The 60948-nt window shown below is 43.4% G+C and overlaps 1 protein-coding gene and 1 pseudogene across 1 annotated transcript; both read right to left on the bottom strand.

Annotated features, from left to right (window-relative positions):
• Window positions 1-16861: 16861 nt before the first annotated feature.
• On the bottom strand, window positions 16862-17831 carry LOC147976363 (uncharacterized; annotated as a pseudogene).
• A 10198-nt stretch (window positions 17832-28029) lies between these two features.
• LOC125552459 (cytochrome P450 CYP94D108) lies at window positions 28030-29845 on the bottom strand. The gene has a single exon (XM_048716014.2). It carries the CDS (start codon window positions 29702-29704, stop codon window positions 28139-28141), a length of 1566 nt encoding a protein of 521 aa, XP_048571971.1. The 5' UTR covers window positions 29705-29845; the 3' UTR covers window positions 28030-28138.
• Window positions 29846-60948: the final 31103 nt, after the last annotated feature.

The raw sequence follows: 60948 nt of genomic DNA, 5'->3' as shown, positions 1-60948 counted from the left end.
AAGCATAAGATTGGCGAGACGACAACGATGCTACGATGGAGATCAAGGTGTCGCGCCGGTGACGATGGTGATCACGACGGTGCTTCGAAGATGGAGATCACAAGCACAAGATGATGATGGCCATATCATATCACTTATATTGATTGCATGTGATGTTTATCTTTTATGCATCTTATCTTGCTTTGATTGACGGTAGCATTATAAGATGATCTCTCACTAATTATCAAGAAGTGTTCTCCCTGAGTATGCACTGTTGCGAAAGTTCTTCGTGCTGAGACACCACGTGATGATCGGGTGTGATAGGCTCTACGTTCAAATACAACGGGTGCAAAACAGTTGCACACGCGGAATACTCAGGTTATACTTGACGAGCCAAGCATATACAGATATGACCTCGGAACACGAAGACCGAAAGGTCGAGCGTGAATCATATAGTAGATATGATCAACATAGTGATGTTCACCAATGAAACTACTCCATCTCACGTGATGATCGGACATGGTTTAGTTGATTTGGATCACGTAATCACTTAGAGGATTAGAGGGATGTCTATCTAAGTGGGAGTTCTTTAAGTAAATTAATTGAACTTAAAATTATCATGAAACTTAGTATCTGATAGTATCTTGCTTGTTTATGCTTGATTGTAGATAGATGGCCCGTGCTGTTGTTCCGTTGAATTTTAATGCGTTCCTTGAGAAAGCAAAGTTGAAAGATGATGGTAGCAATTACACAGACTGGGTCCGTAACTTGAGGATTATCCTCATTGCTGCACAGAAGAATTACGTCCTGGAAGCACCGCTGGGTGCCAGGCCTGCTGTTGGAGCAACACCAGATGTTATGAACGTCTGGCAGAGCAAAGCTGATGACTACTTGATAGTTCAGTGTGCCATGCTTTACGGCTTAGAATCGGGACTTCAACGACGTTTTGAACGTCATGGAGCATATGAGATGTTCCAGGAGTTAAAGTTAATATTTCAAGCAAATGCCCGGATTGAGAGATATGAAGTCTTCAATAAGTTCTATAGCTGCAAGATGGAGGAGAATAGTTCTGTCAGTGAGCATATACTCAAAATGTCTGGGTATAATAATCACTTGATTCAATTGGGAGTTAATCTTCCAGATGATTGCGTCATTGACAGAATTCTCCAATCACTGCCACCAAGCTACAAGAGCTTCGTGATGAACTATAATATGCAAGGGATGAATAAGACTATTCCCGAGCTCTTCGCAATGCTAAAAGCTGCGGAGGTAGAAATCAAGAAGGAGCATCAAGTGTTGATGGTCAACAAGACCACTAGTTTCAAGAAAAAGGGCAGAGGGAACAAGAAGGGGAACTTCAAAAAGAACAGCAAGCAAGTTGCTACTCAAGAGAAGAAACCCAAACCTGGACCTAAGCCTGAAACTGAGTGCTTCTACTGCAAGCAGACTGGTCACTGGAAGCGGAACTGCCCCAAGTATTTGGCGGATAAGAAGGATGGCAAGGTGAACAAAGGTATATGTGATATACATGTTATTGATGTGTACCTTACTAATGCTCGCAGTAGCACCTGGGTATTTGATACTGGTTCTGTTGCTAATATTTGCAACTCGAAACAGGGACTACGGATTAAGCAAAGATTGGCTAAGGACGAGGTGACGATGCGCGTGGGAAATGGTTCCAAAGTCGATGTGATCGCAGTCGGCACGCTACCTCTACATCTACCTTCGGGATTAATATTAGACCTAAATAATTGTTATTTGGTGCCAGCGTTAAGCATGAACATTATATCTGGATCTTGTTTGATGCGAGATGGTTATTCATTTAAATCAGAGAATAATGGTTGTTCTATTTACATGAGTAATATCTTTTATGGTCATGCACCCTTAAAGAGTGGTCTATTCTTATTAAATCTCGACAGTAGTGACACACATATTCATAGTGTTGAAGCCAAAAGATGCAGAGTTGATAATGATAGTGCAACTTATTTGTGGCACTGCCGTTTAGGTCATATCGGTATAAAGCGCATGAAGAAACTCCATACTGATGGGCTTTTGGAACCACTTGATTATGAATCACTTGGTACTTGCGAACCGTGCCTTATAAGTAAGATGACAAAAACACCATTCTTCGGTACTATGTAGAGAGCAACAGATTTATTGGAAATCATACATACAGATGTATGTGGTCCGATGAATGTTGAGGCTCGTGGCGGATATCGTTATTTTCTCACCTTCACAGATGACTTAAGCAGATATGGGTATATCTACTTAATGAAACATAAGTCTGGAACATTTGAAAAGTTCAAAGAATTTCAGAGTGAAGTTGAAAATCATCGTAACAAGAAAATAAAATTCCTACGATCTGATCGTGGAGGAGAATATTTGAGTTACGAGTTTGGTGTACATTTGAAAAATTGTGGAATAGTTTCGCAACTCACGCCACCCGGAACACCACAGCGTAATGGTGTGTCCGAACGTCATAATCGTACTTTACTAGATATGGTGCGATCTATGATGTCTCTTACTAATTTACCGCTATCGTTTTGGGGATACGCTCTAGAGACGGCCGCATTCACGTTAAATAGGGCACCATCAAAATCGTTGAGACGACGCCTTATGAACTGTGGTTTGGCAAGAAACCAAAGTTGTCATTTCTGAAAGTTTGGGGCTGCGATACTTATGTGAAAAAGATTCAACCTGATAAGCTCGAACCCAAATCGGAGAAATGTGTCTTCATAGGATATCCAAAGGAAACTATTGGATACACCTTCTATCACAGATCCGAAGGCAAGACTTTTGTTGCTAAATTCGGAAACTTTCTAGAGAAGGAGTTTCTCTCGAAAGAAGTGAGTGAGAGGAAAGTAGAACTTGACGAGGTAACTGTACCTACTCCCTTATTGGAAAGTAGTACATCACAGAAACCTGTTTCTGTGACTCCTACACCAGTTAGTGAGGAAGCTAATGACGATGATCATGAAACTTCAAAACAAGACACTGCTGAACCTCGTAGATCAACCAGAGTGAGATCCGCGCCAGAGTGGTACGATAATCCTGTTCTGGAAGTCATGCTACTAGATCATGATGAACCTACGAACTATGAAGAAGCGATGGTGAGCCTAGATTCCACAAAATGGCTTGAAGCCATGAAATCTGAGATGGGATCCATGTATGAGAACAAAGTATGGACTTTGGTTGACTTGCCCAATGATCGGCAAGCAATTGAGAATAAATGGATCTTCAAGAAGAAGACTAACGCTGACGGTAATATTACTGTCTACAAAGCTCGACTTGTCGCAAAAAGTTTTCGGCAAGTTTAAGGGATTGACTACGATGAGACCTTCTCACCCGTAGCGATGCTTAAGTCTATCCGAATCATGTTAGCAATTGCCGCATTTTATGATTATGAAATTTGGCAGATGGATGTCAAAACTGCATTCCTGAATGGATTTTTGGAAAAAAGAGTTGTATATGATGCAACCAGAAGGTTTTGTCGATCCAAAGGGAGCTAACAAAGTGTGCAAGCTCCAGCGATCCATTTATGGACTGGTGCAAGCCTCTCGGAGTTGGAATAAATGCTTTGATAGTGTGATCAAAGCATTTGGTTTTATACAGACTTTTGGAGAAGCCTGTATTTACAAGAAAGTGAGTGGGAGCTCTGTAGCATTTCTGATATTATATGTGGATGACATATTACTAATTGGAAATGATATAGAATTTCTGGATAGCATAAAGGGATACTTGAATAAGAGTTTTTCAATGAAATACCTCGGTGAAGCTGCTTACATATTAGGCATTAAGATCTATAGAGATAGATCAAGACGTTTAATTGGACTTTCACAAAGCACATACCTTGACAAAGTTTTGAAGAAGTTCAAAATGGATCAAGCAAAGAAAGGGTTCTTGCCTGTGTTACAAGGTGTGAAGTTGAGTAAGACTCAATGCCCGACCACTGCAGAAGATAGAGAGAAAATGAAAGATGTTCCCTATGCTTCAGCCATAGGCTCTATCATGTATGCAATGCTGTGTACCAGACCTGATGTGTTCCTTGCTATAAGTCTAGCAGGGAGGTACCAAAGTGATCCAGGAGTGGATCACTGGACAGCGGTCAAGAACATCCTGAAATTCCTGAAAAGGACTAAGGATATGTTTCTCATTTACGGAGGTGACAAAGAGCTCATCATAAATGGTTACGTTGATGCAAGCTTTGACACTGATCCGGACGATTCTAAATCTCAAACCGGATACGTGTTTACATTAAACGGTGGAGCTGTCAGTTGGTGCAGTTCTAAACAAAGCGTCGTGGCGGGATCTACGTGTGAAGCGGAATATATAGCTGCTTCGGAAGTAGCAAATGAAGGAGTCTGGATGAAGGAGTTCATATCCGATCTAGGTGTCATACCTAGTGCATCGGGTCCAATGAAAATCTTTTGTGACAATACTGGTGCAATTGCCTTGGCAAAGGAATCCAGATTTCACAAGAGAACCAAGCACATCAAGAGGCGCTTCAATTCCATCCGGGATCTAGTCCAGGTGGGAGACATAGAGATTTGCAAGATACATATGGATCTGAATGTAGCAGACCCATTGACTAAGCCTCTTCCACGAGCAAAACATGATCAGCACCAAGGCTCCATGGGTGTTAGAATCATTACTGTGTGATCTAGATTATTGACTCTAGTTCAAGTGGGAGACTGAAGGAAATATGCCCTAGAGGCAATAATAAAGTTATTATTTATTTCCTTATATCATGATAAATGTTTATTATTCATGCTAGAATTGTATTAACCGGAAACATAATACATGTGTGAATACATAGACAAATAGAGTGTCACTAGTATGCCTCTACTTGACTAGCTCGTTAATCAAAGATGGTTATGTTTCCTAACCATGGACAAAGAGTTGTTATTTGATTAACGGGATCACATCATTAGGTGACTGATCTGATTGACATGACCCATTCCATTAGCTTAGCACCCGATCGTTTAGTATCTTGCTATTGCTTTCTTCATGACTTATACATGTTCCTATGACTATGAGATTATGCAACTCCCGTTTGCCGGAGGAACACTTTGTGTGCTACCAAACGTCACAACGTAAATGGGTGATTATAAAGGTGCTCTACAGGTGTCTCCAAAGGTACATGTTGGGTTGGCGTATTTCGAGATTAGGATTTGTCACTCCGAATGTAGGAGAGGTATCTCTGGGCCCTCTCGGTAATGCACATCACATAAGCCTTGCAAGCATTACAACTAATGAGTTAGTTGCAAGATGATGTATTACGAAACGAGTAAAGAGACTTGCCGGTAACTAGATTGAACTAGGTATTGAGATACCGACGATCAAATCTCGGGCAAGTAACATACCGATGACAAAGGGAACAACGTATGTTGTTATGCGGTCTGACCGATAAAGATCTTCGTAGAATATGTGGGAGCCAATATGAGCATCCAGGTTCCGCTATTGGTTATTGACCGGAGACGTGTCTCGGTCATGTCTACATTGTTCTCGAACCGTAGGGTTCGCACGCTTAAGGTTTTGATGACAGTTATATTATGAGTTTATGCATTTTGATGTACCGAAGTTTGTTCGGAGTCCCGGATGTGATCACGGACATGACAAGGAGTCTCGAAATGGTCGAGACATAAAGATTGATATATTGGAAGCCTATATTTGGATATCGGAAGTGTTCCGGGTGAAATCGGGATTTTACCGGAGTACCGGGAGGTTACCGGAACCCCCCGGGAGGTATATGGGCCTTAGTGGGCTTTAGTGGAAGAGAGGAGAGGTTGCCAGGGCTGGGCCGCGCCCCCCCCCTAGTCCGAATACGACAAGGAGAGGGGGCCGGCGCCCCCCTTCCTTCTCTCTCTCTCCTTTCCCCCTTCCCGAATCCTATTCCAACTAGGAAAGGGGGGGAATCCTACTCCCGGTGGGAGTAGGACTCCTCCTGGCGCGCCGTCCTCCTGGCCGGCCGCACCCCCCCCCCTTGATCCTTTATATACGGAGGCAGGGGCACCCCATAGACAGAAGTTGATCCACGTGATCATAGCCTTAGCGGTGTGCGGTGCCCCCTTCCACCATAATCCTCGATAATATTGTAGCGGTGCTTAGGCGAAGCCCTGCGACAGTAGAACATCAAGATCGTCACCACGCCGTCGTGCTGACAGAACTCTTCCCCGACACTTTGCTGGATCGGAGTCCGGGGATCATCATCGAGCTGAACCTGTGCTAAAACTCGGAGGTGCCGTAGTTTCGGTGCTTGATCGGTCGGGCCGTGAAGACGTATGACTGCATCAACCGCGTTGTGCTAACGCTTCCGCTGTGGGTCTACGAGGGTACATAGATCACACTCTCCCCTCTTGTTGCTATGCATCACCATGATCTTGCGTGTGCGTAGGAATTTTTTTTTAAATTACTATGTTCCCCAACAGTGGCATTCGAGCCTAGGTTTTATATGTTGATGTTATATGCACGAGTAGAACACAAGTGAGTTGTGGGCGATATAAGTCATACTGCTTACCAGCATGTCATACTTTGGTTCGGCGGTATTGTTGGACGAAGCGGCCCGGACCGACATTACGCGTACGCTTACGCGAGACCGGTTCTCCCGTCGTGCTTTGCACAGAGGTGGCTAGCGGGTGACAGTTTCTCCAACTTTAGTTGAACCGAGTGTGGCTAGGCCCGGTCCTTGCGAAGGTTAAAACAGCACCAACTTGACAAACTATCGTTGTGGTTTTGATGCGTAGGTAAGATTGGTTCTTGCTTAAGCCCGTAGCAGCCACGTAAAACTTGCAACAACAAAGTAGAGGACGTCTAACTTGTTTTTGCAGGGCATGATGTGATGTGATATGGTCAAGACATGATGCTAAATTTTATTGTATGAGATGATCATGTTTTGTAACCGAGTTATCGGCAACTGGCAAGAGCCATATCGTTGTCGCTTTATTGTATGCAATGCAATCGCGCTGTAATGCTTTACTTTATCACTAAGCGGTAGCGATAGTCGTGGAAGCATAAGATTGGCGAGACGACAACGATGCTACGATGGAGATCAAGGTGTCGCGCCGGTGACGATGGTGATCACGACGGTGCTTCGAAGATGGAGATCACAAGCACAAGATGATGATGGCCATATCATATCACTTATATTGATTGCATGTGATGTTTATCTTTTATGCATCTTATCTTGCTTTGATTGACGGTAGCATTATAAGATGATCTCTCACTAATTATCAAGAAGTGTTCTCCCTGAGTATGCACTGTTGCGAAAGTTCTTCGTGCTGAGACACCACGTGATGATCGGGTGTGATAGGCTCTACGTTCAAATACAACGGGTGCAAAACAGTTGCACACGCGGAATACTCAGGTTATACTTGACGAGCCAAGCATATACAGATATGGCCTCGGAACACGAAGACCGAAAGGTCGAGCGTGAATCATATAGTAGATATGATCAACATAGTGATGTTCACCAATGAAACTACTCCATCTCACGTGATGATCGGACATGGTTTAGTTGATTTGGATCACGTAATCACTTAGAGGATTAGAGGGATGTCTATCTAAGTGGGAGTTCTTTAAGTAAATTAATTGAACTTAAAATTATCATGAAACTTAGTACCTGATAGTATCTTGCTTGTTTATGCTTGATTGTAGATAGATGGACCGTGCTGTTGTTCCGTTGAATTTTAATGCGTTCCTTGAGAAAGCAAAGTTGAAAGATGATGGTAGCAATTACATGGACTGGGTCCGTAACTTGAAGATTATCCTCATTGCTGCACAGAAGAATTACGTCCTGGAAGCACCGCTGGGTGCCAGGCCTGCTGCTGGAGCAACACCAGATGTTATGAACGTCTGGCAGAGCAAAGCTGATGACTACTCGATAGTTCAGTGTGCCATGCTTTACGGCTTAGAATCGGGACTTCAACGACGTTTTGAACGTCATGGAGCATATGAGATGTTCCAGGAGTTAAAGTAAATATTTCAAGCAAATGCCCGGATTGAGAGATATGAAGTCTTCAATAAGTTGTATAGCTGCAAGATGGAGGAGAACAGTTCTGTCAGTGAGCATATACTCAAAATGTCTGGGTATAATAATCACTTGATTCAATTGGGAGTTAATCTTCCAGATGATTGCGTCATTGACAGAATTCTCCAATCACTGCCACCAAGCTACAAGAGCTTCGTGATGAACTATAATATGCAAGGGATGAATAAGACTATTCCCGAGCTCTTCGCAATGCTAAAAGCTGCGGAGGTAGAAATCAAGAAGGAGCATCAAGTGTTGATGGTCAACAAGACCACTAGTTTCAAGAAAAAGGGCAAAGGGAAGAAGAAGGGGAACTTCAAAAAGAATAGCAAGCAAGTTGCTACTCAAGAGAAGAAACCCAAACCTGGACCTAAGCCTGAAACTAAGTGCTTCTACTGCAAGCAGACTGGTCACTGGAAGCGGAACTGCCCCAAGTATTTGGCGGATAAGAAGGATGGCAAGGTGAACAAAGGTATATGTGATATACATGTTATTGATGTGTACCTTACTAATGCTCGCAGTAGCACCTGGGTATTTGATACTGGTTCTGTTGCTAATATTTGCAACTCGAAACAGGGACTACGGATTAAGCGAAGATTGGCTAAGGACGAGGTGACGATGCGCGTGGGAAATGGTTCCAAAGTCGATGTGATCGCAGTCGGCACGCTACCTCTACATCTACCTTCAGGATTAATATTAGACCTAAATAATTGTTATTTTGCGCCAGCGTTAAGCATGAACATTATATCTGCATCTTGTTTGATGCGAGACGGTTATTCATTTAAATCAGAGAATAATGGTTGTTTTATTTACATGAGTAATATATTTTATGGTCATGCACCCTTAAAGAGTGGTCTATTCTTATTAAATCTCGACAGTAGTGACACACATATTCATAGTGTTGAAGCCAAAAGATGCAGAGTTGATAATGATAGTGTAACTTATTTGTGGCACTGCCGTTTAGGTCATATCGGTATAAAGCACATGAAAAACTCCATACTGATGGGCTTTTGGAACCACTTGATTATGAATCACTTGGTACTTGCGAACCGTGCCTTATGGGTAAGATGACAAAAACACTGTTCTCCGGTACTATGGAGAGAGCAACATATTTACTGGAAATCATACATACAGATGTATGTGGTCCGATGAATGTTGAGGCTCGTGGCGGATATCGTTATTTTCTCACCTTCACAGATGACTTAAGCAGATATGGGTATATCTACTTAATGAAACATAAGTCTGAAACGTTTGAAAAGTTCAAAGAATTTCAGAGTGAAGTTGAAAATCATTGTAACAAGAAAATAAAATTCCTACGATCTGATCGTGGAGGAGAATATTTGAGTTACGAGTTTGGTGTACATTTGAAAAATTATGGAATAGTTTCGCAACTCACGCCACCCGGAACACCACAGCGTAATGGTGTGTCCGAACATCGTAATCGTGCTTTACTAGATATGGTGCGATCTATGATGTCTCTTACTGATTTACCGCTATCGTTTTGGGGATACGCTCTAGAGACGGCCGCATTCACGTTAAATAGGGCACCATCAAAATCCGTTGAGATGACGCCTTATGAACTGTGGTTTGGCAAGAAACCAAAGTTATCATTTCTGAAAGTTTGGGGCTGCGATGCTTATGTGAAAAAGCTTCAACCTGATAAGCTCGAACCCAAATCGGAGAAATGTGTCTTCATAGGATATCCAAAGGAAACTATTGGATACACCTTCTATCACAGTTCCGAAGGCAAGACTTTTGTTGCTAAATTCAGAAACTTTCTGGAGAAGGAGTTTCTCTCGAAAGAAGTGAGTGGGAGGAAAGTAGAACTTGACGAGGTAACTGTACCTACTCCCTTATTGGAAAGTAGTACATCACAGAAACCTGTTTCTGTGACTCCTACACCAGTTAGTGAGGAAGCTAATGATGATGATCATGAAACTTCAGAACAAGACAGTAATGAACCTCGTAGATCAACCAGAGTGAGATCCACGCCAGAGTGGTATGGTAATCCTGTTCTGGAAGTCATGCTACTAGATCATGATGAACCTACGAACTATGAAGAAGCGATGGTGAGCCCAGATTCCGCAAAATGGCTTGAAGCCATGAAATCTGAGATGGGATCCATGTATGAGAACAAAGTATGGACTTTGGTTGACTTGCCCAATGATCGGCAAGCAATTGAGAATAAATGGATCTTCAAGAAGAAGACTGACGCTGACGGTAATATTACTGTCTACAAAGCTCGACTTGTCGCAAAAGGTTTTCGGCAAGTTCAAGGGATTGACTACGATGAGACCTTCTCACCCGTAGCGATGCTTAAGTCTGTCCGAATCATGTTAGCAATTGCCGCATTTTATGATTATGAAATTTGGCAGATGGATGTCAAAACTGCATTCCTGAATGGATTTCTGGAAGAAGAGTTGTATATGATGCAACCAGAAGGTTTTGTCGATCCAAAGGGAGCTAACAAAGTGTGCAAGCTCCAGCGATCCATTTATGGACTGGTGCAAGCCTCTCGGAGTTGGAATAAATGCTTTGGACTGGTGCAAGCCCGTCGGAGTTGGAATAAACGCTTTGATAGTGTGATCAAAGCATTTGGTTTTATACAGACTTTTGGAGAAGCCTGTATTTACAAGAAAGTGAGTGGGAGCTCTGTAGCATTTCTGATATTATATGTGGATGACATATTACTAATTGGAAATTATATAGAATTTCTGGATAGCATAAAGGGATACTTGAATAAGAGTTTTTCAATGAAAGACCTCGGTGAAGCTGCTTACATATTAGGCATTAAGATCTATAGAGATAGATCAAGACGCTTAATTGGACTTTCACAAAGCACATACCTTGACAAAGTTTTGAAGAAGTTCAAAATGGATCAAGCAAAGAAAGGGTTCTTGCCTGTGTTACAAGGTGTGAAGTTGAGTAAGACTCAATGCCCGACCACTGCAGAAGATAGAGAGAAAATGAAAGATGTTCCCTATGCTTCAGCCATAGGCTCTATCATGTATGCAATGCTGTGTACCAGACCTGATGTGTGCCTTGCTATAAGTCTAGCAGGGAGGTACCAAAGTGATCCAGGAGTGGATCACTGGACAACGGTCAAGAACATCCTGAAATACCTGAAAAGGACTAAGGATATGTTTCTCGTTTATGGAGGTGACAAAGAGCTCATCGTAAATGGTTACGTTGATGCAAGCTTTGACACTGATCCGGACGATTCTAAATCGCAAACCGGATACGTGTTTACATTAAACGGTGGAGCTGTCAGTTGGTGCAGTTCTAAACAAAGCGTCGTGGCGGGATCTACGTGTGAAGCGGAATACATAGCTGCTTCGGAAGCAGCAAATGAAGGAGTCTGGATGAAGGAGTTCATATCCGATCTAGGTGTCATACCTAGTGCATCAGGTCCAATGAAAATCTTTTGTGACAATACAGGTGCAATTGCCTTGGCAAAGGAATCCAGATTTCACAAGAGAACCAAGCACATCAGGAGACGCTTCAATTCCTTCCGGGATCTAGTCCAGGTGGGAGACATAGAGATTTGCAAGATACATACGGATCTGAATGTAGCAGACCTGTTGACTAAGCCTCTTCCACGAGCAAAACATGATCAGAACCAAGGCTCCATGGGTGTTAGAATCATTACTGTGTAATCTAGATTATTGACTCTAGTGCAAATGGGAGACTGAAGGAAATATGCCCTAGAGGCAATAATAAAGTTATTATTTATTTCCTTATATCATGATAAATGTTTATTATTCATGCTAGAATTGTATTAACCGGAAACATAATACATGTGTGAATACATAGACAAACAGAGTGTCACTAGTATGCCTCTACTTGACTAGCTCGTTAATCAAAGATGGTTATGTTTCCTAACCATGGACAAAGAGTTGTTATTTGATTAACGGGATCACATCATTAGGTGAATGATCTGATTGACATGACCCATTCCATTAGCTTAGCACCCGATCGTTTAGTATCTTGCTATTGCTTTCTTCATGACTTATACATGTTCCTATGACTATGAGATTATGCAACTCCCGTTTGCCGGAGGAACACTTTGTGTGCTACCAAACGTCACAACGTAAATGGGTGATTATAAAGGTGCTCTACAGGTGTCTCCAAAGGTACATGTTGGGTTGGCGTATTTCGAGATTAGGATTTGTCATTCCGAATGTAGGAGAGGTATCTCTGGGCCCTCTCGGTAATGCACATCACATAAGCCTTGCAAGCATTCCAACTAATGAGTTAGTTGCAAGATGATGTATTACGAAACGAGTAAAGAGACTTGCCGGTAACGAGATTGAACTAGGTATTGAGATACCGACGATCGAATCTCGAGCAAGTAACATACCGATGACAAAGGGAACAACGTATGTTGTTATGCGGTCTGACCGATAAAGATCTTCGTAGAATATGTGGGAGCCAATATGAGCATCCAGGTTCCACTATTGGTTATTGACCGGAGACGTGTCTCGGTCATGTATACATTGTTCTCGAACCCGTAGGGTCCGCACGCTTAAGGTTTTGGTGACAGTTATATTATGAGTTTATGCATTTTGATGTACCGAAGTTTGTTCGGAGTCCCGGATGTGATCACGGACATGACGAGGAGTCTCGAAATGGTCGAGACATAAAGATTGATATATTGGAAGCCTATATTTGGATATCGGAAGTGTTTCGAGTGAAATCGGGATTTTATCGGAGTACCGGGAGGTTACCGGAACCCCCCGGGAGGTATATGGGCCTTAGTGGGCTTTAGTGGAAGAGAGGAGAGGTTGCCAGGGCTGGGCCACGCGCCCCTCCCCCCTAGTCCGAATAGGACAAGGAGAGGGGGCCGGCGCCCCCCTTCCTTCTCTCTCTCTCCTTTCCCCCTTCCCGAATCCTATTCCAACTAGGAAAGGGGGGAATCCTACTCCCGGTGGGAGTAGGACTCCTCCTGGCGCACCCTCCTCCTGGCCGGCCGCACCCCCCCCCTTGATCCTTTATATACGGAGGCAGGGGCACCCCATAGACAGAAGTTGATCCACGTGATCATAGCCTTAGCGGTGTGCGGTGCCCCCTTCCACCATAATCCTCGATAATATTGTAGCAGTGCTTAGTCGAAGCCCTGCGACAGTAGAACATCAAGATCATCACCACGCCGTCGTGCTGACGGAACTCTTCCCCGACACTTTGCTGGATCGGAGTCCGGGGATCGTCATCGAGCTGAACGTGTGCTAAAACTCGGAGGTGCCGTAGTTTCGGTGCTTGATCGGTCGGGCCGTGAAGACGTACGACTACATCAACCGCGTTGTGCTAACGCTTCCGCTGTCGGTCTACGACGGTACGTAGATCACACTCTCCCCTCTCGTTGCTATGCATCACCATGATCTTGCGTGTGCGTAGGATTTTTTTGAAATTACTACGTTCCCCAACACTATCTACGCCAACTCTTCTTCCGCTGCAACTCGGAGTTGGCAACGGTCAAATCTAAACCGCTAATGCATCTTCATAGTGTTCTTGGTTTGATCGTAGGATGATTTTTTGTTTTCTACTATGTTTCCCAACAACCCCAAGCTTACTCACTCACCTCGCCCCCTTCCTCATACTCCTCCTCTGCATGTCCATCCTCCCAAATTAGCTCTACCCCTTTCACGTCTACCCCATCCTCTTCCACGACCTCCCGGTTCCACCCTCTCCTCTCGACCTTTATTTCCACACCCCGACTGACCCATTAGGCCACAATAATAACAGAAGTCAGGTAGCTTCCATAGTACACGGGGTATTTCTTCCTCTCCTTTACTGTGATCAACACAAATCTCACTAGCGAAACATGACTATTGAGATAAACTCTTGCTCTCAAAAACTTTGAGGGGTTAAGTATACCCTCATCATCATTACCGTTATAGGTGGCCCTCCAACTTACCTAGCAACTTTCTCAGCCAACTCCTTCTTCCTCATTAATCCGCTCAGGGCTCCCTGAATTCTGGCCCAGACTAGGATATTGTCTAGCTTCTAATCATTCACATTACTGAACCCATTGTACTTGTATCACAACGATCGCATCATGAAACAACCAAGGTCCTCCATCCATCATCCTCTTCCAATCGGCAAGGCACTGAAACTGAACAATAAAATAGGTTTGGACCCATTGTCTTGAAGGTAATTTGTTGCGTCGGGGACCACACAATGCGCAATGCGTTGAACAACGCCGGTTGGCTAAACGGTCGAGTAGTGTGGACCTTGAAGATTATCAACCATAACACCTCTTTAATCAGTTGCTCAAGTTCATCAGAGAAGTCGAGATCTACATCATCCTCTCCATAGAGACTAAGCCCCTCAAAATGATTTTCTAGGCCTGGTTCAGCCCCCACTAATACTCATCTTTCTCATCCGCCACACGATCCCCTCTCTGGCTTCCTTCTTCTCCTAAATCGGAACTGATTTTCCTCCGGCATCTACGTTCTTTCCTAGACCTCCATCCACTTTACCTTCTTTTCATCCCCCATTCCTGCCGCCACAAAGTAGCGGTGGTTCTGCCATACAATTCTCGATCTAGATGCCCCCTACATTGCTAGACCCCCGTCCCTCCGGTGGAACCCGAGTGGAACGTGAGGATTTCGTGAACTCAGGCGAGAATCGCCATAGGAAGAGTAAACCGTAGGAAAAAAACCCTATAACCGGGTTGGAATCATGCTTGACATTTTGGGATTAGGCTTCGAACCGGGGCGAATCCTATTCGCCGCATTCTATGACAAATTGTCGATGCTTTGCATAGGGCGAGTGACGTGCTGAACCAAGATGGGTGAGCTCATTTGTAGAAGAAAACATTGTACGCGACCTTGTTTTTGGAAAGGTTCCTACTGTTTTTAGGAACCTTGTAGAAAGGTTCATGCACCGGTTTTTCTGTTGTTTTCTTTTTCAAATTTTCCTTTTATTTTTCTATTTTTTAAAAAAAATACACATTTTTTATGTTCTAGATTCACTAAAAGAAATATTCATGTTTTTCCAAAAAAATATCCGTGTTTCCAAACAAAGTTCAAACTTCAGAAAAATGCCCATGTTTAAAAAAAATGTTCGCATTTTCATAAAACACTCAAATTTTGAAAAAATGTTTGCCAAATATAAAAAATGACCGTGTTATAAAAAATGCCGTGTTACCGAATTTTGAACTTCGACAACTGTTGGGTCAGTTTTTCACCGGCAAATTTAAGCATCTAGTGCCATTTTCCAACAAGCACATTCTTGTAGAAGCTGACCCTCCCATTGTCAATTACTCCTACTACACCCATTCATGATTATTTTGTTGAAACACAGGGACCATCAACTGCTGACCTTCTTCTTAACAGAACTGGTGTTACCACCGACAGACGCGGGCCAGTCCTTCACTCGTGGTACACATAGTATATCTCACACTAGTTGACTATATGCTGATCTGTGCACGTCAGCTGAACCCTGGACATTGTACTGCTAGCTCAATCGTGCTTGTCACACTCAAATGCGCCATTAGACGCAGGCATCTCCCTGCTTTACTTGATCAAACGGTGAAAGAAACGCACTGCCTAATACCGAAAACGAAGCATGTCCAAACCCACGTATGAATATGATCATGCAGTAGTAGTTTGGAATCGAGGTTACTCCCCCCACAAACCGCAACCACCTAGCTAGATCACCATCCGCACTGCCCTCTTCCGGACGGAACGGCCCAAATCGCAGCGTGACTCGCCCCTGACACCCGCCGCATTTGCTCCTCCTGACAGACGGTTTAAATAGTCATCGCTGACAGAATAGACAAATGGCCAAGGCCAATTAGCCCATCAGCAAGAGATTATTGTTATTGTTTAAGTACTGTTATTTCAAGCAGTGGGCAGAGCTAATTAACAACTGAGTAGTACGCACAGGCTAACAATAATCTTTCAGGACAAAAGAAAGAATCGTTCGTTGGGCACAGGGAACGTGCGCCGTGTGATGGAACTCGCAGACGCTTCTGTGTCGGCAATATTTTGGTTGATGATTGATCCTGATTGCTCCCTAATTCCTAGCCCCCTTTTCTTTCTTGCAGTGTCGCTGCAGGTGGCCTAATTAACTGGGTTAGCAGTGTCCTGGTTCTGCTCAGTGGACGCACTTACAGGCCTGCATACTTTGTCTTGTTGTCGAAATGGAATCGAAACAGTGGAAGCCTTGCGGGCAACGCAAAGCCCGTTTCGATGGGGAGCGCGTATGTTCTTTATCGGGAGAAGGGAAAGTTGGAAGCAAAGCATGAGCAAGAAAGAGATGGTTAGCTCAGACTTGCTAATCGTACAACAATAAGAGAGCTTAGTTCAGTCACATGTACACATATGTAGGCATATAGCAGGAGCAGCAGCGAAGTAGGCTGCTTGTGTGTGCGGTGATCCGGTCCCAGAGACACAGAGGCCTCAAGTTCTTTTATTTAGGGTGCGTTTGGTTGCAGTAATGAACAGTAGCTGCATTGCATAGCCTTCTCAACTCAGTCTGACTATGCAAATGCAGCCTCAAATGCATCATCTGCAAGTTGCTTGGTTGACTGCACGCCCTCTTGCCTGCATGAGGTGAACCACAGTGCCTGGTGTTTGTTTGCCTGCATGTTAGTGAACAAACCCAAGGCATGGTGTTTGATTGTATGCAACGTCTGGTGTGTGATAACATCTTTGGCTAGTTGGTGAGCTTACCAGCACACTTCGGCACAACCATGTAGCACACATTATAAGCAAAGCAGAGTATAAACAGCATCAACTACTTAACAACATAATTCAGATAAGCAGTACCACACTTCATAACAGTTCAATGCATAAGTCATAAACAGTTCAAAGCATACTCGATAGTACTTAGGAAGGAGGTGCCCCGGCCCTAGTCCTTGGCGGCAAAGGCTTCGACGTGCTTCCCGCACTTGTTGACGACCTCAATGCCATCGTCGTCGAAGATGATGACCTTGAGGGTGTCGGGAGTAGGAGCTTGAATGTCACCATGTAGTCGATCTTGATCTGATGAACGGCTAAGTAGGTGGCCCAACCCTGATCCAGGGTTACCATGTCGTTCATCAGCTTCACCGTCACCTTCCAGGAGCAGCCGGTGTTGTTCCCGAGCTTGAACTCCGTCGGCACCGCGACGAAGTGCTTGGTGAAGTCCAGGGGCATGGGGATGCACTCAAGCTTCGATGCAAGGATGACCTTGCAGAAGTGAGTTGGGCCATCCTCCTCATGGTAGTGGTCGTAGTTGTGGCGCTTGTTGCTGGGGGGCTCCTCCATGCGCTCGTCGTCGCCAACCTCGGGCGTCTTCGGTTCTTCCTCGGCGGTGGGCAGCAGCACAACCTCGGGCATTGGATGAACGGGCTACTTGCCCTTGTTGTCAATGGCCGGGAGCACCTCCGTGCCCATCTCATTGCCCTCCTCAATCTGCACACAATTCGTGGAGCCAGACACATCACAGAGTTCATGGCTTATTGAAGAACATGTAGCTAAACGGCATGACTGTCACTCTTCCTCCGCTCCATCGTGCCTATATTTACTCACCCTGCCCACCACTACTTACCCACCCCCTCTCTTCTCTCACTATATACCTTCCTCCTCTCCATCGCCATGAGCTCTAGCTCCAGCTCCAACGCCAACCCCTTCCATTGGGGTATTGGCTGGAGGGCCTTCTTCCTCGGGTGGTCGGCTAGTGACCGCACCAAGTTCGAGAACACCATGGAGGTGTGCTCAAACTTTGGCTCCATGCCTAACATGCAGAAGGAATCTGATGCAGTGCTCATGAGGGCCACTGCACAAGAGCTGAAGACGCTGATTCCTGACCTAGCAAAGGGCACGATGGCAGTCGACATCATTCACTAGGCCATGAATCAGGCCGTCTCCGACGATGCTAAACAGAGGAAGAAGTGGTCCAAGTACAAGAACTACTGGACTCCTAATGACCGCCGTGCCGCAGTGTACTGGGAGACGACAATAGTGCCACCGACGGTCATCGGTGGGGAGCCTAAGGAGGAGGAAGAACTGGTGCAGATGCCAGTGAGGGCGCCGGAGCCAGGCCGTCGTACGTGGTAGATCGACCTCGACTCCTCCGACAACGACGACGACCCGCCGCCTCGCACGGCGATGGACAAGAAGATGAAGGCCAGCCACTCGACCGCCGGTGACGGCCGCCGCGGTTAGCTGGTGTCTGTTCTGTACCCCCAATCCCCCTTCTACTCCATCCACATCTACCTCTATTCCGATCTTCCATGAACTAGTATGAAGTAGTATGAACTCGTATGAACTGCCATGCTTATCTACCTCTATTCCCCATTCCCCTCTCCACCGTGGATCGGATCTATCGCCGGATCAAATACGAAAAAGTAGTGCATGACGAACAGAGAAGTGCTTACCGCGATTGCCACGGGCCAGGTGATGATCCGCTCACCGGTGATGGAGTCCGGTGGTCTTCTTACTCTCCTCCGATCCGCCGCCGGTGAGAGTTGGGAGAGTGGGGGAGAGTGGGGAGATGGAGCGGTGAGGGGCGGTGAGGCTAATAACTGCCGGCGCTTCGGGAAGCAATGCGGCTTCTCGAGCGTGGCCGCGCACGTGCAGCCACCGCCGCCCACATGCACCGCTCGGGCCTGGCCCTGGAGAAGCTGCCGATTCGAGCGTTCCCAGGGAGCCAGGCCCAGGAGTGCTTTAAGGTTCGTGCCATGCGGGCCGAACAGTAAAAGCAGGCAACTAATCGGCCCGTTTGCGTCCCACGTGAGCCAGGCCGGGCCTCATGCAGGCAACCAAACACGTCCTTAATCAGTGTCTCACGTTTTTCTCACTTGTATTTCGAGTAATTTTGATAGACTTCAATGCCTTTTTGGAACCGACGGGAGTAAGGAGAGGAAAATATGTGTATGTGAGATCCAGGTGAGAAAGACATTATGAGCTAGGATATGAGTTGCACAACTCTTTTCCCCTTTTGTGAAAAGGCCTAAAGCCATATATTATATATATCACAAGTCATTACAATCGCATCTAAACAAAAATATAAAGTTATAATCAAATACTTGGAAGTGCCGAAGTCTTCTTCCTCCTGCATCCACCGGTGACGTGCCGTGAACATCTTATCAACGTCCATAAATGGAAAATCATAGACCGAACTGCGGAATTGGCAAAATTCAGTGCCATCGCTATCATAGTTTCCGCTAAGTTCACGGCTGGAGATAAACGGACTCGAACCACATTCGCCACGGGTTAAATCGTAGCCTCTCAGACCTCCCCGACGGGAAGCCATATTCGATGGAAGTCATATGTATGGCTTGGTGGGAGATATTTCCTATCTTTCTAGATCCACCCTACAATATGGGGTCAAAATCCAGAAAAAGAAGTGATTTAGCCCTTACTAAAAGGAAAATTGATTCTTGGCGCAATGAGCATAGCTTGATGTCGTCTCTGGACCTCACCTCCACGAAGCAAGCTTTTATAAACCCAAGAGCTTATAGAAGGAGTGATCGGGAAGTCGTCGATCCAGACCAGGAGACGCCGATGGATGCGATATGCGAAGCAAATCGCTGCCCCAGAAAAGAATACGTAGATAAGGGCCGGTGGAAACTCCAAAGACCACGAAAGTCGGATGAATCCAGACAGATCCACCGGAAACCTAAACCAACCGGAAATCGGAGGACCCATTGGAGACACGGCTCTGCACACCCTCCGTCAGCGAAAGAACATCAACTGAATAGGGAAAGGGCGGGGAGAACATTATTCCTACATTGGAACATCGTCACATCTTCGCCACCCCAAACCAAGCACGAAGACTTTCTAAACTAAACCTGAAAAAAAATCACCCATGTTGTTGCATGATAGGTCTGGGTATGATGTCTAGCCTGCCACCGCCCAGAACCGTGCGTCGACGCCCTCTTTCCGGTAACCTAGCCAAGCCAGGTAGCCGTTGAAGATCGCCGCACTGGATCCCGTCGGCTGTCGTCAGCTTCAGCAATACCATCGTTGAGCACCGCCTCATGCAGATCACTCTAACATGCATCTTGTTCACCGCGTCATAACAACCCTCCAATCCTCCACAGTGGGATGTCCATGAACAAGATCTCCTCGCCGGCCCCGTGCGGGATTTGCTTGGCGACGTTCCTATATGGCGGCAAGAGGGAGAAAACATGGGTGGCAGCTAGTGTTTCCTAGTCGCCTATGCAGCCGCCTATCACATGAGCTGCACAATTCACTCTCCAATATAAACTGTAATTTTTATAGCACATACTCCCTTCATTCTAATGAATAAATCATGCATGTATTTCTAAAATTTAAGTTTGATCATCAATTTGACCAACCAATGTGAGTTATGCGTGATAAAAATTATACCATTGAACTTGTATCCAAAAAATGTTTGTAGTGGTATAATTTTTAAGTCACATGACTAATGTTTTAATAGTTAAATTAATGATCAAAGTTCAATTTTAAAATTTATGTTGAAACGGAGAGAGTCCTGATAACTTTTGTCTTTGAGACAATCATTTATAACTTTAAGTTACTTGATGACAACGAAGAAGTTTATTTTTGGATCAGAGAAGGGAGAGGTAGGCCCAAGATGTCTTACCTTTGATCAGGGCCCATACATTTACAATCTGGACATTCTTCTCCTGGCATGGCAACAGAAGTGCCTTGAGCCACGGGAACTATATTTCGCCTCTAGCGACGTGTATGCTACCTTCGCTTGAAGCTTTTCCATTTTTATGTATACATGTTTAACACTTTTAAATACATAATTAACATATTCTAAAACATATTTTTTATTTCTATTTTTTCCATACACATCATACATTTTTATATATACTTGAGCAACATTGTTTATATACATTTTTAAGTGTCTCACCGTTGTGCATCTTCTATAAACATCAGTAACATTTTTTATATAGGTTTAATATTTTTAAATACTTGATTACCACTTTCTTATATAAATGTTTTGATGTCTATTTTACTCATACACATTAGTATATTTTTTGTGTGCATCAGGAACATTTGTTAAGTACATGATTAACAATATTTTCATATACATGTTTGATGTCTACCTTTCTCCATGCACATTGTACATTTTTTTGTATGCACGAGAAACAATGTTCGGTCCGTCACTCTAGCATCCGGTTCACAGCAGCACCCCCTTCACAGTATCACCCTGTTTTTTTGCTCGGTTTTTGTTTCTAACATTTTTCAAAATATGAATATGTATGCCAGATAATTTCTAAATACGCATTGAAATTTTTGCAATATACTTTGAACAATTTCCGAATACACATTGAACATTTGTCTAATATATGTTTAACAAATTTCAAATATATAGTGAACATTTGTGGTATTTGAACAACTTCCTAATACAATGAATATTTTATAGTGCATGGTGAACTCTTAATACACAATGAACTTTTGTATCATACACATGAAAAAGGCAAGAAAAAAATACAAAGTAGAAAAAAGAAAATAAATATATAATAAAATGGAAAAGGAATAGAAACAGCTCCAGCGAAGGTCCCCATGGGCCAGACCGGACCGGAGCACTGGAAGAGACTGAGCCGGCATATCATCTTGAGATTTACGAAGTCACCGTAAGCGCCTCGTTGTCGACGAGAACGTCTTCTCCCATTGACAACGCATCGCAGAAATTCTGAAATAAATCTAATAATAATGCGAGCACCAGGACTTGAATCCTAGTGGGCTGGGGATACCATTGTCCCTCTAGCCATCAAACCACAGATTGATTCACAGTTCATTCATGTGATCATCCCTACTGTCTTCGTTCGGTTTTTCCTTCACTGGTATCTATGGTTTTCCTTTTTTTCCTTCCTTATAATTGAGGTTACTTTGTTTTTTCACAGGTTTTCATCGGCTTTCCTTTTTTCTTTGGTATACTTCAATTGTTTCTCGATCTTTTATTTGGTTTTCTTTGCTTTTTCTCTTTGTCATTTTCTTGGATTTCCAATGGTATTTTCCCTATCCGGTACATGTGTATGTTTTTATTAGACATTGTATATCTTTCGTGTACATTATGAACATTTTTAAATACATTTCTAATTTTTTAATACATCATTAATTATTTTTTCAAATATATCCTTTGATGTCTATTGTTTTCATACACACTGTACAATATTGGTATACATCTGAAACAGTTTTATACATGTTCAGCATCTATTAAATACATTATTCATATTATTTTCTAAGAAAAAAATTGATGTCTATTGTTTTCATGCACACTTATATATTTCTTACATACATATGAAATATATTTTTTATACAGGTTTAACCTTTTTTGTATACATGACTAACATTTTTAAAATAAATATTTTTATGTCCACTTTTTTTGTACGCAACATACAATTTTCTTATACATCGGAATCATTTTTCGTACAAATTTTACATTTTGAATTATATGAACATTGTTTTACATTGCATAAATAGTTTTACATGCGTGAACATTTTTAAAATGTCAGAATTTTCTTTAAAGCTTTCAAATTTTCTTAGTCATTCTAACAAAAAAATTACACTGTATTAACAATTTGGAATTTCTCAACTTTATATTTTTGAAGTAAATGTGATACATTTAATATCAAAATGATAAATGAAGTTATAAAACAAATAAAAAATACAACCAATGAACTAGCGAACTAACGAATGCATCAAATAACTAACTGGGCCGACCTTCTACTAGCTCTCTTCATGCGATTGCGATCCATATAGCGAGCTAAGTAGTGATTCTGTAAGATGAGAGCAACTAACTAGAGATTACCCCTTGCAGGGAACCTCCAGGGATCACCCTTTGTGCCCTTAGAGCATGCCAAGTGGTGCGTGGAGCCGCTACCACATGTCAAGTGTTCGACACTCACTCTGATTTTTTTTTGTATGTGTTTTTGGGGTTTGGGTGGCTTTTTTCTGGGTGTTTTGGCTTTTCGGTTTTCATCCGATTTTCCTTAGGTTTTGTAGAGAAGGAAATCCTGATTTTTCTTGTGCGAAAAAAGTTGTGCTTCCCCAAGAAGCACATATTTAATTATGTGGGAAGCATAGCTCGAAAAGGTAAAAAAAATTGTGCTTCAATGAGAAACACATATTTACGTCTTGTGGAGGCACATATTTACTTCCAGGAGAAGCATAGTGTGCTTTTCTGAAAGGAAAAAAAATGTGCTCCACAAGAAGCACATATTTGTTTCTCGTTGAGACATAGATTTATTTTCGCGAGAAGCACAGTTGTGCTTTCTGGACAGGGAAAAAGATGTGCTTTCACGAGAAATACAGATTTGCTTCGAAAAGAAGCACAATTGTGCTTCTCGAAAAACGGATCAAAATGGGGAAAAATTATGCTTCCATGAAAAATACAACGGTAAAATACAACTTTTCAACATGGGATCTAGTTTCAAACCGTGCTTCGCCGAAACTTATCAACATGGGATCTAGTTTCAAAGATCTTGACACGAGAAATACAACGGTAAAATCGGTTTGGGATTTGGACGCACAGTTCAAGAGATAAAATATTTTGAAAAAACAAATCTATGTGTGCCACTTGTCGTACCTGAGAAGATGGAAATGATCTTTGCAAAGTGTAACCCTTAACTAATGATTTCATATGATCTGCCCTCATCGACGCCTAAGTGTCGGTTGGCACAGCAACACATAGGGGTGTCCACGTGGGACTCGGCCTTGTTTTTTCGCTTGCTCGTTCAGTAGAGGACTCGCTCAGCCTTGCTGGTTTTTTTATTACTCGCTCTGACTCGCTTGTTTTTTAACTATTGTTTTTTTGTGCTTGTCTTTTTCTCGCCGGTTTGTTCTTTTAGGGAAAATCAACCAATTTTCTTGGTTAAAATTTTTAAATGGTAAAAATGAAAAGATCGTGATTTTTGAAAAAAGTTAGCACATTTGGAAATAGTTCAGGAATTTGAGAAAAAACATGCATATGAAAAAATGTTCATGAATCTGATAAGGTTCATGAATTTATCAAAAGTTCTAGAAAACTGATAAAAGCAATCAACAAATTAAAAACCATTGATTTTGAAAGAGTTAACGATCTTGAAAAAAGATTGCACGCTTGAAAAAGTTCACAAAGTTTAAAAAGTTCATGAAGTAGAGAAAGTTCAGGCATTTGAATTTTTTTCTAGAAGTTAAAAAGAAGATTACAAATTTGAAAAAACTGCAAAAAATTAAAAATATTTGCAAATTTGGTAAAAAGATCATTATTTTTTTAAGATAAAAAATAAAAACCAAACGCATAGAGAAAACCAGTTGAAAAAACAGTCCGGAAGCTTCCAAAACCTGGACTGGGTAAGAAAAACCAAACACAAGCTTGTCGCAGATTTAGAGAGACTGGGGGCGAAGATATATGGGCCTCCCAGCCCATCCAGAACGTATGTGAGCGTTTCTTAGCCATAGCGCGCCGTAAACGCCAAATAGGAAAATAAATAAAAACCTTATACACAGCGGGCATGTCAACCTGTCAGCTATGAAAACAAATAAAAACCTGTCAACTGAAATAATGTACACTCCTGCATCGACACATTGTTTTAGTTTGAAACCCATCACAACATCCCATTTCTTGACTCCACACAACCTTCAGTTATGCCTCATTAGAGATAGGGCCCGTCCTAGACAAGCAGGAGTGCACAATGTGTCGATGCACTGTCGCTCCCGACGGCTGGAATAGTGCCCCCTCGCGGGCTCATCGTGTAATTCATTGACGAGACTAGCCGGCGGCACGGGGCAACGACGCAGACTGTGCTACAACGGAGCAACCCCGGCTCCAGCAGGCGGTATGGCGTCAATTTTTCCAGCTTCAATCTTCTCTGCTACCGCTTAGACGTAACCGTAAAGTCATCCCACCGCCACCACTCCCGTCGCTTGATTGGCTGATTGAATGTCACCCATTGCTTAATCTTGTCCGATGGTGATTGAAATATTAGTGCTATTCTGCACAGTATATATTGTTGAGATAATGAGAAGACTAGAGATATTTTCTCCTACTTTGGTCATCAAGAAGGCAAGACGGAGAAGATAGGCAGATAGTGTCATCTTCTTCATTGGTAGAAATAACAAGGAGTCACTATTATCATGTGTGTGCCGTCATGGGCTAAACAGCCTTGTAACCGCGTACCTATTAAGCCCACATGTGTGTGTTGTTAGAATTAAGCAGAGACAAGGCATTGATTTTTCCCTTGCTGGGCCGGCCCGTCTAAGGGTTTTTCTCTTCCTGTGTTAAATCCAAAAAATTAACACCACCAACGAATCGAACCGACGACCTCCTTCAGAAGCAAACACGCCACAACCACCAGGCCACTAACCAACTGGTGCAAAGAGTCCTCGTTTTACTCTTTTATTCATTTGTCAGTTTGTTTTGTTCTTTTTCTTTTCTTTTTTTTAGTTCTTTTACCTTTTTCTTTTATTTATTTTCTTAAATGCGCGGTATTTTAGTTCATGAACTTTTTCGAAAATTAGATGAACTCTTTTCTCAAATCAATGAACTATTTCCATTTTTGGATGAACTATTTTTGAAAATTGTTGAACTTTTTTGAAATTTGGTGAACTTTCTTCAAATTCGATGAACTTTTATCAAATTAGGTGAACTTTTTTCAAAAAAATGATGAACTCTTTTCAAATTCTATGAACTTTTTCCATTTTTGGATGAACTATTTTTGAAAATTGATGAACTTTTTTGAAATTTGGCAAACTTTCTTCAAATTTGATGAACTTTTATCAAATTAGGTGAATTTTTTTCAAAAAAATGATGAACTCTTTTCAAATCTGATGGACTTTTTTAAGAATCGATGAACTACTTTCAAATTCGATGAATATTTTTCAACTTCATTTGAAAATTTTGCGAAGTTTTGTTCAAATCCGTGAACATTTTTGTATTCGTACACGTTTTCGTTTTTGGCAAATTATTTGTTTTTCTATATTAATCAACGTGAACAAAGTTGAATGCATGTTAATGTTTGTACTAAAGGAGAACTCAAATAGATTTATTTTCTAATAATAGGCAACAACCCAAGCTTGGTATAGTGGTGAAGGCTCGAAGCTACTAATTTAGCGTTCGGAGATTGATTCCTGTTATGCCTGAATTTGGCCTCAGCTTTTTTCACTTCCCGTTTTGTGTTTTTCCTCTGATTCATTGGGCCGGCCCGCTACGCGCCGCGTGCAGGCGCCAGGAGCGCTGGCCGGCGCTTGCAGCGCCCAATAGGGGCTCCCTCGATTTTTAGATCCCCGAAGCGTCATCTCTCGTTTCCCCTTCTGCTTCCTCCTTAATCTTCTCCTTCGTTCAGCAAAAAAACCAATTCTACCTGTCAAAAAAGACCGATTGATTATAGGATTTACCGTCGTTTCGTGCGTTGTCATTATGCTTACAGCGTGACATTTGAATGTGGATGCTCTTCATTCAACACAACCCTATCTACAACAACAACAACAACAACAACAACAACAACAACAACAACAACAACAACAACAATTACAACAGAGGGGTGACAACTTTGTAAACGGTCGATGGAGAAACTAGGGCAAACCCGATAATCTCGACAAACATGTAGGTGGTAAAAATAGTATCCACAATCACGTTTGAGAGAAATACTTTGTGAAATAAAAAATATCAATTGCCAATGTATTGAACTTGATGATGATGATGAACTCTATTGTTCGGCATGAGTTGATTAGACATACTGTCGGTTGGTCAGGCTGGGACTATGTCATCTTGTTCCATTCTCAATGGATTACAATTCAGTTTCGGGTGCATTGACGACGTAGTTCGGCGTGCACCATGGGTCATGGTCGCGGTGCACTGGGTGCGCTTATAATACTTGGGGAGAGGTCTGATCGTTCTATCTGAAGTCAGGTTAGCGAGCAGACCCATTCGTGGTTCTCCTCGTTCTCCTCCGACATTCCTTTTGTGAGGGGTGTTATCATAGTATCAACGAGACGACCAAGGCTCAAGGCACCTGGCTTTTCTTGGTTAGATGAAGATCAACACCGAAGACGCCTATGCAACTCTTGACTTTAGGGGGCAGGTTGTTGCTCCACAGTTTAGGCTTTTCTTAGTGGTATAAAAAATCTGAAACTTTATGACGTTGATTATCAACAAATATTTTAGGTGCTTGCAAAGTTTGGTGGCCAAATAACATCAAATGATCTTCGTAAATGCAAATTCTGCTTGAAAGTGCATACAAATTTGTTTTTTTTAAAAGAACTCCTCATATGTCATTTGGACTCGAAATTTTACAAGCACCTGAAACATTTGGTCATAATTAAGGATGGCAATTTTACCCATGGACATGGATACCCATGGATATCCGACCCAAATGGATGGGGCTTGGATATGCTTTTGTGCCCATGGGCAGCGCCCAAATCCGACCCGATTGCTCGTGGATAGGGCATGGATCTAATCTTGTGCCCATGGGTATACCCAAACCCGACCCGATAGTATGATTTAATGGGTCAAAATCTGCTATCCCTACCCCACATGTCCCACTGCAATTTTCCACTTTGTTATCTAAAACATGCAAAAGAAATTGCATAATCCCCGCTGTAACTTCTATTAGTTCTCATTCAATCCCCGTCGTAACATAATATAGGGTACCTTCACTTATTTTTATCTCCTCGTTAAATGACTCGTCATTCTCGTCTTTTAGAAAAATACTAAATGATATTAGGTTGTCAGTGGACGTTGATTTGCCACAAGTTGATGTTTACCATAAGTGAAGCCTCCCCTGCCACGAGGTGAAGAATGGAGGACCTCATGTTAACACTGTGTTATTTCTTATTTATATGTCTTGTGAGGACCCAGTGGATATCTAGTGGGTATGAATATCCATCGGGTTTGGACATGGACACAATTTTCCCCCTTGGGTTTTTTCATAGACGGGCAAAGACAATCTTCATGGATATGAATATGAATTTGATATTGTTTAAACCGATCCAAATCCAACCCATTGTCATCCTTAGTCATAATGAAGCCATCAAGTTTCAGATTCTTTTTTTTTCTGTGTTTCCGATCATGGGTGCATAGGTGCCATGTCCGTGGGAGTAGAAAAACCACTCTCCTAAGAAAAAGACAATTGCGTGTATTCTGGAATTCATCTTTCACTCACTGACGTTCTTCTATACGGTTACCTTATTTAAAACAAAATTTCCCTCCATCTTGTCGTACTACTCAATTCACTCTAGCCTTCACCCTCACCGGGAGCCCGTCCGCCATCCGCAACGTCAGCGAGGTCACCTGCCGCGGCCGGTATGCGCCGTCCACGGCGAGCTCGAACTCTTCCAGCACGCATGCCACGATAGACTTCATCTGGATGTAGGCCATCTCCTTCCCGAGGCAGATCCTCGGCCCCGCGTGGAACGCCATGTATCGGAACGGGCTCTCCGGCCGGAACGTCCCCTCCGCCGGGTCCAGCCACCGCTCCGGCCGGTACGCCCGCGCGTCCTCGCCCCACACGGACTCCATCCTCCCCATTGCGTACGAGTTGTACGCCACGAACCAACCTGCCCCCACCGCCGTGCCGTCCGGCAGGACGTCGGCGGCCTCCGCCCGCAGAAAGTTCACCGGCACCGGCGGGTACAGCCGCATCGACTCCGTGATGGCCGCGTGCACGTAGTGCATCTCCCTCAGCTCGTCGAGATCGAACCCGGCTCTGCCGAGGTCACCGATCGCTCGGCGGGCTCGCACGGCGGCGACCTCGTCGCGGATGCGGCGCTCCACGTCCGGGCGCGAGGACAACAGCCAGAAGAACCAGGTGAGCGCCGAGGACGTCGTTTCCCGCCCCGCGAGGAGGAAGCTGATCACTGCATCGCGGAGGGCCGTCTCGGTGTAGCTCTCGCCCTGGCTCACCATGAACCTCGATAGCAAGTCGTGCTTCTCGCAGCCCACGTCCATCTCCTCCCGCCGCGACCGTATGATGCGATCGGCGAAGCCGTGCACCATGGCAATTGACTCGCGCAACCGCCGCTCGGAGCCCAGATTGAGCGCCTTCTTGATCATCCAGAATCCTGGGACGGCGTACTGGAACCTGCCCGCGCTGAGATTGGCCGCGTCCCGGAACGCGTCGGCGAAGCTGCTGCTCGCTGTCGCGGCGCTCTCGACTTCTGGGCGAGCGCCGTCTCCGTCCGGGAGCTGGCTGGGGTCGTGGTCGAAGGCGACGCGGCAGATATTATCGAACGCGTACCGCTCGAGCGTGTCCTGGAGGTCGAGCTGGCGGCCGGAGCCGGCGGCACGGCGCAGGAGCGGGAGGAGCCTGCCGTGGAGCTCGCTGTGCACGCTTCGCGCCACGAAGAGGCGCAGCGAGCGCGTGTTGAACTCGTAGCTGGCGGCCTTCCGCTGCGCGCGCCACGCCTCGCCGTCGGCGTTGAAGATGCCCCGGCCGAGGAAGTCGTGGAGCAGCGCCGCGAAGCGCGGGCCCTTGGGGTAGTTGTCGAAGCTGGCGCGCATGATGTGCTCCAGGTTGGTCGGGTTGGCGGTGATGACGCCTCGGACGCCGCCGGGCCGGCGGAACACGAGCGTGCAGGTTGGCAGGAGCGCGAGCACCTCGGTGAGCCAGTCCAGCACGCGGTGCCGGTTCGCCAGGAACTGCGGCAGGTGTCCGAGCAGCGGGTACGGCCGCGTCCTCGGCGTGCGCTGCGCCGGCGCCTTCTTGTCGAGTCTCCACGCACGGAGGACGAAGACTGCGCCGAGGGAGAAGAGCGGTATCAGGAGGAAGCAGGCTGCCAGTGCGATTGCCATGGCCGCTAGCTGGACTCCACCTACCGTGGGAGGAAATTCGGGGGGTTTATCTCCATGGTTTGGTTTTGTGTAGGTGAAGGGGAAGAAGATAAGGGAGAGGAGGAAAAGATCGTGGCGGTGAGCGAGCCGGTTGGTCTGGAAGCACCTCCGCCACTGGTGAGTTCTTGTGCTGACCGCACACGTGCCGCCGGTCTGCCGTAGCTATACAAAATGGGAACTTCGTACGGAACGAATCTGCCGCCATTTCCACTGAACTGCGTCACATTCGACGGATCGGAGGAGATATTTGTCTCAACTCTCAACACTGGACGTTTAGAGGGCCGACCTAAATGGACGACGTTTTTGTTCGTTTTTTTCTTGTTTGGATTGGTTCGGCAGACACAAATGTCGGACGTTGTGTTTGAATCGGCGCGAGCGCCTAACGCTGGCCCAATTCATTTTGTCGACGCACCAAAAAAAGTCTTGCAAGCATTTAAAAAATAAAAACATACATTTAATTAAACATAAAAGCCGGCCTTCCACATTACATTAATTAACATAAAAAACTAAAAACTAGACGAAGTGTTGCCCTAGGCGTCCTCGTCGTTGGCGGCGTCTGCGTCGGGGCTGGTGAGGTCGATCAGCGCCGGCGCAGGGCAGTCCAGGGGAACGCCGTGTTCCAGAGGGCGGCGATGTCGGGCTGCGCCGCCGCTGCTTGGGCCTGGCACGCCTCCTTTTCGGCATCGCGCTCGAGCATCTGCAGGCGCTCCTCGGCCAGCCGAACGCGGCGCCAGTGGTCGAGGTAGGCCACCTCCTGCTTCTCCGTCGTCCCGAGTCAGATTGGCGGAGCGCCGACCCACTCGTGCACTACTCCGGTCCAGGAGTAGCGCTCGAGGTAGGCCGGCTCCTCCGGCTCGGGCGGCGGCAGGACGCCACGAACGCCGCGTCGCGTCGCCTCCTCGTGCTCGAAGGCGAACCATCGAACCCAGTTGGGCGAGTCGACGGCGTAGTGCGGTTCGGCGAGCTGCTCCGTGATGTCTACTACACAACCTTCTTCTTGTAGACGTTGTTGGGCCTTCAGGTGCAGAGGTTTGTAAGACAGTAGCAAATTTCCCTTAAGTGAATGACCTAAGATTTATCAATCCGTATGAGGCGTAGGATGAAGATGGTCTCTCTCAAACAACCCTGCAACCAAATAACAAAAAGTCTCTTGTGTCCCCAACACACCCAATACAATGGTAAATTGTATAGGTGCACTAGTTCGGCGAAGAGATGGTGATACAAGTGCAATATGGATGGTAGATATAGGTTTTTGTAATCTAAAATTATAAAAACAATAAGGTAACTAATGATAAAAGTGAGCGTAAACAGTATTGCAATGCTTGAAACAAGGCCTAGGGTTCATACTTTCACTAGTGCAAGTTCTCTCAACAATAATAACATAATTGGATCATATAACTATTCCTCAACATGCAACAAAAAGTCACTCCAAAGTCACTAATAGCGGAGAACAAACGAAGAGATTATTGTAGGGTACAAAACCACCTCAAAGTTATTCTTTTTGATCAATCTATTAAAGAGTTCGTACTAGAATAACACCTTAAGACACAAATCAACCAAAACCCTAATGTCACCTAGATACTCCAATGTCAACTCAAGTATCCGTGGGTATGATTATACGATATGCATCACACAATCTTAGATTCATCTATTCAACCAATACAAAGAACTTCAAAGAGTACCCCAAAGATTCTACCGGAGAGTCAAGACGAAAACATGTGCCAACCCCTATGCATAAGTTCACGAGGTCACGGAACTCTCAAGTTGATCACCAAAACATACATCAAGTGGATCACGTGATATCCCATTGTCACCACAGATAAGCACATGCAAGACATACATCAAGTGTTCTCAAATCCTTGAAGACTCAATTCGATAAGATGACTTCAAAGGTAAAACTCAATTCATCACAAGAGAGTAGAGGGGGAGAAACATCATAAGATCTAACTATAATAGCAAAGCTCGCGATACATAAAGATCGTACTACCTCAAGAACACGAGAGAGAGAGAGAGAGAGAGATCAGACACATAGCTACTGGTACATACCCTCAGTCTCGAGGGTAAACTACTCCCTCCTCGTCATAAAGAGCGCCAGGATGATGAAGATGACCGCCGGAGAGGGATTCCCCCCTTCGACAGGGTGCCGGAACGGGTCTAGATTGGTTTTCGGTGGCTACGGAGCCTTCTGGCGGCGGAACTCCCGATCTATTGTGCTCCCTGATGTTTTTAGGGTATATGACATATATAGGAGAAATAAGTCGGTCAGGGGAGCCACGATGGGCCCACGAGGGTGGGGGACGCGCCCAGGGGGACAGGCGCGTCTCCTTGCCTCGTGGCCACCTCGAAGCTTCCCCGACGTCTACTCCAAGTCTCCTGGATTGCTTCCGTTCCAAAAATAACTCTCCCAAAGGTTTCATTCCGTTTGGACTCCGTTTGATATTCCTTTTCTGTAAAACTCAAAAACAAGGAAAAACAGAAACTGACATTGGGCTCTAGGTTGATAGGCTAGTCCCAAAAATTATGTAAAATAGCATATAAATGCATATAAAACATCCTAGATGAATAATATAATAGCATGGAACAATCAAAAATTATAGATACGTTGGAGACGTATCAAGCATCCCCAAGCTTAATTCCTGCTCGTCCTCGAGTAGGTAAATGATAAAAACAGAATTTTTGATGTGAAATGCTACCTAACATATTTATCAATGTAATCTTCTATATTGTGGCATGAATATTCAGATCCATAAAATTCAAGACAAAAGTTTAATATTGACATAAAAATAATAATACTTCAAGGATACTAACTAAGTAATCATGTCTTCTCAAAATAACATGGCCAAACAAAGCTATTCCTACAAAATCATATAGTTTGGCTATGCTCTATCTTCATCACACAAAATATTTAAATCATGCACAACCCCGATAACAAGCCAAGCAATTGTTTCATACTTTTGATGTTCTCAAACTTTTTCAATCTTCACGCAATACATGAGCGTGAGCCATGGACATAGTACTATAGGTGGAATAAAATGATGGTTGTGGAGAAGACAAAAAGGAGAAGATAGTCTCACATTAACTAGGCCTATCAACGGGCTATGGAGATGCCCATCAATGGATATCAATGTGAGTGAGTAGGGATTGCCATGCAATGGATGCACTAGAGCTATAAGTGTATGGAAGCTCAAAAAGAAACTAAGTGGGTGTGCATCCAACTCGTTTGCTCAGGAAGACCTAGGGCATTTTGAGGAAGCCCATCATTGGAATATACAAGCCAAGTTCTATAATGAAAGATTCCCACTAGTATATGAAAGTGACAACATAGGAGACTCTCTATCATAAAGATCATGGTGCTACTTTGAAGCACAAGTGTGGTAAAAGGATAGTAGCATTGCCCCTTCTCTTTTTTTTTCTCTATTTTTTTTGTTTTTTTGGGCCTTCTCTTTTTTTATGGCCTCTTTTTTTTTCTTTTTCGTCCGGAGTCTCATCCCGACTTGTGGAGGAATCATACTCTCCATCATCCTTTCCTCACATGGGACAATGCTCTAATAATGATGATCATCACACTTTTATTTACATACAACTCAAGAATTACAACTCAATACTTAGAACAAATTATGACTCTATATGAATGCCCCCGGCGGTGTACCGGGATGTGCAATGACTCATGAGTGACATGTATGAAAGAATTATGAATAGTGGCTTTGCCACAAATACGATGTCAACTACATGATCATGCAAAGCAATATGACAATGATGTAGCGTGTCATAATAAACGGAACAGTGGAAAGTTGCATGGCAATATATCTTGGAATGGCTATGAAAATGCCATAATAGATAGGTATGGTGGCTGTTTTGAGGAAGGTAAATGATGGGTTTATGGTACCGGCGAATGTTCCGCGGCACAAGAAAGGCTAGCAATAGTGGAAGGGTGAGAGTGCGTATAATCCATGGACTTAACATTAGTCATAAAGAACTCACATACTTATTGCAAAAGTCTATTAGTTATCAAAACAAAGTACTACGCGCATGCTCCTAGGGGGATAGATTGGTAGGAAAAGACCATCGCTCGTCCCCGACCGCCACTCATAAGGAAGACAATCAATAAATAAATCATGCTCCGACTTCATCACATAACGGTTCACCATACGTGCATGCTACGGAAATCACAAACTTTAACATAAGTATCTCTCAAATTCACAACTACTCAACTAGCATGACTCTAATATCACCATCTTCATATCTCAAAACAATCATCAAGTATCAAACTTCTCATAGTATTCATTGTACTTTATATGAAAGGTTTTATTATATCCCTCTTGGATGCCTATCATATTAGGACTAAATTCATAACCAAAGCAAATTACCATGCTTTTCTAAAGACTCTCAAAATAATATAAGTGAAGCATGAGAGTTCATCTATTTCTTCAAAATAAAACCACCGCCGTGCTCTAAAAGGATATAAGTGAAGCACTAGAGCAAATGACAAACTACTCCGAAAGATATAAGTGAAGATCAATAAGTAGTCGAATAATTATGCAACTATGTGAAGACTCTCTAAAATTTAAGAATTTCAGATCTTGGTATTTTATTCAAATGGCAAGCAAATAAAAATAAAATAAAATGACGCTCCAAACAAAACACATATCATGTGGTGAATAAAAATATAGCTCCAAGTAAAGTTATCGATGAACGAAGACGAAAAAGGGGATGCCATCCGGGGCATCCCCAAGCTTAGGCTCTTGGTTGTCCTTGAATATTACCTTGGGGTGCCTTGGTCATCCCCAAGCTTAGGCTCTTGCCACTCCTTATTCCATAGTCCATAGAATCTTTACTCAAAACTTGAAAACTTCACAACACAAAACTTAACAGAAAACTCGTAAGCTCGGTTAGTATAAGAAAATAAATCACCACTTAGGTACTGTTTTGAACTCATTCTAAATTCATATTGGTGTAATATCTACTGTATTCCAACTTCTCTATGGTTCATACCCTCCGATACTACTCATAGATTCATCAAAATAAGCAAACAACACATAGAAAACAGAATCTGTCAAAAACAGAACAGTCTGTAGTAATCTGTATCAAACGTATACTTCTGGAACTCATAAAATTATGAAATAAATTGGTGGACTTGAGGAATTTGTCTATTAATCATTTGCAAAAAGAATCAACTTAATCGCACTCTCCAGTAAAACATGGCAGCTAATGTCGTGAGCGCTACAGTTTCTGTTTTTTACAGCAAGATCACAAAGACTTCACACAGGTCTTCCCAAAGGTTCTACTTGGCACAAACACTAATTAAAAGCATAGAACCACATCTAAACAGAGGCTAGATAAATTATTTAATACTAAACAGAACAAAAAAAAATCAAGGAACAAAAATAAAATTGGGTTGCCTCCCAACAAGCGCTAACGTTTAACGCCCCTAACTAGGCATGATGATTTCAATGATGCTCGCATAAAAGATAAAAATTGAAATATAAAGAGAGCATCATGAAAAATATGACTAGCACATTTAAGTCTAACCCACTTCCTATGCATAGGGATTTTGTGAGCAAACAACTTGTGGGAATAAGAATCAACTTGCATAGAAAGGTAAAACAAGAATAACTTTGAAACTTTAAGCACATAGAGAGGAAACTTCATATTATTGCAATTCCTACAAGCATATGTTCCTCCCTCATAATAATTTTCAGTAGCATCATGAATGAATTCAACAATATAACCATCACATAAAGCATTCTTTTCATGATCTACAGGCATATAAAATTTACTACTCTCCACATAAGTAACATTCTTCTCATTCGGAATAGTGGGAGTATCATAAGAAACTCGAATACTATAAATTGTTTCCATATTAAAAGAGTAATATTCAGAAAAAGGGTAATCATAATCATGAAAAGTTTTATAAATATAATCATCACTACTTTTTATAGCATAAGTGTCATCACAATAATCATCATAAGTAGCAACTTTGTTCTCATCATAATCAATTGATACCTCTTCCAAGATAGTGGAATCATTACTACATAAAGTCATGACCTCTCCAAATCCACTTTTATAATTATCACGATAAGATTCAACATCCTCCAAAATAATGGGATCATTACTTCCTAAAGTTGATACTCTTCCAAACCCACTTTCATCAATATAGTCATCATAAGTAGGAGGCATGCTATCATCATAACAAATTTGCATATCAAAACTTGTGAAGCTAGAAATATCATCTTCATTAAACATAGCCTCCCCAAGCTTGGGACAGACATTAATTGCAGCAAATATATTCTCAAACATGTCATTCTCATCAAACATAGCATCCCCAAGCTTGGGCATTTTCATATCATAAGCATAATCACTCTCATCATTAATAGTATGGATAGCACCAATAGTATAGCAATTATCATCATCACAATGAGTAATAGGAGCAACATCATTTGGGAGGGATACCTTTTCACCTTTGCTTCTCCGTCTTTTCTTTTTCTTCTTCACATTATGTGTGGATTTAATCCTCTTTTTGGAGCTCTTTATTAATGAGATTGGTTGAATAGAAGGCTCCTCCTCGTTACCTGATTCATCATAAGAAATAATAGGAAGATATTGGGAAGTCTCTTCCCTTTCATTAGTATGCTCTTCATCTTCTATTTGTTTTCTTGTCTTTATGTAATTGGAAATATAAGGATTTTCAATGCAATTCACCGCACAATACATATAAATTTCCTCTAGATCGAAATCAAGAAATCTATCAAGATTAAATTTTGGAATACCCTCAGTTATACATTTCATTTCTTCATACCCCAAAAGAAGACTAAGCTCTTTATGATACTCAAGGGTAATCAAGTTATCACAAATTTTGGACATGATTTGATCATGAAACAAATAGCATTGGAGCTTTAAATTACCATGTTCATTGCAAAGTTCACAAGGATGGCGATAAATATTGAATCTTTCAGCACAATCATCTAGCCTTTCTTGCAACCATTTAGTTTCTAAATACTTATGCCTCTTGCAAAATCTATCTTCCCTATTTGGTGTGTACTTGCAAACTCTATGCACTCCACAAAAGTTGACATACTTATAAGAGACATTTTCATCATGAATGGTGCAATCATCATTAGTAATATGGATATTCAAGGAGTTCATACTAACAACATTGCAATCATGCTCATCATTCAAAGATTTAGTGCCAAACATTCTAATGCATTCTTCCTCTAGCAATTGAGCACAATTATCGGAATCCTTATTCTCATGAAAGATATTAAAAAGATGAAGCATATGAGGTACCCTCAATTCCATTTTTTTGTAATTTTCTTTTATAAACTAAACTAGTGATAAAACAAGAAACAAAAAGATTCGATTGCAAGATCCAAAGATATACCTTCAAGCGCTAACCTCCCCGACAACGGTGCCAGAAAAGAGCTTGATGTCTACTACACAACCTTCTTCTTGTAGACGTTGTTGGGCCTCCAAGTGCAGAGGTTTGTAGGATAGTAGCAAATTTCCCTCAAGTGGATGACCGTTTATCAATCTGTGGGAGGCGTAGGATGAAGATGGTCTCTCTCAAGCAACCCTGCAACCAAATAACAAAGAGTCTCTTGTGTCCCCAACACACCCAATACAATGGTAAATTGTATAGGTGCACTAGTTCGGCGAAGAGATGGTGATACAAGTGCAATATGGATGGTAGATATAGGTTTTTGTAATCTAAAATTATAAAAACAATAAGGTAACTAATGATAAAAGTGAGCGTAAACAGTATTGCAATGCGTTGAAACAAGGCCTAGGGTTCATACTTTCACTAGTGCAAGTTCTCTCAACAATAATAACATAATTGGATCATATAACTATCCCTCAACATGCAACAAAGAGTCACTCCAAAGTCACTAATAGCGGAGAACAAACGAAGAGATTATTGTAGGGTATGAAACCACCTCAAAGTTATTCTTTCTGATCAGTCTATTAAAGAGTTCGTACTAGAATAACACCTTAAGACACAAATCAACCAAAACCCTAATGTCACCTAGATACTCCAATGTCACCTCAAGTATCCGTGGGTATGATTATACGATATGCATCACACAATCTCAGATTCATTTATTCAACCAACACAAAGAACTTCAAAGAGTGCCCCAAAGATTCTACCGAAGAGTCAAGATGAAAACGTGTGCCAATCCCTATGCATAAGTGTGATGCCCTCGATTTGATCGTACACTAATCATACACGCAAATGTGTACGATCAAGATCAAGGACTCACGGGAAGATATCACAACACAACTCTAGACATAAATTAAAATAATACAAGCTTTATATTACAAGCCAGGGGCCTCGAGGGCTCGAATACATCAGCTTTAATACAAACGAGTCAGTGAAAGCAACAATATCTGAGTACAGACATAAGATAAACAAGTTTGCCTTAAGAAGGCTAGCACAAACTGGGATACAGATCGAAAGAGGCGCAGGCCTCCTGCCTGGGATCCTCCTAAACTACTCCTGGTCATCGTCAACGGCCTGCACGTAGTAGTAGGCACCTCCAGAGTAGTAGGAGTCGTCGTCAACGGTGGCGTCTTGCTCCTGGACTCCAACGTCTGGTCGCAGCAATCGGGTATAGAAGGGGGGAAAGGGGGAGCAAAGCAACCATGAGTACTCATACAAAGTACTCGTAAGCAAGGAGCTACACTACATATGTATGCATTTGGTATCAAATGGAAAAGGGGTATCATATGTGGACTGAACTGCAGAATGCCGGCATAAGAGGGGGATAGCTAGGCCTATCGAAGACTACGCTTCTGGTAACCTCCATCTTGCAGCAGAAGAAGAGAGAAGATGGTAAGTTCACCAAGTATCATCGCATAGCATAATCCTAACCGATGATCCTCCCCTCGTCGCCCTATGAGAGAGCGATCACTGATTGTATCTGGCACTTGGAAGGGTGTGTTTTATTAAGAATCCGGTTCTAGTTTTCATAAGGTCAAGGTACAACTCCAAGTCGTCCTGTTACCGAAGATCATGGCTATTCGAATAGATTAACTTCCCTGCAGGGGTGCTCCACATTTCCCAACACGCTCGATCCCCTTTTTCCGGACACACTTTTCTGGGTCATGCCCGGCCTCGGAAGATCAACATGTCGCAGCCGTACCTAGGCACAATAGAGAGGTCAGCATGCCGGTCTAAATCCTATGGCACAAGGGTCTGGGCCCATCGCCCATTCCACACCTGCACGTTGCGTACGCGACCGATGAGCATACCTAGCCTCCCTTATACAAGAGCAGGCGTTCCAGTCCAACCCGGCGCTTGCCGCTCAGTCGCTGGCGTCACGAAGGCTTCGGCTGATACCACGACGTCGAGTGCCCATAACTGTTCCCACGTAGTTGGTTAGTGCGTATAGGCCAGTAGCCAGACTCAGATCAAATACCCAGATCTCGTTAAGCGTGTTATTTTGAAGTAACCGCGAACGCCGACCAGGGTTAGACCCACCTCTCACCTAGGTGGTCTCCGCCTGCCCTGTCGCTCCGCCTCAAAGTAACAGTCGGGGGCCGTCGGGAACCTAGGCCCACCACTACCTGGATGGAACCACCTGCCCCTTCAGCCCCCACATCCGAAACACTTGCGGGTACTCAACGAGCCGAGCCGACTTTAGTCACCACCTGTATAGTATGTATATATGTATGTATATACCCGTGATCACCTCCCGAGTGATCACGGCCCGATAGTATAGCACGGCAGACAGACAAGAATGTAGGGCCACTGATGATAAATTAGCATCCTATACTAAGCATTTAGGATTGCAGGTAAGGTATCAGCAGCTGTAGCAATAATGACAGGCTATGCATCAGAATAGGATTAACGGAAAGCAGTAACATGCTACACTACTCTAATGCAAGAAGTATAGAGGAGAGTAGGCGATATCTGGTGATCAGGGGGGGCTTGCCTGGTTGCTCTAGCAAGAGAGAGGGGTCGTCAACACCATAGTCGTACTGGGTAGCAGCGGAGTCGGTCTCGGTGTCTAGCACGAGAAGAGGGGGAAGAAACAATAAATATTAAGCAAACAGATGCATAGCGATGCATGACATGACAAGTAGCGGTGCTAGGGGTGCCCTAACGCGGTATGAGGTGGTGCCGGTGAAGGGGGGAAACATCCGGGAAAATATCCCCGGTGTTTCATGTTTTCGGACAGATGAACCGGAGGGGGAAAGTTGCGTGTTCTCTATGCTAGGGATGTGTGGCGGTCGAACGGGCTGCGTATTTGGATTCGTCTCGTTGTTCTGAACAACTTTCATGTACAAAATATTTTAATCCGAGTTACGGTTTAAAAGATATGATTTTCTAAAAAGTTTTATTAATTTCCTGAGTTTATTTATTAATTTAAAACTAACATTATCCAGAACAGTGAACGATGACGCAAGCATGACATCAAAGTGATGTCAACAGGTCAACTGGTCGGTTGACCAGTCAAACCAGACAGGTGGGTCCATTGGGACCCACATGTCATTGTCAAGGTCACTAATAGGGGGGTTTAGACTAACTAAATGGGTTAATTAGCGGGTGGGGCTCGTAGTCAGTGAGAGATTAAGGTTTTAATTAACTAATTTAATTAATTAGCAATTTATCTACTTATTTTTTTTGTTTATGGCATGGGGCCCGCATGTCATAGACACAGGGGAGCCACGTCAGCGCTGACCGAGTCAATGGGTCAATGGGGCCCACCCGTCAGCGACACAAGGGGGGCCCACGCGTCAGGTCAGCTCAGCGATGGCCGGCGAGCTCGTTCGCGGCGGCGCGTCCTCGGGCATCGTTGGAAATCGCCCACATGGCATCATTTTGGGCGCGGTTAGGTCCTACGGTGAGCTGACGCTCGCGCGCGTCCGATGGGGCAAGCTGCAAGTGCGGGGGTGGTCGGGAGCGGCACCGGTGATGAGCCAAGGCGGCGGCCGGAGCACGGTACCGATGGGGAAGACGCAAGGGGCACGAGGGAAAGAACTAGTGGGTGCTATGGCATTCTACGAAGATGTTGAGCACGGTGGTGTGCTCAGACGCCAGCGGCGTGAGCTGTGGCCGCGACGGCGAGGTGAGCGGCGGAGCAAGTTTTCGGCCGGTGGCGGATCGGTTGCTAGAGCTCGCAATCGAGCGCGTGGAGTGAGGGGGAAGGGGGAGGAGCTCACGGTCGTTGCAGGGAAGGCCCGAGGAAGCCGGCGATGGTAGTAGGATGGCGAATCCCGATGATGTCGACGACGGAGCGGAGGGGGAAGAAGAGGTCGCAGCGGTCGAAGTGAGGGCCCCCGGTTCGCCTTCTTCATCGCAGACGACGCAGCAGAACGCGGCGGATGACCTGGACGCGCTAGTGGGGCTCGGGGGCGACAGGGAGCACGAGGGCGACGGTGGCCATGTCGACGGCGCTTCGGCTGCGGCGAATCTGGAGCGCGAGGGCGAGAGGGAGCAGGAGAGGGCGAAAGGGAGCAAGAGAGGGTGAGAGGAGCAGGGACCGAGTGGGAGAGGGGATCAAGGGGGCGCGGCTGTCACCCTTATCCCCTCGAGGCAGCGCCGGCGACGCGTTCCGGCGGGGATGCGCCCCTGTATCGGCGCGCAACCAAGGAACGGGGAGGGGGCGCGTTCGGTGCGAGGAGCTGGGCCAGCCCAAGTGAGCTAGGTCCAGGGGGTGATGCAGGGGGCATTGCCCCCTTTTCTTTTTATGTTTTTTTGGTTTAGTCTTTTACCTTTCTTTTATCCTTTTCTATTTTCTTTTAGTTTCATTTTCATTTTAGATTTTTAAAATATAATACTACCCCTAAATTATTATCTATAATTAGGCTTCTGCCACAATTTATTTGGCACTTTGATTAAATAGTTTAGTATTTTCTTAGTAATTAAAGCATTTAATACTTGTTTTTATTCACTGTTTTAATTATTATAGGGCATTCAAACACTTTACAAAAATGTTGGTTCACCACCATATTTAATTATGGAATATTTGCCACACTTGGAACATTTTAGTTTGGTATGTTCGTGAACTTTTATCGTTTGACTTTAATTCAAACTTGAATTTGAATGGGTTTCAAAATAACGCAAGATTAACAACAATAACCGAGGTGCCATGGCATCATTAGCGTGGAATTACTGTAGCTTAATTACCCGGGTGTCACAATTCTCCTCCACTACAAGAAATCTCGTCCCGAGATTTAAGAGGGGAGTAAGGGGGAAAGTTCCGGTTACGATATTCCAACGGATCTTCTCGGCCTTGGTTGCTCTTCTCGAAGTGGTTGTAAGTGCATCTAGTGCCCCTTAGTGATTTTGGTGTATTGAAGACTTATAGGTTAAGGGACTAATGCGTGTGTGAGTGTACACAGGTCTATAAGTCTATGAGGAGTTTGATATTTACAGGAAAAGTCGACCCCTAAAAATGAATATCTTTGACTGAAGATTTTGGTATTTCTGAAGACTTTCATGAAGACTACGAAAGTGAAGAAATTGGTGTGTCCGTGAAGACTTGATATTCATGTGAGAAATATGAAGCTTGAAGACTTTCGTTTTCATAGTTTTGTTTTTCTCTTTCTTGAGTCATAGGAAACACCGTACTGTTAAAGGGGTCGAGGAAATACTAAGGAAAATTTTCCATGTGATGCTCAACTCAAATCCTACACCTACCAATCCCTTCGAGTGAAGCCATTGGAAATCTCATACAGTTCAGTCAATTTCTTCAGTGACAGAGACGAAGTTCTTCTGGTCTCTGAGGAATTTGTCCTGACTGAGGAGTTAGGAATTCGCCAGTGCGGATTGCCTACACAGTGAGGAACATGATAGCCCTGAGGATTTTGCTACTCAAAATTCCGACCGTTGCTGTGCTATGCGCCAGCTGTCCCAAAATATCTATCCACCTAACGGTCATATCATTGAAGGGCATTTATGTCTTATCATGTCGGGCTGCTCCCTAGGCTATAAATAGCCGCCCCCTACAACCACTAGCTGGTTGGCTGCTCCGAGAGAAACTGACACTTGTCATTTGAGAGCAACCCATCCTCCGAGGACTTTGAGCGAAAATCATCAAGTGAGGAAAAAACAAAAACCCAAAACCCAAACACCTACAAACCCCAAGTGATTGAGCATCACTGAAGAGATTGATCCTGAGTGGATCCGACGCTTGTTACCTTTGAAGACTTTGCTTCTTCCAGACGGTTAGGCGTCATGGTCTAGAGCATGCAAGAGGAATAGTGGATCGCCGAGTGACCAAGTTTGTGAAGGTTTTGAAGTCGCCTGAAGACTTACCACGAGTGATTGGACGAGGTCTGTGTGACCTTAGTTCAAAGAGAATACGGTGAGAACTGGGTGTCTTGGACTAAGTGTCCTTGACTGGGTGTCCGGGACTGTGTGTCCTCGAGTTTAAATACTCAGCCGCTCCAACCAGACGTACAACTGAGACAGCAGTTGGAACTGGTCTACCAAATCATTGTCTTCACCGAGCTTACTGGTTTTATTTCCTCAACTCTTTCATTTCCTCATAACTGTTCTGTATGTTTGTTCATATCTGTGTTTGAAGACTTTGACTGAAGACTTTCTCAATTTCCTCAGTTCAATTTCTTCAGTCTGTTTGCCTTCATCCTGAGTTATCCTGTGATTACGCTTCCTGTACTCTGTGCCTGTCTTCATTTCATCATGATGACTATGCTTGTATTCTGTTGTGTTTACTTTTGAGTACTTATTCCGCTGCTAGTAGTTCTTCGCTAAGGAATTTCCTCACCAGCAAATTCCTCAATGAAGAATTCCATAAAAATCGCCTATTCACCCTCCTCTAGTCGATATAACGAACTTTCAATTGGTATCAGAGCAAGGTACTCCCTTGTTCTGTGTGATTTTGGTTTAACCGCCTGGAGTTTTAGTTATGTCGACCGCAGGTATGATCAAGGTCTCTGCTGGGTGTCCTACCTTCGATGGGACGGACTACCCCTACTGGAAGAATAAGATGCGAAAGCATCTTGAAGCAATTGATAACGATCTCTGGTATGTTGTGGAAAATGGTGTTCCCTCAGTCATACCTTCTCTGAATGCTGCCGATGTGAAGAGATTCAAGCAACTCGACTCTCAAGCGAAGAATATCATATGTGGCCATCTGAGCAAAGGACAGTATGGCAGAGTGAGTGCTTTGGAAACAGCGAAGCTTATCTGGGAGAGGTTGTCCAAAGTGAATGAAGGAGTCCCAACTCAGCGTGACTCTCGAGTTGATGTTCTTCGCAATCTCTTCAACCGCTTCAAAAGACTCGACAATGAAAATGTTCAACAAACCTTCGATCGCCTCACTGACATCTCAAATGAGCTTCAAGCACTTGGTGCCACTGACATCACCGACCATGAGGTGGTGAAGAAATTGCTGAGATCGCTTGATTCCTCATTTGACACTCTGGCATTGATGATACAAGAACGTGCTAATTACAAGTCACTTGATCCCGCTGATATTCTCGAGAGGCTAAATACTCATGAGTTCCAACTTGTTGAAAAGAGAGATCTCTATGGTTCAAGCTATGGCAGAACACGTGCACTGAAGGCCAAGGCAGTATCTGAGTCCGAAGATGAAGACTCTGGTAGCAGCCTTGGCGATCCTGAAGAACTGAGCCATGATCTGGCTCTGCTCATGAAGAAGTTCCAAAAGTTCTCAAGACGTGGTCGCCTTGGAAGATCCTCAAGGAGCAATGATTCCTCATCCAGTGACTACAAGAAGAGGCTCTGTCACAAGTGCAAAAAACTTGGACATTTCATTCAAGATTGTCCTCAGTGGGAAAAGGAATCAAAGAAGAAGAAATACAAGGATTACAGTTCTGATGATGCAAAGAAAAAGAAGAAATCCACAAAATCCTCATCATCAAAATCCTCAAAGCCTTCATATCACAAGAAGAGCAGCTCCAAGAAGGCCAGGGCATTCATTGGCAAGGAAATGGACTCTGAGGCTGAATCTGAAGAAAATGAGGAAGAGGAGTCATCTGAGGAGTCTGAATCCGGAGTGGCGAGCCTAGCTCTCGCTACTGCATTCGTCAGCAAGTCTATCTTCAACACTGAAGAAAATGACCTCACCAACAAGGCTGATGAAGGCGATGATGACTACGCTCCCACCTATTGCTTCATGGCAAAAGGTGCCAAGGTACTCAAATATACCTCCTTTGAATCAAGTGATAATGAATCTGATGAAAACCTTAAGCCCAGCTATTCTAAACATGCTAAGATTGCTATAAAACAACAAAGGGCTTTAGAAAAGGTTCAAAACATGCTAAATAAAAGTGATGATATGTTGGGTGAAGAAATGGATCGCACTGAAACTTTGACTGAAAATCTTCAGAGGCTTCAGTCTAAGCTTGACAAACTGCAAAGTCATCATAACACTCTCTTATCGGATCATGAGAAGCTTTCTTATGAATTTCTTCAAAGAAAGAAAGATCTTGAGAAGCTAAGAGTGAGTTATGAAGATCTTCAGAAGGAGCACGATTCATTACTTGCTCAACAAATCAGCGCATCTCAGGAAGAATTTGTTCCTCCATGCTTGAAGTGCATTGAACGTGAATCTGCTAATTCTTCACCTGAATGTTCAAATGCTGCTAATGTTTCAAATTCTTCACATGCCTCTGCCATCACTAATTTCTCATCTGAGGATATTGCTAGTATCACTGACAATGTAGGGCTGAAGGAATTGTACACGACAGGCATGTACAAAAGCCTCAAAGGGCATCAGGCTCTTTGTGATGTGCTTAAAAAGCAGATCCTCAATAGGAACCCTAGGAAAGAGGGTATCGCCTTTGAGAGGAAACTCAATGCTGATGGTACATATTGGAAGCCTGAGCAGTACCCCAAAACTACATGGGTTGCTGCAAAGGGACCTCCAGTTGATCCATCTAACTTATCTGGATTTGCATGTGAATCTCCTCATTCTGATGATAAGTCAATTGACTCCAACTATAAGCTATTCAAAAATCCGAATGGTGAAGTATTTGCTAGATATGTTGGCACTAACTGCAGGAACGGCTCCCCTATGCAGAAAATCTGGGTTCCCAAAAGATGCCTTGAAAATCTTCAGGTGAATGTCATCATGACGCCACCTGTGAAGAATAGGAACCCCAGATCAAATTCCTCATACAGACCAAATTCCTCATATGGATCAAAGTCCTCATATGAACATCATCATGCTAACCCGTCTATTTCGCAGGGAAGATCTAAGGATTATGGATATGTGCATTATTCTTCAAATCATTATGTCCATAAGTCCTCGAAGAATTTCTCTGCTTACTCATATGCTTACTCTAACCCATCTTATGTGAAACGAAATGGATTGGCTTCTATGCCATCCTTCTCGTATGGAGCTCGCAGAATGATGAACTCTTTGCCACCCCTTCAGATGTGGGTGGTGAAGAAAAAGAACTAATCTCTTCTGCAGGGTCAGGTCTCCAGACGCACGTAATCGTCTGAAGAATTTGCTGGAGACCTGAGCATGCCTGATAGGACGCAGGCTAATCATGAAGAAATGAACTTTCTTTTCTCACGTCCTCATATTGCTTTATCAGTTCTTTTACTTGATGAAATTGATCTGATGAATTGATGTCATATTCTTCACTGATGAAGTATATGAGTTTGTAAGCTGCACTAATTCATCTGCAGGATGATCAACCTAAAGCCATTGAGTGGGTCCTTGATAGTGGATGTACAAACCACATGACTGGTGACAAGAATCTATTGATGGATGCTCCATTATCTCCGTCGCATCTGAAGCATATCATCTTTGCTGACAAAGGCAAAAGTCAGGTATTGGGTCTAGGTAAGGTTGCGATTACAAAGGATCGACACATGGACAAAGTCATGCTTGTTGAGTCCTTAGGATACAACCTTATGTCTGTCTCAATGCTTTGTGATCTTGATATGCTTGTTGTCTTCGGCAAGTACCGTTGTGTTGTGGTTATGGAAGCTGAAAATTCCAAAGTCTTCGAAGGCTTTAGGAGAGGAGACCTGTATATTGTTGATTTCTCTACAGGACCACAACCAGCCGTGTGCTTACTTGCAAAAGCCTCAGAAGGCTGGCTCTGGCATCGATGACTTGGTCATGCAGACATGAGGAATTTGCACACGCTTGCAAAGAACAAGCATGTCATTGGCATCGAGAATGTCAAATTCCTCAAGGATCACCTATGCGGAGCCTGTGAAGCTAGGAAGATGACCAAGGCCAAGAATCCAGCAAAGACTATCATGACCACCACTCGCCCATTTGAATTGCTTCACATGGATCTCTTTGGTCCTAATCATTATTCTGCTATCTCAAATGAAGCATCTCAATATGGCTTCGTTATTGTTGATGATTATTCTCGTTACACATGGGTACACCTTGTTACTTACAAACATGAAGTGCAGGAAGTCTTCAAACGATTTTCCTCGAGGGCTTCAACCAACTTTGGTGTGAAGATCAAGCACATCCGAAGTGACAATGGCACCGAGTTCAAGAATTCTGGTCTCGATGACTATCTTGATGAACTTGGTATCACTCATGAGTTATCTGCTCCTTACACGCCTCAGCAGAATGGCGTCGTGGAGCACAAGAACAGGACTCTTGCTGAGATGGCTCACACTATGCTTGATGAATACAAAATGCCTCGTCGTTTCTGGACTGAGGCAATTGATATTGCGTGCCACATCATCAACAGAGTATATCTTCACAAATTCTTCAAAAAGACTGCCTATGAACTCCTCACTGATAAGAAACCCAATGTAAGTTATTTCAAAGTCTTCGGTGCTAAATGTTGGATTAGAGATCCTCATCACAACTCAAAATTTGCACCGAAAGCACATGAAGGTTTTATGCTTGGTTACGGAAAGGACCCGCACACCTACAGAGTCTTCAACAACATTCTTCACAAAGTTGTTGAAACTGTAGATGTGCGGTTCGATGAAACTAATGGCTCGCAAAGAGAGCACCTACCTACTGTGATAGATGAACCAACACCTGAGGAAACTATCAAGTTCAAGGCTACTGAGGATGTCATTCCTACTGAAGAATCTGCTGAAGAATTCATTCCAGAACATGAAGAACGTCGAGCTAATGCACCTGAAGAAAATGCTGAAGAAAATGGTGCTGAAGAAAACACTGATCAAATTCTTCAACGACAACCAGCTCATCCTCGCATTGCAAAAGAAGTGCAAGTTGAAAAGATCATCAATGACATCAAAGCGCCAGGTCCTCTCACACGCTCAAAAGCTTCACATTTGTCTAACTTTTGTGGGCAGTATGCTTTTGTCTCTATAACAGAGCCCACTAAGGTAGATGAAGCATTTCTGGAGCCTGAGTGGATTCAGGCCATGCAAGAAGAATTACATCAGTTCGAGCTTAACAATGTCTGGGAACTGGTCAAACGTCCAGATCCTCGCAAGCACAATATGATCGGCACAAAGTGGATCTACCGCAACAAGCAAGATGAAAATGGCCTTGTAGTGAGGAATAAGGCACGGCTTATAGCTCAAGGCTACACACAGGTTGAAAGAATTGATTTCGATGAAACTTTTGCACCTGTTGCTAGACTTGAGGCTATTCGCATATTACTTGCTTATGCTAACCATCATGATATCACTCTATATCAAATGGATGTGAGAAGTGCATTCCTCAATGGTAAGCTTGAGGAAGAAGTGTATGTTGCTCAACCCCCAGGTTTTGAAGATCCAAAGAATCGTGACAAAGTCTTCAGACTCAACAAGGCCCTCTATGGCCTCAAGCAGGCCCCACGGGCTTGGTATGATACTTTGAAGGAACTCTTCATGAAGAAAGGCTTCAAACCCGATTCACTCGACCCTACTCTTTTCACTAAATCTTATGATGGTGAATTGTTTGTGTGCCAAGTATATGTTGATGATATTATCTTTGGCTGTACTGACCAACGTTATAGTGATGAATTTGCCTATATGATGATTGAAGAATATCAAATGTCTAGGATGGGAGAGTTGAAATTCTTCTTAGGTCTTCAAATTCGTCAACAACACAATGGCATGTTTATATCTCAGGAGAAATACCTCAAGGATGTACTGAGAAAATTCGGCATGCAAGATTGCAAAGGCGTCAAAATTCCTATGCCCACAAATGGCCATCTGTGCACTGATGAAAATGGTATTGACTTCGATCATAAGGTATACCGCTCCATGATAGGTTCCTTATTATACTTATGTGCATCTAGGCCAGATATAAAGCTTAGTGTTTGCATGTGTGCCCGATTTCAAGCTGCACTGAAGGAATCACACCATAAGGCTGTGAAGCATATTCTTCGATATCTAGCTCACACACCAACACTTGGATTATGGTACCCCAAGGGCTCGGCTTTTGATCTTGTTGGATATTCTGAATCTGACTATGCTGGTGATCATGTGGATCGCAAGTCAACATCTGGTACATGTCATTTCCTCGGACGATCTTTGGTCTGTTGGTCCTCGAAGAAACAGAACTGCGTATCACTATCTACTGCTGAAGCTGAGTACATTGCCGCTGGTTCTTGCTGTGCCCAATTGCTATGGATGAAGCAAACTCTCAAGGACTACGACATCAACATGAAGAATGTACCTCTCTTCTGTGACAATGAGAGTGCCATCAAGATTGCACACAACCCAGTTCAACACTCGAAGACAAAGCACATTCAGATTCGTCATCATTTTCTTCGTGATCATGTGTTGAAGGACAACATTTCTATTGAGCATGTGAAGACTGAAGAACAACTAGCCGATATCTTCACAAAGCCCTTGGATGAGAAGAGATTTAGCAAGTTGCGGTGTGAGCTAAATATCCTAGAATCTTCGAATGTTCTTTGAAAAGGACACTCATCCTAACACTTATGCAAAATTGATGACTTAGATGTGCAACACATGAAGAAAAGTTTTTCTTCAATCAATGAAGAATAACACTCTTAGTGTGAAGAAATTAACGAAGAATTTGATTCTCAGAACCCTACGATAATTGTACGCGGTGTCTGAAATCATCATTCTTATACGGTGGGTCACGCCACCACCAAAAGTTGAAATTCCTCAAATTATTCATATTCTTCAACTTTGCATAGTCTTCACTGGTTCCGTCGTTTTTCTTCATTGGATATATATATATATGAGTTTATGTCCTCTACAGCATTCACTTATTGCTATTTCTTCAAGTTGATTTTCTGCTAAGTGAATGTGATCAGACCCTTCCCCTCTATGCTATACTCAACCCAATCTGTTCACAAATTCTTCATGTGCGTTCTATTTGAAACTCGTTCAAAATCTTCACTGTGTCCTTGTCAGCTGAAGAAATTGCGAACGGAACTTTAAAACCTATCTTATCGAAATTTTCGGTTTTGCCGCTCAAACCGTTCCGCATCCCTCAATACACTTATCCACTCACCCACGATCTAACACGATCTCCACCTCTCACTACGTGGGTGACACATGTCATGCGAATGAGAAGGGTCAGGGGCACGTTCGTCCAATTTCTTCGGGCGAGCAGTTTTTCACCATGGCTATAAATACCCCTCCTTCCCTTCCTCACTTCTTTTACTCCGCTCGACCTCTCTCTCCATCTCGAGCTTCTCAAACCCTAGCGCCGCCGCTACTTCATCGCCGCCGGTGAGGAAGAGCTTCACTGCCTCGACCTCGTCGCCGACGTACTCGCGCCGACCGCGGACATCTTCACTCTGCCGCCGCCGTAGCCGTCTTCCTCCGCCAAGTTAGGGCGTGGAAGATCTGCACAGACGAACTTCACATCTCCTCACTCAAGTTCGTCGTGTTCTTCATCCAGGGTAAATAAAAGTTACTTTTACCGCCCTCGTTGATTCGAATGATTATCTACAAAATCTTCAAAGGTGTTTTTCTTCATATCTTCACACACTAAACACCTCACAAGTCATCTGTTCTTGATTCGTTTCTCTAAGCATCATTTTTCTTCAAGATTCCTCAATTGTGTGGATCTTAGATCTATACAACTCTGGAACCTAAGACAAAGAACGCTTAGTGAAAATCTTCAAGACTCATCTGGTCAAATTCCTCAAACCTGTTCATTTTGAAAAACCTTCTGAGAACGCATATGACCTCTCCAAATTCCTCACAACTATACTCTGTTCACAGGTACACATGTCAGCTGCTGAATCACTAGGTTCTCATCAACTTAACTCATTTGCAGCGTTCCTCGAAGAAAAGTTGCATACTTCTTTAGAGAATTTGATTGTTCAAATTCCTCAACTGAAGAAAATGGCTGATGGTAAAAGGCCACAGAAGGGAGGAAAGGGGCCTGAGGTAAATACAGCGTTTGAGATCCCTGATGACATATATGCTGGGTACTACACACCTACTGAGGAAACCAAGAATGAGCGCAAAGTGCGCATTCAGAAAATAGAGAGGAGATGGGCAAGAGAATGGAGGGAGTACAGATATGTCACTCCTAAGTATATGAAGAAATTCGCACTCAATCCTCCTTGCCCAAGAGCTCCATTGGCACCTGGCCAAATTGCTGATCCCACCAGCCTCAAGCGAGGTGAGGACTATCCTAATGAATGAGCCAAGCGCCAAGCCAAGCTGGCTAAGCAAGCCCGAGAAGCAGTGAGGGAATTTAATGAAGACTTTGCTGCTGCTGCTGCCTCTGCTGAGGCCTTTGCTGTCAAGCCAAAGAAGGCTATGTCAAAGAAGCCTGCGCGCAAGCCAAGTGCTTCACCAACAATGCCCTCAAGGCCAAGTTCCTCAGAAATGCCCTCACGGCCAGAATCATCAAAGCCCTCACGGCCAATTCCTCATGCTGCTCCTATTCCTCCAAAGTCCTCAGCTCCTACGCCGAAGCCTTCAGCTGTTCCGACCAAATCCTCAGCACCTGTGCATCTCGCTTCGTGCCAAAGGACTACCGACATCTCCATTGCCTCAGGTGTCTCAGCTAGTTCCTCAGCTGCACCAAGTTCCTCAGCTGGCCCCTCACTACTGAAGACAAAGGCCATTGCTGGACGAGGTCCACGCCCAAGTCCTCAAAAGAAGCAAGTCGCTTTCCAAGTGACGTCTGATGAAGACGAAGCTGATGATGATGAACTTGCAGAAATCATCAGAGACAGGCAAGTCAGGGCCGCTAGAGCCAAAGGATCAGAGGTGCCACTGCTTTTGGATCCCAAGCTGATCCTCGACTACATTGATGATTGGCACAAGGACCCCAACACTCCCTTGCCTGACTTCAAGCCGACTCCTGGCCAAAGTCACATGCTGACCCACTTCATTCAAGAAGAAAAGTGGAAATTTGAGAAGGCCAGGCAGATCAAGAAAGCGCAGTACAAGAAGGAGAAATTTCTGAAGAACAACGTTGTCACTATGACAACTGATGAACTTGTAAAATCCAATCTGAAATCAAAACCCTCAGTGATGACTTCAAAGCCTACTATGCTGATTGGCAAGGAGCCAAAGTTAGATTTGTAAAGATAACTGAACAGTTCACTTCAAATGTTGCTGCCCCAACGCAACAGAAAATTCCTCAGGCTGAAACATCTGCTCAGCCGACTGAAGAACATGCCAGCACCGCTGATGAAAATCAGGCTGCTGAAGAAAATGTGAGTTCTAGGGCTGATGACTGCACTCCAGCCGCTGAAGAAATTGCCAGGGCATCCACTTGTGGTGCGCCTGAAGAAACTGAAGAAATCAGGGCAACTGCATCAGTTGTGTCTGAAGAAAATCAACCATATTCCTCAGCTGCTCCTGCACCAACTTCAACTCCAATCCTTCCATCTGCATCAGATGTGAAGAAGACCAAGGCTGCAGAGCGTGCTGCAGTGAAGAAAAGGAAAGCATCAGCTGCTTCAGATTCTTCAGCTCCGAAGAAAATGAAGCCTATGGCAAGTTCATTTGCACATCCGATTGATGTTGTTCCCATCTCAACCAGGACATCAAAGGATCTTGTTCGTTTTGATGAAGAATATGTGATCCCTAGCGGATCTGATGAAGAAACTCATTCTGCTGCCTCGTCTGAACCATTGGATGAAGAAATTGAAGTGGATGCGATCTCTTCAACACCTATCATCTCCTCGCCTATGCCTCAGTTCACAGCTGAAGAGGCTGGCGTTGAAGAAATGGAAGATGATGATGTGCACATTGGCTGCTCCACACTCGTCATCAGTGATGAATTCTGGGAAAGTCAGCATCCAAACTCTCCAATGTTCACTCCTCTACAGCAAATTCCTTAGTCCCCCACACAAACTGTTCACATGGGCTCTGAAGAAACTCATCCCACTGCATCTGTCCATGAGGAAATTCCAACCACTAGCGCTAATGAAACTGCTGCTGCTGCACAACCAACTACGCAGACTGCCACTGAGGAGGAACCAGAAATTCCTCAGCCTGAAGAACCTGCGATTGAGATGCCTGAAGTCGTGATGCAACTCACTGACACTCCTCTACCGAAGCCAAAGGATCCATTCTCACGCAAGAAAAAGTTCAAGGCTGATGATTTCTTCGGCGAGCACGTATTCTTCAAAGATTACAACCCATATGACTCCGCTCGCATTAGGAAGAGGCGTTTCTGGACTGCTAGTCAAGACAATTTCTATTCCTCAGTGCTGTTCAACAAGGAGAAGATTTTCTACCATGAGCATATTCCTCATGTGGATATGGAATCTTTGCCGTGCTTCGCACCAGTTCTCAGTGTTCTTCACGATGCTGGGCTGCTCAACTTTTGCTCTCACATCTGCGATTAGAATGAGGAACCGATTCTTCAATTCTATGCAACGCTGCACATCACCGGAGATGCTGAAGATGTGAATTCATGGGTGCTGGACTGGATGTCTGAAAACACTCACTACACTGCACCAGCCTCTGAATTGCTTCGTGCTCTACCACTCAGTCCTCCCCTTGAAGAAGCTCGCTGCATCTACAGTGAACCTGAGCTCACACATCATTACATGCAGGTGCTGATGAAACCTTTGAAGCCAGGTCAAGCACCAAGAACCAAATTCCTCGTGAAGGAATTGCTGTATGTGCCCAGAACTGTCTATCGTATTCTTACGAGGACAATCAGTCCTATCAAAGGCCACGACTCATCTGATGAGAAAATTGTTGGCATCATGAAGAATCTGGTATTCAACATCGTTCATGGCATTCCTATCAATTATCACGATTTCTTCATGAGGACTATGGCCAATGTTGCACTGTCTCCGTTTGAGATGAAGCCTTATGCACCTTGGATCATGAGATTCCTCAGGACAAGGTCTTCACTCAACTACAAAGCTGATTTCCAGAATCATCTCAGCTACTTGCCCCCAATTGAAGTCCTCAAGCAGACATATTCCTCAGTTGATGGAAAGGGCAAGGCATCAGCTGTAATTGATGAAGGCATTCGTCCATTGGATGGCCAGTTTCGCAAAGCTGCATCTTATTCCACCAATGATGACTCTGCCACACATGACTCTGCCAATGCACCTAAGTCCACTCCTCAAGCCACTGCTCCGCGCGTGATGACTGACCGTGAACTTCTGCTTAGTCTTCACCAGAAGGTGGATCGAAATCACAAATGGGTTAAGCGTCAGTTTGGTTCACTTCTTCTCAACATGACTGCCACACACAATGCAGTGAAGAAAAACCACTACTACCTCCATCAAGTCTTTGGTCGCACCTGGGCAATCCTGTCACATCTGTATGGTGAAGAAGATCTTAAGAACATGGGTCTTAATGAAGATTTTGACTGGTCTGCACCTCCATCGAAGAAATTCAAGAAGGTCAAGGTTCCTTCTCTGTTGGCCAACTCATATTCTTCATCACGTGACACTGATGAACATGAAGATTTGGACGACACTGCGGCAGGCCCTACATCAACAAACGACCCCAACAATGCTGACGCTCCTTCATCAACATGATTATCTTCAGGGGCGTTAGTCCTCATTTTCGATCCTTTTGGTCATTCGATGACAAAGGGGGAGAAATATGAGTTAGTCTTCAAGCGGGTCTACTATATGGGCGTTTTTTTGCTAAGTTACAACTCTCGTTCTTCTGAAACTTTATTGGATCGAGTTGTAATCTTAAACCTGATGGTGCTCTAATACTTCTGATGCACTGTGCTCTGATACTCTTGATGCACTATTCTGCATGCTTATTCCTTGTTAATATTATTGCACGCATGCTGAATTTCATCAGGCACCATATTTCATCATGCATTTCAAATTCTTCATATTATATGTTAAATGCGTGTATGAATTACAAGATATAGGGGGAGATCTCCATGATTCAATTCTTCAAGTGTGCATTGCTTCAAAAGCAAATTCCTCACTCTGCACATCTTCAGGGGGAGTTCTTCTATATCTTGCAATCAAATTCCTCAATATCAGTATTTACACTTCATATGTTTATCCCCGTTGAAAACTTAACCTATATTGTCATCAATCACCAAAAAGGGGGAGATTGTAAGTGCATCTAGTGCCCCTTAGAGATTTTGGTGTATTGAAGACTTATAGGTTAAGGGACTAATGCGTGTGTGAGTGTACACAGGTCTATAAGTCTATGAGGAGTTTGATATTTACAGGAAAAGTCGACCCCTAAAAATGAATATCTTCGACTGAAGATTTTGGTATTTCTGAAGACTTTCATGAAGACTTTGAAAGTGAAGAAATTGGTGTGTCCGCAAAGACTTGATATTCATGCGAGAAATATGAAGCTTGAAGACTTTCATTTTCATAGTTTTGTTTTTCTCCTTCTTGAGTCATAGGAAACACCGTACTGTTAAAGGGGGTCGAGGAAATACTAAGGAAAAATTTCCATGTGATGCTCAACTCAAATCCTACACCTACCAATCCCTTCGAGTGAAGCCATTGGAAATCTCATAAAGTTCAGTCAATTTCTTCAGTGACAGAGACGAAGTTCTTCTGGTCTCTGAGGAATTTGTCCTGACTGAGGAGTTAGGAATTCGCCAGTGCGGATTGCCTACACAGTGAGGAACATGATAGCCCTGAGGATTTTGCTACTCAAAATTCCGACCGTTGCTGTGCTATGCGCCAGCTGTCCCAAAATATCTATCCACCTAACGGTCATATCATTGAAGGGCATTTATGTCTTATCATGTCGGGCTGCTCCCTAGGCTATAAATATCTGCCCCCTACAACCACTAGCTGGTTGGCTGCTCCGAGAGAAACTGACACTTATCATTTGAGAGCAACCCATCCTCCGAGGACTTTGAGCGAAAATCATCAAGTGAGGAAAAACCAAAAACCCAAAACCCAAACACCTACAAACCCCAAGTGATTGAGTATCACTGAAGAGATTGATCCTGAGTAGATCCTACGCTTGTTACCTTTGAAGATTGTGCTTCTTCCAGACGGTTAGGTGTCATGGTCTAGAGCATCCAAGAGGAATAGTGGATCACCGAGTGACCAAGTTTGTGAAGGTTTGGAAGTCGCCTGAAGACTTACCACGAGTGATTGGACGAGGTCTGTGTGACCTTAGTTCAAGGAGAATACGGTGAGGACTGGGTGTCTTGGACTAAGTGTCCTTGACTGGGTGTCCGGGACTGTGTGTCCTCGAGTTTAAATACTCAGCCGCTCCAACCAGACGTACAACTGAGACAACATTTGGAACTGGTCTACCAAATCATTGTCTTCACCAAGCTTACTGATTTTATTTCCTCAACTCTTTCATTTCCTCATAACTGTGTTGTATGTTTGTTCATATTTGTGTTTGAAGACTCTGACTAAAGACTTTCTCAATTTCCTCAGTTCAATTTCTTCAGTCTGTTTGCCTTCATCCTGAGTTATCCTATGATTACGCTTCCTGTACTCTGTGCCTGTCTTCATTTCATCATGATGACCATGCTTGTATTCTGTTGTGTTTACTTTTGAGTACTTATTCCGCTGCTAGTAGTTCTTCGCTAAGGAATTTCCTCACTAGCAAATTCCTAAGTGAAGAATTTCATAAAAATCGCCTATTCACCCCCCCTAGTCGATATAACGCACTTTTAGTGGTCGATCCATAGTGCTGATGTCTTCATTCCTATGCATCAATGCATCATGATGAGGTTGTCGTCCTTTCTTCAGGAACTCCACCGTACTTACGATAATGCTAAGGGGTAAATTCGGAAGAACGGGCCTCTACAAGGTTTCTCAGCCGGTAGATAACACCAGGGAAGGTGGCAGAAAGTAACTCTCGAATTGAAACTTAAGAAAACATCGAGAGCAAGTAAGACGGTGCAATAAGAAGTTTCGAGCGGATAGGCAATCGTTTATTGCCTGAAATAGAGTGTGAAAGGGGTTCAGAGCAATAGGAATAAGTATTGTGTCCGATACCAGAATTGATCACTAGGAAGGTGGCTCGCAAATTACATACGAAACAAAGCGCAAGGGATAACTTCGAAACAGGGATGTACAGGAGAGTCAGGTTTCGATCCTGTGGAGCTGTGGGTTATGGTCCCACCATGTGGTTACAAGTAGGAAGGTCGGTGACATCTTGTACGATCATGTAAGCCAGGCATGTCAGAGGATAGTCTGTCGGTTATGTCGGCAACAACATCGGTACCAAGGGTGAGGGATGAAGAGAACCATTTTCCTGCTCGTTGAACGAGGTGGACCAGTAGGCAACGTTCTCGTCCATCGGTGGTTACCAGAATGTCATTGATACGTCTCCAACGTATCTATAATTTTTGATTGTTCCATGCTATTATATTATCAACTTTGGATGTTTATGGGCTTTATTATGCACTTTTATATTATTTTTGGGACCAACCTATTAACCCAGAGCCCAGTGCCAGTTTCTGTTTTTTCCTTGTTTTAGGGTTTTGAAGAAAAGGAAAACCAAACGGAGTCCAATTGACCTGAAACTTCACAGAACCCATTTTTGGAAGGAAAGAAGCCCAGAAGACTTGAAGTGCACGTAAGGGAAGCTTCCAGGAGGCCACGAGGTAGGGGGCGCGCCCTCCACCCTCGTGGGCCCCTCGTGGCTCCCCTGACGTATCTCTTTCACCCATATATACCCACGTACCCTAAAACTATCGAGGAGCACAATATATCAGGAGTTCCACCGCCAGAAGCCTCCGTAGCCACCGAAAGCCAATCTAGACCCGTTCCGGCACCCTGCCGGAGGGGGCAATCCCTCTCCGCTGGCCATCTTCATCATCCCGGTGCTCTCCATGACGGGAGGGAGTAGTTCTCCCTCGGGGCTGAGGGTATGTACCAGTAGCTATGTGTTTGATCTCTCTTTCTCTCTCTCGTGTTCTTGATTTGGCACGATCTTGATGTATCGCGAGCTTTGCTATTATAGTTGGATCTTATGTTTCTCCTCCCCCTCTACTCTCTTGTAATTGATTGAGTTTCCCCTTTGAAGTTATCTTACCGGATTGAGTCTTTAAAGATTTGAGAACACTTGATGTATGTCTTGCCGTGCGTATCTGTGGTGACAATGGGATACCACGTGATTCACTTGATGTATGTTTTGGTGATCAACTTGCGGGTTCCGCCCATGAACCTATGCATAGGGGTTGGCACACGTTTTCATCATGACTCTCCGGTAGAAACTTTGGGGCACTCTTTGAGGTTCTATGTGTTGGTTGAAGATGAATCTGAGATTGTGTGACACATATCGTATAATCATACCCACGGATACTTGAGGTGACATTGGAGTATCTAGGTGACATTAGGGTTTTCGTTGATTTGTGTCTTAAGGTGTTATTCTAGTACGAACTCTAGGGCTGTTTGTGACACTTATAGGAATAGCCCAACGGATTGATTGGAAAGAATAACTTTGAGGTGGTTTCGTACCTACCATAATCTCTTCGTTCGTTCTCCGCTATTAGTAACTTTGGAGTGACTCTTTGTTGCATGTTGAGGGATAGTTATATGATCCAATTATGTTATTATTGTTGAGAGGACTTACACTAGTGAAAGTATGAACACTAGGCCTTATTTCCACGCATTGCAATACCGTTTATGCTTACTTTTATCATTAGTTACCTTGCTGTTTTTATATTTTCAGATTACAAAAACCTTTATCTACTATCCATATTGCACTTGTATCACCATCTCTTCGCCGAACTAGTGCACCTATACAATTTACCATTGTATTGGGTGTGTTGGGGACACAAGAGACTCTTTGTTATTTGGTTGCAGGGTTGCTTGAGAGAGACCATCTTCATCCTACGCCTCCTACGGATTGATAAACCTTAGGTCATCCACTTGAGGGAAATTTGCTACTGTCCTACAAACCTCTGCACTTGGAGGCCCAACAACGTCTACAAGAAGAAGGTTGTGTAGTAGACATCAAGCTCTTTTCTGGCACCGTTGCCGGGGAGGTTAGCGCTTGAAGGTATATCTTTAGATCTTGCAATCGGATCTTTTTGTTTCTTGTTTTATCACTAGTTTAGTTTATAAAAGGAAACTATAAAAAATGGAATTGAGTTTACCTCATACGCTTCATCTTTTTAATATCTTTCGTGAGTATGATGGGAAGTAAAATTGTGCTCAAGTGCTAGAAGAAGAATGCATTAGAATGTTTGGCACTAAATATTTGAATGATGAGCATGATTGCAATGTTGTTAGTATGAATTCCTTGAATATCCATGATGCTAATGATATGCAAAGCCACAAGCTTGGGGAAGCTATGTTTGATGAAGATGATATTTTTTGTCCCCCAAGTTTTGATGAGCAAATTTATTATGATGAAAGCATGCCTCCTATTTATGATAATTATATTGATGAAAGTGGATTTGGAGAGGTCATGACTTTATTTTGTGATGAATCCACTATTCCGGAAGAGATTCCAATTGATTATGAGAACAAAGTTGCTATCTATGATGATTATTGTGATGACTTGTATTCTATAAAGAATAATGATATCCATGAAAATTTTCATCATGATTTTAGTTTTCAATTGGATTATGCCTCACATGATAATTATTTTGTTGAGTTTGCTCCCACTATTATTCATGAGATGAATTTTGCATGTGTGCAGAGTAATAAAATTTCTATGCTTGTAGATCATGAAAAGAATTCTTTAGGTGATGGTTATATTGTTGAAGTCATTCATGATTCTACTGAAAATTATTATGAGGGAGGAACATATGCTTGTAGGAATTGCAATAATATCAAGTTTCCTCTCTATGTGCTTAAAGTTATGAAGTTATGCTTGTTTTACCTTCCTATGCAAGTTGATTCTTGTTCCCACAAGTTGTTTGCTCACAAAATCCCTATGCATAGGAAGTGGGTTAGACTTAAATGTGCTAGTAATATTCTTCATGATGCTCTCTTTATATTTCAATTCTTATCTTTTATGTGAGCATCATTGAAATCATCATGCCTAGCTAGGGGCGTTAAACGGAAGCGCTTGCTGGGAGGCAACCCAACTTTATTTTTGTTCCTTGCTTTTTGTTCCTGTTTAGTAATAAATAATTCATATAGCCTCTGTTTAGATGTGTTTTTATGCTTTTAATTAGTGTTTGTGCCAAGTAGAACCGTTGGGAAGACTTGGGGAAAGTCTTGTTAAGCTTGCTGTAGAAAACAGAAACTTTAGCGCTCACGAGAACTGCTGCCATTTTTATTTGGAGAGTTTTATTTAGTTAATTATTTTTGCAGATGTTTTATAGATAAATTCCTCACGTCCATCAATTTATTTGAGAATTTTATGAGTTCTAGAAGTATACGTTTGATCCAGATTACTACAGACTGTTCTGTTTTTGACAGATTCTGTTTCCGATGTGTTGTTTGCTTATTTTGATGAATCTATGAGAAGTATCAGAGGGTATGAACCATAGATAAGTTGGAATACAGTAGATATTATACCAATATTAATTTAGAATGAGTTCACAACAGTACCTAAGTGGTGATTTATTTTCTTATACTAACGGAGCTTACGAGTTTTCTGTTAAGTTTTGTGTTGTGAAGTTTTCAAGTTTTGGGTAACGATTCGATGGACTATGGAATAAGGAGTGGCAAGAGCCTAAGCTTGGGGATGCCCAAGGCAACCCAAGATAATATTCAAGGACAACCAAGAGCCTAAGCTTGGGGATGCCCCGGAAGGCATCCCCTCTTTCGTCTACTTCCATCGGTAACTTTACTTGGAGCTATATTTTTATTTACCACATGATATGTGTTTTGCTTGGAGCGTCAATTTATTTTGTTAGGATTTTCTTTCTGTATTTAGAACAATGTTTTGCATCTTTTATTTCAATAAAAGTGGCATTGATAGCCTTTACAATGCCTATTTTACAAGTCTTCCTGTTGCTGTTTGAAAACAGAAAGTTTACCGCTGT

The sequence above is a fragment of the Triticum urartu genome, chromosome 4A (genome assembly GCF_056163025.1).
Source record: "Triticum urartu cultivar PI428250 chromosome 4A, HENAU_Tu73, whole genome shotgun sequence".
Lineage (NCBI taxonomy): Eukaryota > Viridiplantae > Streptophyta > Magnoliopsida > Poales > Poaceae > Triticum > Triticum urartu.
This window is presented reverse-complemented; position numbering and strand designations above follow the sequence as displayed.

What these genes read in the sequence shown, in the direction of transcription:
- LOC125552459 (XM_048716014.2), bottom strand. Translation starts at nt 29,704, where the DNA reads ATGGCAATCGCACTGGCAGCCTGCTTCCTCCTGATACCGCTCTTCTCC.